General features: G+C 36.2%; 6 protein-coding genes and 1 long non-coding RNA gene across 10 annotated transcripts in view; 3 read left to right on the top strand and 4 right to left on the bottom strand.

Annotated features, from left to right (window-relative positions):
* Nucleotides 1-7,846: 7,846 nt before the first annotated feature.
* On the bottom strand, nt 7,847-9,228 carry LOC113726830 (cyclin-U2-2-like). The gene is made up of 2 exons (XM_027250710.2): nt 8,562-9,228; nt 7,847-8,329 (listed from the first exon to the last, which is right to left on the bottom strand). The coding sequence occupies exons 1-2, from the start codon at nt 8,978-8,980 to the stop codon at nt 8,065-8,067; spliced, it is 684 nt and encodes a 227-aa protein (XP_027106511.1). The 5' UTR covers nt 8,981-9,228; the 3' UTR covers nt 7,847-8,064.
* Nucleotides 9,229-18,771: 9,543 nt separating this feature from the next.
* LOC113726829 (transcription factor UNE10-like) lies at nt 18,772-22,475 on the bottom strand. The gene is made up of 6 exons (XM_027250709.2): nt 22,146-22,475; nt 21,196-21,898; nt 20,886-20,987; nt 20,705-20,770; nt 19,317-19,676; nt 18,772-19,204 (listed from the first exon to the last, which is right to left on the bottom strand). Exons 1-6 carry the CDS (start codon nt 22,277-22,279, stop codon nt 19,118-19,120), a joined length of 1,452 nt encoding a protein of 483 aa, XP_027106510.1. The 5' UTR covers nt 22,280-22,475; the 3' UTR covers nt 18,772-19,117.
* A 6,868-nt stretch (nt 22,476-29,343) lies between these two features.
* On the top strand, nt 29,344-32,010 carry LOC113726828 (F-box protein At5g51370). The gene is made up of 2 exons (XM_027250707.2): nt 29,344-30,734; nt 31,370-32,010. Exons 1-2 carry the CDS (start codon nt 29,494-29,496, stop codon nt 31,632-31,634), a joined length of 1,506 nt encoding a protein of 501 aa, XP_027106508.1. The 5' UTR covers nt 29,344-29,493; the 3' UTR covers nt 31,635-32,010.
* Nucleotides 32,011-33,163: 1,153 nt separating this feature from the next.
* LOC113726827 (uncharacterized) lies at nt 33,164-35,058 on the top strand. The gene is made up of 2 exons (XM_027250706.2): nt 33,164-33,383; nt 34,556-35,058. Exons 1-2 carry the CDS (start codon nt 33,243-33,245, stop codon nt 34,805-34,807), a joined length of 393 nt encoding a protein of 130 aa, XP_027106507.1. The 5' UTR covers nt 33,164-33,242; the 3' UTR covers nt 34,808-35,058.
* Nucleotides 35,059-36,371: 1,313 nt separating this feature from the next.
* Nucleotides 36,372-37,899, bottom strand: LOC140035868 (uncharacterized). Of its 2 annotated transcripts, XR_011839769.1 has the most exons (3): nt 37,636-37,899; nt 36,802-36,873; nt 36,372-36,634 (listed from the first exon to the last, which is right to left on the bottom strand). It is a non-coding gene; the product is annotated as an uncharacterized lncRNA (long non-coding RNA). The 2 variants fall into 2 exon arrangements; XR_011839770.1 differs by lacking the exon at nt 36,802-36,873.
* Nucleotides 37,900-39,373: 1,474 nt separating this feature from the next.
* Nucleotides 39,374-62,592, bottom strand: LOC113728736 (uncharacterized). Of its 2 annotated transcripts, none has more exons than XM_072075339.1 (51): nt 62,337-62,592; nt 59,164-59,458; nt 58,769-58,997; nt 58,325-58,664; nt 58,119-58,232; nt 57,858-57,986; nt 57,579-57,770; nt 57,295-57,489; nt 56,474-56,611; nt 56,237-56,356; nt 55,905-56,158; nt 55,346-55,449; nt 54,084-54,178; nt 53,762-53,998; nt 52,073-52,282; nt 51,903-51,984; nt 51,711-51,778; nt 51,023-51,168; nt 50,739-50,847; nt 50,500-50,646; nt 50,312-50,359; nt 50,108-50,236; nt 49,773-50,009; nt 49,550-49,687; nt 49,384-49,469; nt 49,194-49,299; nt 49,006-49,101; nt 48,736-48,888; nt 47,409-47,591; nt 47,098-47,333; nt 46,839-46,962; nt 46,620-46,745; nt 46,134-46,178; nt 45,836-45,913; nt 45,637-45,753; nt 45,358-45,484; nt 45,180-45,280; nt 44,971-45,102; nt 44,802-44,888; nt 42,892-43,038; nt 42,684-42,812; nt 42,527-42,574; nt 42,296-42,442; nt 42,163-42,224; nt 41,649-41,802; nt 41,383-41,574; nt 41,194-41,298; nt 40,890-41,024; nt 40,495-40,734; nt 39,781-39,882; nt 39,374-39,697 (listed from the first exon to the last, which is right to left on the bottom strand). In XM_072075339.1, exons 1-51 carry the CDS (start codon nt 62,433-62,435, stop codon nt 39,548-39,550), a joined length of 7,263 nt encoding a protein of 2,420 aa, XP_071931440.1. In that variant the 5' UTR covers nt 62,436-62,592; the 3' UTR covers nt 39,374-39,547. The 2 variants fall into 2 exon arrangements, with proteins under 2 accessions (XP_071931440.1, XP_027108902.2); XM_027253101.2 differs by having other exon boundaries at nt 49,384-49,472; nt 62,337-62,580.
* Nucleotides 62,593-68,075: 5,483 nt separating this feature from the next.
* LOC140035235 (RGS1-HXK1-interacting protein 1-like) overlaps nt 68,076-69,565 on the top strand; it is a 4,902-nt gene continuing 3,412 nt past the window's right edge. The window contains exons 1-3 of one of the 2 annotated variants that reach the window (XM_072075338.1): nt 68,077-68,462; nt 69,134-69,200; nt 69,315-69,392. In XM_072075338.1, coding sequence (XP_071931439.1) covers nt 68,193-68,462; nt 69,134-69,200; nt 69,315-69,392 — 415 coding nt within the window. In that variant the 5' untranslated portion in view covers nt 68,077-68,192. Of the gene's footprint in view, nt 68,463-69,133; nt 69,201-69,314; nt 69,393-69,565 lie in introns of both variants that reach the window. The other variant, XM_072075337.1, reaches the window with a different exon arrangement.

Here is a 69,565-nt window from a genome sequence, read left to right as displayed (position 1 = left end):
ACTGTTAAAGTTTTACCATCTTTTTCTCATTGAAAATCTTGATTTTTTTCTTGTATCAAGTATTCACATTTATCATGTAAGACTTGATTTCTATCAAGTATTCATATCTCTAATAATTAGATGATGATAAGTTTAAATTACATTATCAAGTTTTCATATTCTCTAACAATTAAATGCAACTAAGCTTAAATTACATTACATTATATATCCCATGAATATCGAAGGAAAATTAAGGTTATTTTTTGGTATCATTTTCATTTTAAACATTATTTAGTTTGACTTAAATTACATTGTGTTTGAAAAAAGAACCTTTTGAGTAAAATTTAAAAAAAAAACATGTAGAATTAATATACAAGAAATTATCAAAGCCGAAACCAATTTAGTAAATCATGAAAATAATTGATGAATTAATGTGACAAAGAGAGAGAGAGAGAGAGAGAGAGAGAGATACAAAGAAGAATGTAATTGAGTAGAAAAAAAACTTTAATTGAAAAGAGAAGAAGACGAGTAAATAGTATTTAATGGATCTAAAAAATATGAAAAAAGAATATATGGAGTTGACTGATTGAGAGTAATCTTGACTCATGAGGAAATTTTGATTTGGCATTATTGCTTTGAAAATATCGCCAGTCCAAATGCATCTGATCTGTTTTGAAAAATTAAAGCTGTTCTAATAAGAAATAACTAAAAATCATCCAAAAAATAGGCTGTATAAATTTGGTGCATTATTAATTATACATTCTTATACCTTGATAACTAACGTCATTGGCATGTCTTGCTAATTCACGCGCCATTGTATTGCCTTTTCTAAACATTCAGTTCAAATCATCGCCTTGATATGCTGGAGAGTTCAATTCGACCACTCAAATTTGGTTTAAAGAATCGTACACATGCATTAATCATGGGATTACAATGAGATTGAATGATTGACTTGTATGTCGATTCTAGTATTCTTAATAATTAAAAAGTTGGACTTAGTTCAATCATTAAATTTGGTTTTAGAAATAACTGTCGGTTCTCAGTATGTCTATTTCCTTAACCTTCCAGCTGCTTCTTCTTTTCCCGAACGGGCCAAACCTCCCATGCTAACAAATCTAAAATCAACAATGAAGAAAGAAATAAATTGATAATGAACGAGATTAAATCAAAATTAATTGCAAATTAAGATGCATGTACGTAAACTGCTCTAAGGCTACTATAGATCGGAAGGATAGATAATCATGCTGGGCAGGACTTTACAGTAAAAAACACATTATGAACATGCTTGAAGACTAAATAATTTCGGACTTTCCAAGCAAAAAGGAATACTAGACTATCTCGATCTATTTTCCATACTTGAATTTGGGCTCATTACTGTCTGACTCAAGTCTTTAGTTCTTGCGAACGTGTGAGCGAAAGCAAGTTTAAAATGATTAAGTTTCAACATACTTTAATTTTTTGGTGAATAGTGTTTGGATTAGGTTAGTTTGAGTCTAGAAATTTTGCTGCAAAACACCATATCGATCTGCTTTTCTCGTTTTAAATGAACATTTTACGTGGGCTTGAAAGATGGCGTGTTCTCAATTAAGCCAAACGACACACTTCATGTCATGCTCCACATCCACATGGTTAATTATCGCCATCAACACTGCTGGGGATCGAAGAAGGTGACCAAATAAAAAAGATGAACCCGTGGAGGATACGTTAACTTTTTGTTCCATCAAATTTTAAGACATTTGTTTCATTTGACAACGTCAAAGTGACTGAAGATGTAGCATGTGGTTTTACTCATTTCAGCCTAGGCACAGAATAACTGTTTACAATTCATTCAACTACGAATTAACCTCCTCAGCCAAGGCTGAATAGTTTCGTTGCTTTACTCCATTAAATTTTTTGACTTATCGTTTATGATTTGCTTGAGATGGTAGAATTACACATTTCCTTTTGGACTAGGATTTATGTCCATTTCTTAGTTACAAAACTACTAAGTTGTTGGCGGAAAAAGAAGGTAGATGATATGAAATAGCATACTGCTACGCCATTTTTTGGATTAAGAAGGAAAATAAGTATGCGGGGTTTTTCTTTTTTCTTTTTTAATTCATAAAGAAAAGCATATCTTTTTTATTCTTTTTATCATGTGTTGTCAAACATGCCCGCGGAGGGGAGGGGGAGGGAAAGGAGAGGAGGGTTGGATTGAATGTAAGACTATCAGTGGGGTTGGACCGACTCTGAAATCGACCCGTTCTATCCGAAAAAAGCTCACTGTGTCTAAATTTTAATTGAGGTGGACAAAGATTGGGGCTAAATATTATATCCGAACTAAATATGAGTCAAGTTTGGGCCATACGAGACTCAAACACGATTAAAGGTCATATGTGTATAATTAGATATGTAATATATACAATAATAATATCCATAATTTATAATTATCTGTACTACATATAAAGGGAGAGGAGGAGATTTGGAGTAAACAAAAATTTGTCACTATATATACTTCCTAAACTGCCATTGGTGATAAGGAAACTTTTGGTATAAACAAAAATATATCTTTCTTTGACAACTGCCAACTACCAACATGATTTTTTACCAAGTAATATGTATTATTTCATATTCTATTTTTCAACTTATTTTATAAATCTTAATTTTAATTAGCAACTACCAATTATGGTTATGAAGAACTACCAAATAATTATTTTTATAACTTTTATTTTGTTGAATGTTTTACATATGTTTTTTCAAAACATAAAACCAATTTTTTTGAAAATGATTTCAATAAATATGCTCAAAATATTTCACAAATATTTTTTTTTCTATTAGTTGCATACACATTAGTGTGTGCCTTGAATACTAGTAAATATTATGACATACAATGTTAATAATTTGTATGTAAATTTGTATTAATTCATAAGTATAAAATATATATTATCTATAATTGTGTATTTAATTGTGAATTTGGGCCAAGGCCCAATTTGAAGTCGAAACTCGTATAATAGTATGGGTTGAGTTTGACCCTTTTTAATATGAACTTGAAGGCCAAAAGCCAGAAACCCCACAATCCATGTAACTTGCGGGTCGAGTTTGAACTTGCTCAAATTTGGCTCAAAAAATCCGATTGAACCCCTAATTGATTGATAGGTTCTACTTTTAAAACCTCCCCACTTACCCTAGAAAATATATATATATTCCCACAAAAGCCTGCAAGGGCCTTTTGGGTCAAGAGAAATGTGGTGTTTCGTGGGCTGTCTTTTGTTTGTTTTGGAGGATTTTATACGGGAAAAGTCCTCTTCACTTATTTGTGCTCAAATGGGATCGAAGTACTTCTTGTGTATGAACCTACGAGGCATGGTCTGTGAACACTAACGTGTGGGCCGGCCTATTCGAGGTCCAAAAAATATATGCTGATCTTGGGAATTCACGAGGAATCTCGGCTCCACTATTCTTCCAAGTCCTTGGCCTTGGGATGTCTTTTGATGGTCTTTCTAATTTGGTCTTCACCAGGATACATTTCATCCCCGCAGTGAAATTGCTGGAGCTATATACCTTTGAAGTAAAAGTTTCTCGAGTAAAAACCTGCTGAACAAAAATGTTGATGTAGCAGAATATAAGCTATCAGGGGAAGGAGGCAAAAGAACTTGAATAGACTCATCTTCATGAGTTTTTTCAGCACCTGGAACTCTCTTCCACAACAAAAGGCAAAAATGACAACAGACAGAACTGATATTTTAACAATCCAAACTTGTTCAGTTCAATCGTCGTGCGGTATGAACACAATTGAATCGAACACTGGAAACCATATCTTGCATTGCTTGTCGTTTTTCAACCCTAGGGCACTCAACCAGTAACAATCATCATGCCATCTAAGCTTAACTTGACAAAAAAAATAATACTACTTCTGATGATCTTCGCATTAACAATAATACTACAGTTAGGTGCATGTCGCTTAAGTGACGTACCAAAACATGATTAAAGTTAAAAGTAGATCCTACACACAAGATATATTTATATGATTCTAAAGCATGAGAAACATAATGCCCGGATGAGGATTAGTCTGGACTCCAAAGCCAGCAGAATGATTAATTTGTTCAAGTCTTCTTTTCGAAAAGGACAAAGTTTGACGAATTTGTATATGATTGATTGAAACAAATGGCTTGGAGATGGTCATTATTCGTTCGATGAAGTTAATTAAAGAATTCATTGCTTGTCGTTTTATGATACTTCTAGACTAGAGACGTATGAACAACGCAGACAACCAAGGATTAATTAAATATATGCCTTGGTGAAGACTTGTTCCATTAATTAAGGCAACCTAACAAGTTCTCCACGGTCGGAGCTGGAAGTGGAGAGGGTGATTAGGGTGTTTTTTGGGGGGGGGGGGGGGGGGGAGAGAGGAGGGAGAGGAGGGCACGGAATGTATTACATCTGCTGCCAATTAGACTTCTTGTAATTAGGTGGTTAACGAAGCTGAGGTGTGGAAGGAAAAACGTAAAAGCCTAAAACATCATCAAGGGGTTGACAAGGTGATCAGGGGTCAAATATCAACAAAATAATACTGCAAAACTAGAGCTTGATCTTACTATATATTATATAGTTAGATGACTAACATTCAAAATTTTCCTTAATTTCTAGAATTCAAGTGCTTGATGTTCATGAACTACCAACAATCAAATTTTGGTGAAAAAACTGGAAGAATTTATAGTTGTTGAAGAAGTTATGTAATCTCTGACTATCAAATGTTACACCAAGAAAAGGGCTTGTGAAGCCACTGAGGACCTTGATACTTGGAGCCTTGCTGATTTTGAAGGCTAGTTGACGATGTATGAGATGTGCCTAAATCAGAGGTCTAGACACACATATAGTGTGGAGTCAGCGTTACAGGTGAAGATAAACCAACCCAAAGAAAAAAGGGGAGGCATCAAATATTGCAGATACAAAACAACGGACCCAGGATTTTTGAGGCCGTGGTAGAGGTAGTTATTTTTTACCGGTGAAGAAATAAAAATTTTAATAGAAAACAACAAAATATAGAGCAAAATAATCAGCAAAATAATTTTAAAAGGCGAGATAGATCTAAAATTTAGAGCCATAATTATGGTATAAGGTAGGTCATCATCAATGTGAATGTTAGTCTATCAGATGTAACAATAGATATGTGCATGTTAAGGTGGTTGAAAATAATAGCAATAAGCAGGAGCCTTTGTTGTGTTCTAGTTCTACAACTTAAAAACATTGATTGATTGATTTATTAACTCTAGTTGTAGCAACCAAATGTGTGGGAAAAAGTAGCTCTGATTTGGATGAATATTTTCGTATTTTTGTGAAATTTCAGAATAATGAAAGGATATCTGTTCCCGAAAAGAAAAGATTCAAATTATTCAGCAAAATGGATTTTCTACTTTGATATTTGATTCCAAAGGTGCATCGTAATTGTTGAGCTTGGGAGGGTTGTCTGCAAAAAAGGTATGATATGCACTTTTAAATATGGTAATGGTCCTATCAATGATCATAAGTTGGGATTAATAGTTGTAGAAAGAATGAACCGCAGTCCGATGTAAATGAGAATGCAAAAACATCCAGTTAATTTTCCGTCTTTCTTTATGTACAACTTTTTTGTCAATTTCATCTTTCTTGTTTTGACCATAATTGAATATTCCCCTTACAACAAAAACTGGGCACAGATAGAACGAGTAAATCTTATATACACTGATCGACAGTGTATACACTATCATCGTTTGATTCATAACATGTATGCAAAAGTTAAATTTCAAATTCAAATTTTACATAATTGCCATCCATACAACGCTGACAGTATATACACTGTCAATATAGCAAAGATTAGTCCAAATAGTTATATACTTTCTTTTTTTTTATGAATTCAATAATGATTGAGACACTTAAATCCCAGTTATTGAGCTATTTCAATGCGTGTGCTTGTAAATGCATTTGACAGCTCATAAACCGGTTCTCTTCTTTTGAATGGTAAGCTACACATCAAAGAGTCAAAACTGCTTAATTATGTTCAATATAAATGACAATAACAGGTGGAGGAATTCAAATTGATTCAATAATTAGGCTTTATTGTCTATCAATTCGTTTGGAGAGACATCCAAGCTAACAAATCAAATTTGCCACTTTAACAACCATCCGACTTTTTTCTCCTATAATGATTGTAATGTAATAACTACACATAAAGCGAAAGCAAAGCGGTTATGATTACTATGATTGGAGCGTATGCTCATTGTATCAATTAAAATTCAAAAAAATTAAGTATCACTCTGTTATGGCTTATTAACCGATCTTCAATATGTTGAGGTCGTTTTAGTTGACCTCAAAATCATTCTACAATCTGATTCTCAACTTATTAGTGAATAGAATATGCAGCCCTCCACCGTCAATCAAGTGAGAAGAAAAATAGCCTGCTCGAGGATTGCCAGATCTTGTTGCAAATAATCCCGACTTGTCACTTAGGTGATCGAGCCAAGAAATTATGTAGTAATTTTGTAATATCTATTCCCTCAAACCATGCTTTGTTAATTCACTTAACTGTGTGTTTTTCCTTTCTTTTCAGAGTATGTGTGATCTAAAACAACATCATGACGTATAAATATAATGCTGAGTACTGACTAATGGTCTTAGGACCTTGCAAATTTAAAGGGCTATGTTTTCTCCAAAGATTAATTCATGTAGAACTCGTGTTTGAAGTATACAATACAAAGCTGGAGATGTCAAGAATGAAAGAAAACCTATAAAAGTAGCTTCTGATTTTTGAAGACAAAGTTAATTAGTTCTATAATAACTAGGCAAATTATTATCCTCCAGAAGTTTTATTCCCTGCTAAGATGTCAATTGATACACGGTACAGCCGCAAGATCAAGAAGATCAAAGTCTATTATTTCGCCTTGATCAGACATGTCAAAAAAAAAAAAAAGACAAAACAAACAATTGACGGTACTTAATCTGGATTTTTTTAACCTGAATTTAAGATTTATAGGAGTCTTGTTTTATCATCAATTGAGTGAATGTGAATTTTTTGTGAGTTTCTTTTAGACTACTCTCGCGGGCGGGTCGTTTAACTAATGACTTTCTGAGTGCTTTTTTAATCTAATTGTGTACGTGTTTCTTTGTACTGGAAGAAAAATAATTGACGCTACTGAAGAAGCTGATTTTTTTTTTTTGTTTTAAAAGTTAAAACCAGTGTAAAATCTTGCTCGCTTACTCGATCTATTAGCTAGGCCTCCAAATAGGCCTGCAACTCTGTATTGGCCCCCTCTCCTTCTTGCATTCAATTAATTTCTCATTTGTCGAGGAGGGCTGTCTGTCCCCACGCCGGTCTAATGAGCAATGCCCCGGTAAAAGGTGAAAAACGTCAAAACCAGTTAGCTTTCTAGATGGAGCTAAATAGGCTAATCCTCGTGGGCATCTAATGACACAGAAATTATTAAATTGGAGGATCTTTTCTTTAAGTAATTTTTTTTTTCAAATATAAATCTCTCACTTACACTTTCCTTTCCTGTACTCATCCTACCCAAATTGAGAATGGGCTGATCTTGCCTATTCAAAAATTTTCGCAAAAAAAATGTTCGATGAATTGAGAATTGGCTGATCTTGCCTATTCAAAATTTTTTGCGAAAAAAGGTTAGATTATCCTAAGAGGTAGATTTTGCGTTCAAGTCCTCCTCTCCCTCACTCTCAAAAGAAAAATTTTCCAATTGGACCGACGTACGGCTCTTCTGACTGCACTCCTTGGCCTTAGTTGTTGGCTGGCAGCTAATCATTCAGCATCTTTAATTTCAACATCTGTCGCACCCTAACCAAACATTAAAGTGAGGTCAAACCGATGACGTTTCCCAAAACTGGTAACATGTGAAGGTAAAAAGATAGAAATAGCCCACAAGCTTTAATTGCTAATTGTACCGCACCAAGCTACATAAATGCTGGGCACAACAGTTTTAAGCATTAAAAGGAAAATTCTTCTATACAATTTTGTACCCCCAAAACAAAAAAAAAACAAAAAAAAAAAAAATTTACAGCAACAGGCGGTAATAAATTAAAATTGCAGCATGAATTACTCTCTCTATTGGTGATCTTCTATAACAAAACTCTAGCAATTTGACTGTAGCCTCTTTGTTCTCTTTGCTTTGACTTGATTTCTTCGGCACATCGGATTGTCCTCTCAATTTGATACCCTCCTCCGATGCTCACTTCTCTTTCCAAATGGCAGCAGTAACTCTCGAAAACACTTACATTTACGTGCAACTTGAACCCCATCAAGAACAAGAATTCCAGCTCCAATTTGTTAATTTCCTTTGTTGTCAATCCCCCAACTCGTGCAAAATAAGAATTCCTATAATTCCTGCGTACAACGAAAGAAAAGTTTCATTAGACAAAATATTCATGGCTTCATACTACTAGAATTTTAGGGGAAAAAATAAAGGCACTGAAGAGTAAAATCAGAAGGAAAAAAAAGCCTAACGTTAGGGAGTTTGTTAAGCTGCAAAAATAGGAATTATTATCTTAAACTACTGCAGTTTCAAAGAAAAATTGATTACTGAAACTGAAATTCCAGAAAGAAAGAAAGAACTTACATGTCTTCCACATATTTGGATGCGACCAAAATAGTTGTGATAAGAAGCCTATGTACATTCCGGGGACTGATTCGGAATTCGGAGTATAACTGGCAAAATCGATCGATATACACATATGCAACAACATAGACCGAAGGTCCAGCTCTGGTGTACCTGAAAATTCTCTCCAGGTAGGACTGAATAGTCATATCCGGCGACTCGTGGCAGTCGAAAACCCTGGTTCTAACATCTTTGGACAACGTTGTCGAGGTCCACGTACATTTCTTGGCAATTCTCTCGTTTCTTGCCAGGGTTCTTTCAATCAGAGAAGAAAGAACGGAAATGACCAATGGGATGTTGGAATCTTCTTGATACGAATGTGAGTAGAGATCATTTCTGAGCTTTCTTGGTGATATGGATATTGATGAAGACAGGGCCATTTCAATTAGCCGATAATTGAAGGGAAGGAGAAAGTGAGGGAAATTTACTCTTTTATCAGCTTTATGTTAAAGAAGGCTGGTGGGAAGGATTTATATAAGAGTAAGTAGAGTTGGAACGAGTGCAAAAGAGGATGTGGAAATGGAAAGTGGGAACTGGGAGTGGCAGTGGCAGTGGGAGGAGGAGAGGCTTAGCTGTGTTTTTTGCGTATAAATAAAACTAAAGAAAGTAAACATGGCCAATTGGAAGGTGGGTAGGAAAGCAGACTGATATCAAATTACAAGATTTTTGCCTCCGTTCGTATGAGGCAACGTCCCAACATGCCAGCCATTTTTCAGCTTTAAATAAATGCAGCATCAAATCAATTATAATATGTGATGCAGTACGCACTCACCAAATATTCTACTCTCGTATTTAAAAATTAAAATTAAAAATTAAAAAAAGAAGAATGCCACAACCAGGGCTTGTTGGCGTTTACTGTTTAGGGCTCAGGGTGGTGTTTGGAAGCATCCTGATGAATATTAAAGTCCCCTCCTCATTATACTAAGAAAAATACCCATCTCTTAGTCCTCCTTTCAAGTTTAAAGTACGCCCAATGAAGAATATAGGTAATGACGCTGCTATAAGAAACTTGTAATTATGCTTGTTTGGATTGCCAATTCTCCCAAAAGAATTTTTACGCTTTTTATGAACATTTTTTTATCTTAAGTATACTAAATCATTAGAGTATATTTATCTACAAAAAATTTTCAAAAAAAAATAGCAATCCAAACAAACTGCGAATTTTTTAGTTCGATACACAACAATGGCAGGCATAATTGATTTAACCTTTTTCTTGATCGTGAACATTGCTGTTAGAACACAACTAATCACTTCCTTTTTTTTTTTGTGTGTGTGAGTGTGTGTAAGCTCTGTAACTTTTCATCGATCAGCAAGATACGAGTACACAATTAAAAGGGCATATATGCCTTAATTCAATTACATCACAAGAAAACAGATAAATGCAGTAAGCAAAACTCCAGAACCAAACAAAGCCAAACAGAAAAACCAGCTTTCAAAAACTGATAGTGGACCTTATTCTAGGCACAACTGCACATTCACCAGTTACAATCTACTTTCTCACCCTAAACAATAATATATGTTTTGCTATTATGGATTGGATAAAAGCTAGAAACTAAAGCAGCAAGCTAAGGTAATTAATGTCGAATTAGATCCGCATGAGGCGGCCTTTGCTAAATTTGAAGTGACATTGCAAATTGGGATTGCCATCATTAAATGATTGAGTCTATAAAAAAAAAAAAAAAAGAAGTAGGAAATAGTAAAATTTTAGAGGTCTTTTTAGGGTTTTGATACATTTTTCACGCTAGTAAAACTTGTAGTACAATTGTTAAAAGCACTCCGTTTTCAGATGTGTCGCCGACAGTGAGTGGGATGAAGACGAAAATAGGGGTAGGTCTCGGATTGGGTCCACGAGGGAAGACGGCATTCAAGATGAAGACTTTGTCTAGAGATTTGTGTCAAAATTCAATCCTACTATTTAGACAGCGACTCATGACTGGTACAAGTTACACGTGCAGTGAATCCCATAATTCCCATTCAAATCAATTTCTTTATACTAACAAAAAAATGCAATTCCTAGTGACAAAAGATGGAATCCTGTTGAATGAAACACAAACATTGTGGACAGTCTTGAGACTTGACAGTTCAAGACGGATAAAATCAACAGTAAATTAGACAATGTGCAGCTTCACTTGTCTTCGCTTTCCGTAATTCAAGAATATTATGAGGTGACAAAACAAATAAAAGCATTTTGCGAGTGGCCAAAATTAAAGTGCTTGTTTAATTTTGAATTATTTGAAAAGAAATCAAAACATAAGCTTCATCAATCGCTGCGGTTGGCCCAGTGATTAAGAAATAGAGGTTTCTCATCGTTCGTTTCACCGTCAAGTTTACAATTAAAATCTTGAGTCTTACAGTTGAAAGTAGAAAGAGTGAGAAAAAGAGTGGAAGGTCAAAAAAAATTTAAAAACATAACAATTTACCGGCGATCCTTTAAAAAAGTGATCATTTCCTTTCCTTATACTATATAAGATTGAGTTTTAGTCAAACAATAAGTTGAATTTCAACCGCATAGGTGGGGATTTTTTTTGGAATGTGAAATATTGTGTATTAGTTTAAAAGTTTTAAGTACAAGTTAAGGAAACATGTATTAGGGTATGTTTACTGAAATGATCCCATTTTAATACATTTAAAGTTGTCATTGATGAGTCATGTGAGTATTGAAGGAATGTGTAATTAATGTGCAACCGTTTTTTGCATTTTGTACAACCCATATATGCTTGTATGTTTGTGTAATTACCGGAATATCCCTTAACTACCAATAATTCCCCTTTTCAATCGCAGATAACCGTTTGAAATGTTGTTTTGTCTGAAACGTTTGAATGGCAATTGCATTTAGGAAATGAACCAATGATTTCTCCATCAATGGTAGGAACCCATTTATCTATCATTTATAATCTGCATTTATGAGCCACAAACATTGGTCAGTTTATCCCCTTTCAGTTTCAGGAGTTAAGTTTTCCCTTTTTGCCTTTTGTCTACAACGATTTGCCTAATCGTTTTCTCTTCCATCCGAGCTCAATTCTGAAATTAACTATTATTTCGTCATCAATTACACCCAATTCAATTGCCAAACCGTTGGTATGTTAATGTCTAAACAGTTGATTATCAGTTTCTCCCTGTTCGCATTGTAGGATTGGGATAATTCTACCTGGTTTCATACCAATCAGCTTAGAATGCTCTTCAGTCCCAGCTACTCCTGGTGGTTCAGCGTGAGGTTAAATTTCACCCCCCCAATTTTTCAGTTCTTCCCTTAATTTTATCAGTGTATTCTTAGTACCTACAATTAGCGATTCTTATCGCGTTACCTAGCTACAAGATAGCATTTTTCACGTTGTCTAACTCCAATTGGTCTGGTTGGTTATAATCTTATAGGTTTAGAGCAACAGTAAGAAAGAGCTCTCGGTGAGAATTCTAGAATAAGATTAGTTTTTTATGTTGTTCTGCCTTTCTGCATTATTGTTAGTTTTCGGTGACGAATTGATTGATTATATCATTTATCTTTTCATACTAAGTTTTATTTCTTCTCACAATGTACTATTGTTTGTTTAACAAAAAAAACCTCTTTCCCCACAGGCATTATCGCGCGGGCACTCCCCCCTAGTTTACATTATGCAAATCACACATATCGAAGACGAATGGTGTTAACATCACAAACACGACAGTGGACTTCCAAATTATATGTCCCTCAAATTTATGGCTCGTTTTTAAGGGAATGTAATTTGAGACCAATTTGAACCTAATCTAGTGTCTTTCCATGCGCTTTGAGCATCATCTATACATTTCTCTTTAACTTCGTATGCAAAATTCTGCTGCATAAATTGGTGGTTCGCGATCTAGATAACCCAGAAATTAAATTAAATTAGTTCAGTAAGCAGAGACCAAAAAAAAAAAATTAAACTGACCGCAAGATTCATTTCATCCCAACTTACAATTTACAAGTACTTCAATTCAAGGATTTGCATTTGGTGGGAATAGAAAATTACATCTCTTTGTTAATAAGGAAAATTTTTGCAACCTTTGACTTCATCGCCATATAAGCTTTATTTTATTTTCAGCGCTATATTGGTTCGAATTACCCAAAAGAGAATGAGTAAAAAAATCATATTAAAGATATTCCTGTGGGTTCCATGAATTATTCTGGAAATAATAAGAGATCCCTGGTGTTATAATTGATGTACGATTTTGTACAATATCATGAGTACCAAAACGTAGATGGGGAAAAGCGCTTTGGACCTACTCACGTCTTTCCCATAAGTTCCTCTGTGTGGCCGCGATCATCATAATGACATAAAACAATTTCCAGCTATATCATCAATTTTTTGCTAACAAAAATCTTCTCCTTTCCTCCCATCAGTCAACAGAAATTTCAACGTTTGTTCCAAGTTTTTGTACATGGAATAAGTAACAGTTATCATGCTGTTGATTTTGTCCATGAATCATTGCACTGGGAACCTGAGCTTATGTCGGGCATCCACAACACACCGTCCTTGCTTTCTCCTTACCTGCACTATTTCTTGGCATAGTCGCTAGCTTCGTTTTAGGTTTGATAATATATATAATACACTATATGGCAGTTAAGAGTTTTGAACGAGAAACCAATAACTTATAAATTCTAATTTTTTTTTTCAATAAGCAATTGAGTTCTGTTAAGCAAACATGTGCTCGTTTTTTGTGATAATGTGACAAGTTAGAACAGTCACCAATGTAGCATACATGCCAAGGTCAAGCTTATAATAATCAGTTGAAATAAAAATAAAAAAAATGATACAGTGATGATTTTAATGTGGATATGGGGACTACGACCAAACGAAGCTGTACAATTAGCTATAGGATAATTTTTTCATACACTGTTAGTGTGTAATTTTATTTTACACTAGTAGGTTTAGATCATACTATATAACATGACATCAAATTATATATATGTGGCATACATTCAAAACTGTTAGCGTTAAAACAATCTTAGTGCATAATAAATTAATCCTCATCTATATTTGACACTCTAATTATGGCAAAATCCTACCATCTCTTTTGGGTGTCATACCAATATGATTGTAATCCAACAAACTCTCGTCACATCATTCAATAATTTAAACTCTTAAAACCATTTAAGTGCTGATATCTCTTTTCGTTACATCTAATAGTAAATTAATATGTAATGGCATGGCACTCAAAAGGTACAGTAGAACTCCCTCTAATTATGATAGTGCAACTTTTTCTTTTCTTTTTTTTTTTTTGTAACATACAAGGGAAAAAAAACTAAAATTTACAACTTTTCTGGTGGTAAGCTTTTACCTTTTAGAAAAGAAACTCTAGAGGAGATGAGACAACATTAATCTTTTTTGTTTTTTTAAAAGAGACTCCAAACCTTATAAAGGAGAAAACTTAAGAGTTAAATCAAAGATGTCACACGATCACCCAACTAATATCCTTGTTGGTTAAGAGTGCGTTTGATAAAACAAATTTTGAAAATTAAAATCTGAAATATGAATTTATTAAATTATTAAGTACTAAACCTAATACATTTGAGTATATATCACATTAAGTGATAAACTTATTTTGGGAGTAAGTTTTACTTAGAAAATTCAACATCAATTAATTTAAATGTTCAATTTTTTATTATCAAATGCTTGTGAACATATTAAGATTTGAATCCATTAAATTTAAAATATGTTAAAATTTGAATTCATTAAATTTAAATCCTGAATCTGTTTATCAGGTAGGACCTAAGTTGAGACTTGGGATTGACAACATTAATCTCTTATTAGCACTAATACAAAAAAGGACACTACACTCTTGGGCTCTGATCCTCATAAAACATTTTGATTGTCCTTAACGAATAGCTACTGACAAGAAAGTTGTGGGAGCCCATTTTTCCATTGTATGGAAACTGAAAGACTGAACTCGCTCCATCCCAAATTCATGTCCGCCAACTGCAGTTAAAGGCCTCCTCATACTGGACTACAGGCTAGACTTTTGGTCCATAAGTTGCATTGCAAAAAGTAATGCCTTCATTTCCAGAAGGAATCAACAAAATTTTCTGGGTTCTTTAAGCGCGAATGATTAATTCAATCACTTCTTGGTGCCTTCCTAGTTCCTACCCTGTTTGCTGCATGTCTATATGGTGATTTATGAGTCAGAGGTGAATAATTCTGATAACCAAAAGCATTATGTAGGAGGACACCAAGAAGCTGAATATGGCAAAACAAGTAAACAACTCCTTAACCAAAAAAGACTTGTTATTTAGGAGGAAAAAGATTTGAGGAAATTCAGTGAAATGTATTTTTACACCATTTTACACTGTTTGCAAGATGGGGATATATAGTTCCCATATTTGCTACTAATGGAGAGTTTTAGATATTTTGAGTCCTAAATGCTCACCAACCAGAACAAGACAGTTGATAAAATATTCATACATAGGACGAATACAGTCAAATAGGCCAATTCCATTCATCAATCCTGCAAAAAGATGTCGCCAGAAACAACTACTGTATAGCAGCAGCCAGAAATGAGAAATCTATGGTGTGGCGAATCCAGATACAAATGCAATCCAGGATTTAATGGCACCAAAATATCTTTAGGTTCTTAATGGAATACCAACTTTGAAATTTCCTAGTTCAACCAAGTCATTCCCATAGGCAAGGGGGAGTAATTCAACGATGGGATATGCCGCATTATGCCAGGTCTAGTATGCATAATGCTGGAAAATTATTCTAGATCATGTATTCTTTTTTACTCTTTAAAAGGGATTCTGTTAATGCTTGCTATGTAAGTACACGCAACTACACTTTTCATGTCTTTTTTGTTAAAACCCTAACGTTAACGGATGCTCAAATGGGTTCCCGTTAGCCAAACAGTTAAAGAAAAATCCCAATTGGAAAATGACAATTCTTTTGACCATGTAGATTACAAAAAAGAAAAGAAATGCATCTAGTTTTCATTAAATTTACAAGTATCTCTATTTATGGAGTTATAATTCGAATAAATAACGGGACATTTTCATCATGTCATACTATAAATCAACAAAAAAGTCTATACACAGATAAAGAAGCAGTACCATTAACATTTCCCAAACAAGAAATAGCATCACACACACACAGAGAGAGAGTAGCAGACTGCGTAGTACTAAGGCACAAAGTATCGTAGATGGATACGAATCATGGCATTCCTCAGCCGATTCTACAATTAAGGCAAAGCAAATGGTCCCGCAAGCAAACGCTGGCAAGGAGGGCAATAAATGTTGGAAGAGAAATGTGATAATAATAACAAGGTCCAAACTCCAACACGACGATTAATAGCAGTGAACTGGGACAGGAAGGATTTGCGCAGAGCGGTTCACAAGAGGAGCAAGTATGTGGTTATCCGAATGAACAAGCGTTCCCTTGATTCTCCAATCATTTGTGTTATAGCTTCCGCGTCTATTGCTATTGCACTGAAAGCGATGAACTTGTAAGGTTGGGGAAACATCAAAATCATATGGCAGTACATATCCCTTGTGTTTTCAACGAGTCCTTTCGGAAAGGGAAATTACTCCGTTCTTTTATACACATAACCAAAATGATAACTCTGGAAAAATTTCGAAAAATACAATGAAGGGAAAGCTCTTTTCTAAAAAAAAAATTTTTTTTTGAGTTATTCTCTTGAATTTCCTATCCCAGAAGGAAAAAGAGAATCAGTGAAGGGATTAATACAGAAACACAACTATAAAGCAAATGGCAACGGTGATACGAGCCAAAGTTCCAAAGGTGTAAAAGCCTATTTCCTTTTTTTTTTTTTAATTTTTCTCTAAGTTTTCTGCAGTTAGATAAGATTGCATAATTGTCTTCCATCGTTGACTCATTTTAGCAAGACGATTAACTTTTTGCCACATTTACTTTACATCCTAATTCTAGCCCTAGTTAGTGACATCTCTGCAGTATCCTTCTTTTTGCTAATAGGATGATGCATGGGTGATGGTGGGTTGTTCCAAGTAGTAGGTCTACTGTTATACTTTTTGATAAAACAGATAAATTCTTTACAAAAAAGTTGTTGCAATTCTGGAGGTGAATGATACTTTTAAATTATTAATACTTGATTCACTCTATTTTTTTTTAGTGTGCTTATTTGGTGCCCTCAAATTTTAAAAACAAAAAGGATATAGGAGAAGCTTAATATATATATATATATATATATATACACACACATATTACACATTGTCAGCGTAGAAATTCCTTTACATTAATAAGTTTTAGATCATGTCATATGTATAAAAAGTAGATCTTAAATCGTCTAAACTTGCTAACTTAAAAATATTCTTACACTAACAGAATATAAAAGATTAATTCTATATATATACATATAAATAAAACTTACTTGCCAAATAAAAAACAATTACCCTAGGGCTCGTTAATGAAATTTACAGAAGGATAGTTCCCTAAGGCATTCCAAGGGCTTATTTGGGATTGTGGTAATTTATTGAAAAGTACTTCATCAATATGTAGTACTTCATCAACATGTTTGCAATTCTACGGCCCTTTTTGTTTGGATTGCACATTATACACCTTATTTAGGTACATTAATTTTGTTTATATCATCAACACATTTTTATCTCATATATATATGACAGCAAAAAAGTGTTACAACATATTTTTGATAGGGAAAAACACCTCGAGAGAATCCACTAAAGAGTCCAATCTGTAAGTTAGGAACTCAACTCTGATTCAAAAATTTTAATTATTAGGTTTCGAACCCTTATTTACATATTAACTGCTTTTTTTCTATCTTTTGAACCAATGTAAAACATAATTCTTTACTCATGAACCTAATAATTTTTTTCAAAAAATTATCTTAAATAATCCCCCATCCAAGCACAGGCCCAAAAGATAAGTAGGTTGCTTGGTTTTTATCCGTGTGATGCTTTAATGAGTGACTCTTCCTAGACATCGACTTTTCAACATTTGTCAAATCAGATTGAAAGACATGTTAACCCATTGTAGCCGTTTAGGTGACAATATCGGCTCTATCAACATTGAAAGATTGGTACCCAAACGGGAAGGAATCACACTTTGCGACTCCAAAGTCATTGACCTTATGAAAACACGTATCCAAGTTCATATCCTGTAGCCATCGTGTGGCGATTGGTTAAGCTTAACTTCAGTTCACAATCTTTTGAGCAAACACAGCATGTTATGCAGGTTTGTCTCTATAGGACAGCCTTGGTAAAGGTTTACCTAGTAGCTAGATGATGGGGATGGATTTTGTTACTATATTTGAAAACCCATTGACAAGATTTGAAGAAAATGGATAATTACGCGTCATTTATTAATCACATTCTTTTACCTCAGTTGAAAACCCATTGATAAGATTTAAGAAAAAAGGGATAGTTACACAGCATTTGTCAATCACATTAATCAATCGCCTTTTTTTTACGACGGGTTATACATTGTAAATCTCAGCAAAAGTTACAACTTCTTGCTTGGTTTAGTTTATCTAATTTTTTTCATAATCTTCACCTTGCAGCTTTATTAATTCGTATAAATATAAATGCAAATTCTGATTACCTCTAGCTAGTTGTCAAGAAGACCGTTTCAATTGAAAAAGAAATTCAGCTACACAATTAAAATGCATAAGGTGGAACGAAGTGTCGAGCTATTTATTTGTAAAGCTTGAAACCAGGTTCAGGTTTTCTACAACAAGTTTATTTATTTGGCGACTTTGTTAGACTTGTTTTGTGATCCCAGCTGCTACATTTTGTCGGAAACAAAAAATTTGCAGTCTTTCTTCATTCTTTACTACGTCATCATTATGTCTACTGAAATTCTTTATTGCTGCATGATTGCATCTCCAATTCTCCAGTCAATTACGTGCTTTCACATTTTGACTCCAACTTAGGCTACTTGATTGATCTACTTTTGAAAGCAGTAGCTTTTCATTCCCAAGCAAGCAATGATGAAGTAATCCCTCGAATAGCTGAAGCAGAGCTCAACTTGGAAACATTGAACATGACACTTCACCAAATATATATACAAGAATCCATCCATTTTTTGCAACTTGCAAGCAACTGTATCGTGAAGCTTGATTCAATGGTCATTTCTATTGCATGCAGCGAAAGGCAGCGGCCTGGGCAAATTGTTGTCAGGGACGCAGATGAAGGGAAAACTGGGGAAAAAAATAAGAGAAAATTGAACTCCGAAACTGGGAAAACAAGAGTATATAGCACATCGGAAAAAGGTTGGAAGGCTCTTTTGCCTCGTGCTCTTAGTGGGAGGGGTAATGATTTCTCAACAAAGTTAATTCTCTCAAGGTTGTTGGACTAACGGATTCAGCAAAAATCTGCAAGTACTTCTTCTTTTCGTGCAGCTTAATTTCTCAATGGGAAGGAAAATTAATTGTGCGCTAGCTCTCGCATGCATTAACTAACAAAGACACTGTTTTCAATACAAATTAATTTCGTCGATTTGGATATATATATATATATATATATATATATATCACACTTGTTGAATAGGGTATCATCCAGGAGTTTGAGAAAAAGCTATATATCATTTATTTTTCGAAGCAGGGCCTGGAGGCTGTTGAAATTGCTGGTACAATGCTGCCATCCTAGAATAAGCATCCATAGTCATAGGCTGCATTAAGAGATTGACAGCAAAATTGTCAATCCTGATTATGTATATTACATATGTGCACCAAGGTTCAAGTTCCTTATATGTGACAAAAGACAAACTATCAAGGGTTTACCTGAGATTGGCATGCTAGGAATGCAGCCAGAGGATCTGGCATTGCCTGAGAAGTTGAAGCGGCTAGACGATCCGCCAGGCCATCCCAGGCCGAGGTTGCCGGCATGTAAGCGGTGGGGTGAAGCAATGGAGGTAGTCCGGCAATGTTGGAGCGACCGATTGAGTTCAAGTCCATGACACCCATTCCCATACCCATGTTCATTCCCATGCCCATGGAAGCCATCATAGACATTTGAAGTTGCTGTTGCAATGCCAGTGGCAACATCATCGGTGACATGTTCATTCTGCTCATTATATTCACTTGAGCTTGCAATTGTTTCAGGTATTCTATGACTTCATCCAGCATTGATGCTTTATCCGTCTGAAATACCCATCAACCAACCATGCATAAAAAGGATATCAGAGTCTAATTGTGATATCAAACCTTGCCAGTTGAAGTCACTTACAATGAATGTATAATACATCAGTAGATGTGAATGTCTATCGCATTAGCAAAACTTAAATTTCAAAATCAAATTGAAATTATTTAACACCATGCATCCAAATGCTCTAACACGCTGCTGTATACCCTATTGAAGCTTCCCGTATCATTGACTGTGCCAGCGATGGATGAATAAATTCTTCCATGTAGGACTTGGCGGGTAAGATGGTGAAAAAGCCCTTATGTGGAATGCATTACCAAATTTAGTGAATGAATAAAGAAGGGATATACAGCAATCATTGATTTCACAAAAGCACAGAGAGTAGTTGCTGTTTCCCGTAGATACGGTCCTACCCTGTGGAGATTTTATCAATTTTGTGGTAAACATATCATTGTCTTCACAACCAACAACTCTCTGTCGGATTGTCTCAAGAGTAGATGTGTGTGTGGATTAGGATTATTATCCTGTGCCAGAAATTCACACCACCATATGAAATGTATCAGAGTAGTGGACCACGTCCTTGCACTACTGTTAATCGTCTGTAACACATTATCAGCAGCAGCAGCATTTTCTTGGCTGAATCTTGCCTTTGCTTCTCTGGGTCCAAAACCCCTTTTTACTCCTTTGATAGGATAATACTTGCTCTTTTGCTTCTCGATAATGGAGCTAAAATTAATTTATAACATTTTGCATTGTTTTTCAAAATAAACGTGGCTAGAGTACTCTTATTATATGGATGACTAATAAATTTTCAGTGCATTCGGTACAGTATAATACTCCAATCAATTTCCAAAAATGCCCGGCTGAAATGTTCCCAGAAAAAAAAAAGAAAAAAAAAAAGAGTACCACTACCATGCAAGAAATAGAAACACGATGTCTTGTACCTCATCAGACATCTCCTACCATAAAATCAAAGAGGATCAATGAAGTGTGATATAGTAGAAGAATGCTCGAACATCATTCGTACCTTACTTGAATTTGGGACCAACTTCTGCAATGTCTTCATTCTTTGATTAATCTTGTCTCTTCTTTTCTAAGACATCAATTTGTAAGATACGTTAAGATTAATCTCGTATCCCATTTCAGAATTATCATTACCCTTTCAAGATTTGGCTGAAAAAAGAAGATACAAAATTTGGAGAGCTCACACGTTCAGACTGGTTATGTACAGCTGCTGCCCTGCTCCTTTTGGTTGAGACAGAAGATTTCCCGTTACCCTTTTTCTTTTGCTCCTCATTCCCTGCCTCCCTCTACAATCACAAATAAAGCACAATAAATACAACAAAGCAAAACTAAAAATTCCATTTCTATGCATACATTCAAACTTGGGATTATTCACACGTTAGGACATGCAAGCACTTGTACCAATCCACAAGAAAAATGCATGCAAAGCATTGATAGTCAAGAGAAACACAAGCACCTCAAACTCACTCCAAGATTGCTAGTACTATTACTTGCCTCATATCGGCTCTGACAAGGAGAGTCCTGGTCGTCCACCGTCTTGGTGCATTGTTTGCCGGAACTGGTGTTTTCCGGCGACCCGAAAGAGGTGGAGGTGTAAGCCGCCGTACCAAACTCCCTGTCGCACGTGTCAAGCGTCACCTGGCGGCTATCCCTCCCACACGTGGCACTCCAACTTGCACTCTGGTCTGCCTTGCTACCCCACTCCATGGGAGCAGCCGCCGCCGCCGCACTCATCCTTCGCAACCAGGCATTCCCAGCGGCAGCGCTGCAGGACCCCACACAAGTGGAGGAGCAGCCCACCGGGCAGGCGCTGATTTTAGGCACGTGGGTGGAGGGTTCTCGATGATCATTTCTAGTGCTGTTGCTGCATGGAACCAAAGCATCCATAGTCAAGGTGAGCGAAGCTGCTGCCGGAGCTCTTGCTGCACGGCGGTGGTCTTCAAACCACGGCACGAGCTCGTCTCCGCAATCGCGGCAGCCACTCTGGGCAGCCGATTTTCGGTGGGTGGCGATGATGGCTGCCGGGTTGACTATAGACTCCAGAGTTCCACCAACTGGTGGCTGCTTCTCCCAGCTATTGTACTTAGCGGGAGGCGGGGCAGCTAAGCTCTTACCATTTGGCAAGCGTGGAAGGCCCAAACCATGCATTGCCAGCTGCCCATTTTCCCACGTTAACTCCGCCACTTCATAGTCTAACCTGCAAAAAACTTCCGCCCAACCCATAAACAACCACAGACGATAAAAGATTTATTTTGTTTATTTCTTCCCTAGTGAAAATTTACAAGCCTGTACAATTTGGTAGTTTTTTTTTCGTTGCGAAAAATATATGCAAAGTGCTAATGGTACAGGAAGTAACATGAACATGACATATCATGATCTCTTTGTAGAAAAGAATATGAAAAGCCAAAACATATTACAAAGTAAATTATGAGGAAAAATCTTACGTGGGCACATCAGGAGCTAAGGAACTGGAGTTGGAATGAGCTCGAAGAGTTTGCTTAGGATCAGCAGGAGGAGGAGGAGGGAGAGGGGCATGGTGATTTTCTTCGAGTTCCCAACTGGGAACGCACTGATTCATTTTGTTAATTGCAAAACTAAGCTACACAAGTCCTTGACGAGAAGAAATATGTATGATGAAAATAATTTATTACTGGAGCTGGCTTTAATGGTGATTTCTTTTGGTAGTATAATTTATACATATATGTGGATGTGGGAGTTTGGTGAAGAAGGCAGACTAGACTAGACTAGACAGAGCAAGAGTGGATTTCTGGTATTTATTTGTTGTGTACGTAGAGATAAGAAGAATTCAATTTTGGGACATAGGGGAGGGGAAGCATGGGCCATAATAAGACAGGGAAAGGTATTTTCTGATTGGGGACTATAAATATAGGATAATCTTAAGAGACTTTTTTTGTTTTGGAGGGGGGGTGGGGGTGGGAAGAGATTTTGGCTTTCGGGGAATAATTTTTTTTAACTAGCTTTGTCACATTTCAACTTTTAACGTCAAAAAGTGTAAACCACCACAGAAAGCACATTAATTGAAGTAACTTTCACCCGTCTTATTCATCCTTTTTCTTTTGCCAAATGGTTATTTTGCTACTCTTTTTTTTTGGTTATTTTGTTAGTTGTAGATATTGTTCTCTGTTAATCCCAAAAAAAAAAAATCTTCTATTTCTTTTAAGGGGGAAAAGAATAGATTATTTGAATGATTATCATATTGTATAATTTGTAATTCGAAAAGAATAATTTGTTATAGTATAGACATATATATATATATATATATGTTTGCATTTTGAAAAAAGTAATCAAAGGCACAAAGGCCTAATTTTGACTTTATACGAGAAACTAAAGACAAGAGAAACTGAAGATATGACAGATAACAATCAAAGAGGTTAGAAACAACTTTCCCTTGCGTAATTTGGGAGATTTGACACAGCGAAAGAGAAAAAAGAATCATCATTTTGTGTGTTTTTTGAAATAGTGAATCATTTTTACGGATTCAGAAATCTAATTCCCATCCCCATCATTTTACTCCATCTAATGTTCTGAAGTATAGAAATTGTTGTTTCTCTCTTCGAAACCATCTTGTTCTTCATTTCCGTTCCACCCAAACAAAGTGAAATTGATAAAACCTAAAGCAAATTATATTATTGTCTTTCTTGACATTATTTGAGGTTTGATACATATCACATGTGCAAAAATTTTATTCAAAATTTAAGATTTTTATGGACATTATATGTCAAGCATTTAAACTTTGTCAGCATTTATCCATATTAGAAAAAGATCTTTTCGACTTTTGAAGGTTCCATTGACCTCCCATCTCAAGTTTATGAACAATGATAGTAAGTTCTTGAAACTAAAATGACTTGGAAGCATGCGAATGTAGTCTGAACCCTACCTCAAACTCTTGAATAAATTGTTAGGCCGGCCACTAAACTATTACTTTTGTACTCATTTAGCCCCTAAACTGTATTAGTTTAAGCCCTGAAACAGATTAATGTGTAAGTTTTTGACCCTTTTATTAATTTCTGCTATTTGACCTAATGGAATGAAGGGACAAAATTATCCTCCTGAAAAAAAAAAAAGGAATGATGAGACGATGAGTGAAAGGATCAAATCAGCATTTTTCTTCTTATTTTTCTTGAATCTCCTAAGAAATAGAACTACAGGATGCAATAACCCTTGAAGAAGAAGAGGAAGAAGAGACAAAAGCTCGTCAACCCTTTTGTTTTTGTTTTTGTTTTTTTTTTCTCTTTTTAGAAACAAAATCATCCCTTCACTCCGTTAGTTCAAATAATGAAAATTGATAGAAGGGTCAAAAGCTTACATATTAACTTGTTTAACGGCTTAAACAATACATAGTATAGCTTAGAAGTTAAAATTTGTATGAATATAATAATTTAGGAACCGACCGGACAATTTACAACCTGAACTCTCCATTGCCTCAGCAAGACACAATTGGCACTGAAACAACATTGGGGGACATCAAAACGGCATCGACTATCAAGGAAAAAAAAAAAAAGAAAAGAAAACTCATGAAATGTTTAAAGACGGTGTAAGCCCGCAGTAGGTCATACCAATAAGCCACGCCCTTCTGTCCAACGGCAGGCCCAATTAATAAAACCAATCTACGAGGATCCACTGAAAACGCCCAAATCCAATCTTGGTAGTATGTCCTCAGACCATTGGGTTCGTTTAGATGGAGTATTATTTGAAATAATTACTATAACATTCTTTATAATGTAATATATGTGAGATAAAAAAATTGGTTAAAAATATAAAAATATGAGTTAAAAAATATATTTATGATACAAGCAAATATCATTTAAAATAATATGATATCGAAACAAACCCAAATATTATCTATATGAATGTTGGGTTTGATGTTTAAAATCAAGAATGAATCCATGAAAAGTTATCCATGTTTAAAATCAAAATGTTTATTCCAGATCCTAGACAGTAAGGGATACACTTGCCAACAGCCTCTTGGCATTATAGGCGTCAGATCAAGGGTTCAACCCCTCCGACCTTGCCACTTAATTATGGCTGCTTTCGACAGGGTTTTCTGTCAGTTAGGCTCTCCCTCCTCCTATACTAGTTTAGAATAGGTTATACTGATACTATCATTGCGACAAAAAAAAAAATAAGGGATCCGATCCTCTGAAGAACCGGATTTGGTAATTTGGCTCTAGATTATTACACTATCACATAACTAGGAAGAATATGAGGAAAGTACTTTGCCTTTGCAATTATGGTGTTATTAGTTGCTCCTTACGGCACCCAACAAAACTAATATTATGAAAAAAAGAAAAGGAAAGGGCTTTTGAAAAAATGGAAAACCCACGCAGAAAATGACAACAAATGGGTGTGAACTGGCAAAAATTATGCAATCATGATTTGTGGCTAATGTAACTGTACGTGCAACAACAAATTGTCAAAACTTCAGTTTGCGCGTGGGGAAATGAATTTTGGTGGGGAGAAAGTGACATGGGACATGGACGCGTGTGACTCAATTAACAAGCCAGTTGAGGTGTGCAGTAGACACCGTAGAATTTTGTGAGTCCACATGTCAGCTCCACGCGCTATGCATGAAAACTGACAAACCACGCTCCTGCTTCCCAGATCACATGCGCCGCTACATTACGAATCCATGCAGGGCGAACGTCAGAAATTTGAGCGCCATTTTCTCCGGCAATTCTTAGCAAACCTAACCTCCCAATTCGTTGTAATTCATCTTTTCTTGTCCTTTCAACTAATCTCTATTTTTGAAACCGTAATGAAATTAAAAAAATATATAAATACCTATTTGATTCTATACAATTAAATATTAAGAGAAATGAATGGTACATTAGGGTTAAAAAGAATTGATGTATTATGGCCTACAAAGGTTTAATTTATTTTTTGAATTTTTAGCCGTATTTTCATTTTAAGCTCATCGAGATCAAAATCAAATAACAAAAAGTGATTCATTCAATCATATATAAAAATTTCTAAATAATCTTTACTATTACTATATTTTAACAAAGTATGAAATTATTGACGAAAAAAAAAGGAAATGTTATTTGCACTTCTATTCTTATTAATCACACTCCATTATCATTTTAATCGTATAGTTTTGGCTTGTTAGACTATGTGATAAAACAAATGTTGAGAATGTAAATAACAAAAAATGAAATGTAAATAATGTTTTCCAAGAGAAAAGACTTCTCCCTATTATTGAGATACAAATACGAGGAGATAGATGAGTTGTTTTTTTTTTAGTTTAAGTGGAAAATTTTGAACTTAAGACCTCTCTAACTTATACTTTCTTCCCGTACCACCCAATCCATCTCTCTCTCTCTCTTTGAGGTTATCAATCCTTACGTGCGAGTTGACGACGTATCTTTTGGCGGCTTAGCCGTAAAGATTTTGCACATTTTCAGGAAAAAAAATACTACTACTTCTTGAATTTTTGTGGTACTAAATACTAATCTATAGGTGTTGGCTATATGATTAATTTGGTTTAGGTTGTGACACGATTTTTATTTATGATTTTTTTTTGTACGAAGACTCTATGTTAATAAATTCGATACTGAACCATTTGCCCCCTCGAATTTGTCCGCGCATATGCAGATAAATTGTTTTGAATGAGCCATTTAAAATGTGAATTGTGGATGCAGGAAGAGAGTCGAGGGCCTCAAAGAGCTTGGGCTTGCTTCTATAACTTCTTGAATCAAGAAAGACAGAAGGGACGGCCCATTGGATGTTTGTTTACCAGTAATTTGTCCGGAATGTGCCCAAGGAAAATAGAATTGTTACTTTTAGTTACTAAAATTTTCGACCCCCTCATATTATCTTGTTTGTCTCCATACTTTTACTAATTTTTAATATTTTTTCACCCTTGAATTTTAAACACTTTCACAGATATTTAACATCCCAAGTAATGATTGAGAAAATTTTATATATGTTTGTAATTTTTAAAAAAATACAATGTCTGTAATACCATTGGAATCCTATGCTAAACACGAAATATATGTGTTTAAGTCTCAATTTCAAAATTGGAAATGATTTGCTTGCACTAAGAAAGAATTTCCAAAATCTTTAGCGGCTTTTTCTATGCATTAAGTTATGAAATGGCTAACAAGGCCCTGGAGCATTTGTTAAGTCCTGGGAAAATATCTAAATGCAAGAGAGACAAATTGGTTACATAGGTTTTGGATATATCATGGCCGGGTAACTTTTTATTAGAAAGAACAAAATGAGCTTGTGAAAAACAAGCGATAAATGAAGAGAAAGGTGGACTGTTTTCCAACACAATACCAAGTTCAATTTAATCTGTAAACGGTCCTCAAGACCAAACTTGTTAATCGGAATATTAGTCAAATAAGTATAAGATTTCTAGCTCGATTCTCATGCTCTTTATTTTCCTCCTTTTCTCTTTGTAAAGTTTGGAATCTTCCATGAGACAAAAATAAACAAAAATCCACAAACGAATCCCCGCAATTAAGTAAAATATTAAGTTTGCTATAATACAAAAAGTAAACTTTCTAATTACTGACTAAAGAACCAATTTGGATTACTATTTTTTGAAATTTTTATTAAAAAAAAATATTGTAGCGATTTAATATAGGTGAGATAAAAAAGGAGATAATTAGGAGATATATTCATGAAAATGTGAAATTTTTTTTGGAGAAAAAATGACTATCCAAACAAGGCCTTGTTTCTAGCCAACACCATGAACGCATTAATTAGAGGAGTGTGTTTTCGTACCGGTAGGAGTGTGCAAAATCCAAAATTTTCAATTTATCGACTGAATTCTAATTGAATTTGAAATTTTTGAAATCGGTAATTGGAAATTCGGAACTGAAATCAGGTTTTCCGATTTCGAATTCTGTGAATTTGGTTCGAATTCGGTAATGCAACTTTTCAAATAGGAAATTCCGATTTCGAATTGTGAGTTCGAAATCGGAATTCCTATTTCGATTTCAAATTTATTTTTCATATATATATATATATATATATAATATTTTTATGTATATGTAATATAACATTTTTATTATAATAATACTTTTATAATCCTGAATTTGGTGATTCGGAATTTCTATTTCAATTTTAAATTCATTTTTCATATATATATATATAATATTTTTATACATATGTAATATAACATTTATATAATAATAATTTTTATATTCATGAATCCGGAATGAATTTAAATTAGGAGTTGGTGAATTCAAAATCGAATTCAATCGAAAATTCTGATACCAAAATTTCAAAAATTTTAATTTTAAAGTTTCAAATTATCGATCTCGATTCCGATTCACATCCCTGCATACTGGACATGCATTCCTACCAAGGGTAATGAGATCTTTTTGAGACTGATATTGTATTCGTCTTTGTCGTTGAGATTTGATTGTATAGTCCAAGGAATCTATTTTGTTTTGCTAGGTCCGAAGCACTACTTTCTACCAACTGCTTATGAGTTGAATGCTCAACTCGTATTTGAGCCTTAGAAATAAGTTCTCAAACAGAATGAACCATTTAAAAAAGTTATCAAATTGCAACTTATTAACCGGCGAGAATATCTTGAAGTTCTAATTCAATTCGTTCACGTGGTGCGGTGCACTAAAACCAATAGTATGTTTAGGAAAGAGTGATCTAAATTATGAATCATTTCCTAATAGGATTCAAAGCATGTAATCTCACAACCATTCAGTAATTATTGATTAATATTACGATACTATACAACATGTCACGTGACGCACATAAGCATGCAATACACTCTTCATTCTTGTGTACACTAGTTAACTAGAAAGAATGTCCTGTGATAATCTGACTGATTCTGTAGTCTGATAATTACCGTCAAGTTCTGTGATCAACTCTTATATGCAATCTCGCTGTGTATTCTTAGAGTAAAGTTCTATATAGTTTTAGTGAATTAGTTTGATCGAGAGATTGAGATACCTCGAGCCAAAAAAAAAAGAAGTTAACTAGGAACGGTAACGAGACCTTTATTTTAACTCCCAAAAAAGTTTGCTACTATTGCCCTTTCCCACGTCTCTTTCCAATTGGCAATCATAGTACCAGCAACTCAACTTCCCAAAAATTGCCCTTTTCCCATTTCAAACTTCGAAGGCTCTGCTCCTGTGCTTGACTTAACCCCATCATCAAATCTTACTCACAGGAAAACGTAAAATCACTTGCACAACAAGACAATTTTGCAATGCAGGGGGACCTGCTTGACCTTAAAATAATAATTTCCCAATTAATACAAGTGACAAAAGTTTTAAAAAGGTGTATCCCATTCTACGTGCATCCCACTACCACACCATACACACCAACCCTCTCTACCACACAAAAAGGACCACGTCAGCAGAAGCACCCACATCGTCCCACGCGTCATGATTTTAGCAGGTGACGAATAGAGGCACACCATAAGGGCATAAACCCTCCCACCTGGTAGCACCTTCCCTGCTCCAGATTATGCTATACCAACCTGGAAATTCAACTGGAAGATTGTGCGCCCCACAAATCTCATCTACTTTTAAATTACGTATTTGTGTAGAAATCCAACATTAAAAAAAAATTCTTTTTCCAATAGTAATTATAGTACTAGTAAATTGATAAGACTAACAAAAAGAAAAAGAAATAAAGCACTGAACCTTTTTTTTTAATTATTATTATTTCCATCCCAAAAACCTCTCCAACAGGACCACCACGCCCCCCCTCCCCCCGGGGGAAAAAATTTATGAGAACCCTAACCCCAATCCCAGCTTTTATACTTTCATTATTAACAACCCACTACCGGAAAAAATGTCATCACCTGAGCGAAACAGAACGACACCGTTGAAGAAGAAAAACCGTCACACTCACACGGCCAGCTTGCCAGAGTTCTGGTTCACAAAAGATCCCAAATCCCATCCCCTAAAAAATGCGGTCCTCAAAATGCGTCTCCATGCTCTCTCCAACTCCGCTTCCGCCTCCGAGACCGAACCCGAGTCCGAGTCCGATTCCCAGGCCCGCCCGCCGCAGCGTCTTTCTTCCGCTGCTCGCTCCTGCCCGGATTTTACTGCCCGACTCTCCGACGAGCTGTTGATGAACATCTTCTCCAAGCTTCAGAATAGTCAGCTCGTCTCCAACACGCTGGTTTGCAAGAGATGGTGCAGGCTGAATGGGAAGCTGGTGAGGTCGGTGAAGATTTTGGATTGGGATTTCATCGAGTCGGGTCGGGTCATTTTTAGGTTCCCGAATTTAATTGACGTTGATATTGTTCAAGCTTGCGTGAAGTCTTGTCGGAATTCTGGGATTTTGTTGAGTAATAAATTGGTTTCGGTTCATTTGGATTCGGCTAGGGTTTCGGGACGAGGGTTTTTGAAGAAAGGGGATTTTTTGGATCCCCAAGTGATTGATAGAGGGGTTAGGGCACTGGCTGAAGGGTGTGGGAATTTGAGGAGGGTTGTTTTAATTAACGTTAGTGAAGAAGGGTTGAATTATGTAGCTGAGGAATGCGAAACGTTGCAGGAAATGGAACTGCACAACTGCGATGATTTTGCACTGAAAGGGGTTTCTGGGTGCAAGAATTTGCAGATATTGAGACTGATTGGTTGCGTTGATGGGTTTTATGAATCATTGATATCGGATATTGGGCTAACGATTTTAGCTCAAGGCTGTAGACGGCTAGTTAAGCTTGAGCTAGTGGGTTGCGAGGGGAGTTATGATGGGATTAAGGCCATAGGGCAGTGTTGCTTCATGTTAGAGGAGTTAACTTTGTGCGATCATAGGATGGAGGGGGGATGGTTGGCGGCTTTATCATATTGTGGGAATTTGAAAACTTTGAAGCTTCAATCTTTTAAGAGCATTGATGCGAGTCCAGGGCCAGATGAGCATTTGGGGTCTTGTCCTACTCTTGAAGAGTTGCATTTAAAGAAGGGCCAGTTGCGTGATAAGCAGGGTGCAAGAGCATTGTTCTTGGTGTGTCAAGCTGTTAGGGAGCTTGTTTTTGAGGATTGTTGGGGATTGGATGACAGTACATTTGCTGCAACAAGTATTTGTAGGTATGACCGTATCAATGTTCTGCTTCTTGTGATGCTAATGGAAGTTGAACTTGTACCTTTTCACTTCTTTAGAAAATGTTAATGCCGAGTGAAAGTCAAGTTAATGTTGGTATGGTCTGATTCAACTGTTTCTTTATCTGCACTATCAATAGTTTTAATGGTCCAAAAGATTTTACATTAAGAAAAGAAGTTTTTTGGGTGGCTTCTTACTTTCCACCTTTTGTTGAGGGTGGGAGCAAGCAATAATATGAGTGGGCCGTAAGATATTTATTTTGCTTTTGCTCTTAACTTTCTGTGTTTTGGTTGAGGTATCGAGTAATCTTTGTTCTTGGCAGTATGAGATTTGCAAATTAACTCCCTGACCAAAATTTAGCTGAAAATACGACAGTGTTCATTTGCATCATTGAAGGATCATATGCTCTTGATGTTAAGTTCACTTTACAATTAGACATCATATTTTGGTCTAAATTTTGGATCCATCGTCATCATAATTGGAAAAGGCTGATACTTTTTGGCATAGCAATGACTTGTCTGATTGTCTGTCTGTCTGCAAATATGATCTATTTAGAAGAATCTGGTTTGGTAAATAAGACTTTCTGGGTACTGATTGATGCTTTGTTTCGTTTCGTTTCTAGGAGTATAAGATTCCTTTCTTTAGAAGGATGCTCATTGCTTACTACAGAAGGTTTAGAATCGATAATCCTCTCTTGGAAGCACTTAACAAGGCTTAGAGTAGTTTCCTGCAACAATATAAAGGACAGTGACATCACCCCAGAACTGGCAACCTTGTTTTCTGTTCTTAAAGAGTTGAAGTGGCGGCCCGATTCCCGGTCTCTCTTGGCATCAGGTCTTGCAGGGACAGGAGTGGGACAGAATGGTGGTAGATCCTTCAGATTGTAATGAAGGGCAGGCTTGACAGTTGATGCTGATCAACTGAGTTTGCTCTTAATATATACTTTAGATGACTCGGGATGGAATCGGCGGAAGTCTTAATATACAGAGTTTGACAGTGTTATGTCTTCAGATAAACTGTCTTCTTTTCCTACGAATGTATCATCTCTTCAACTTACAGAGACAATTAGGCATTTTAGGTTTATTGATTTCATTGACCCTGTATGTATGCCGCATTACCTGTTTGCCCAAACTATACAGTTGACTCTCTCTCACTGTACTTTAGTTGATCTGTAACCTTGACTTTCTGTAACAGAAGCTTAGCTGTATTGACTAATTGTACTCAGTTCCTTGGAAAAAGAATAAAACGAACGTTACACTTCAATTTATACATTTTTAATCCTTCTATGCTTGATATACATATAATTGCAAGCAGATGTTTCATCTCCACGAGAGGTTCAATGAGCTTATTTCCCTTCAAATGTAAGATGCCGATTTTTGCCTGATATTTCATTTTTGCTTGCATGTGACTGTAGTATGCCGACTTCAAACTAGGTTGTGGGTTTGTGCATTGATCGAATTATTCAAACATCGGAAGAGCAGTTTACATGGATTTTACTTCATTAGGACCTCAAAGCATGTCGAAGGTAGTAATCTGCAAGTGGAAGGGAATGATTTGTCGTTCGCAGGAAAACATTTGTGTAGCCTTAGTTCAATGTCATTAAAGAATTGAGCTCTTTTCTTCTACCTTACAGTTTGTGTCCTGAGTCTCGAATTTCTCCAGCAATTATTATTCTCTCGAGTTTCTTCTACCTTACAATTTGCTCAGTACGGGTTTCAAAGAATTGCGTGCCGTGTGATACGCCTGAAGTTCTCCCTCCCAGTTGTAGAGGCATGAAGATAAAGCCGGACTACACCTTTTCACCCCCCTTCAAGAATGGCCACAAATTTGGCTGGTTTTTACCTCATACATGACACATCCTCTTTTGTCTATTTTGCCTATCATATGCTTGGAGGCATCTTTACCAACCTTTCCACAAGTACTCCATCCATAGCACTTGTGCGAGCATTTTTGAACTACAATTGGCTATTTAAAATCATATCCATGCATCTTTCCATCACGAAGAGTTGGGGAAAAGTTTTGCAAATTAGACTTTGTTATTACTAAAATAAACTATGAAAACGTTTGGAATTGAGAATGAAATACTAAGGAACATGCGTACAATCTCCTGTCCAAACACACTCTCAGAAGCATATTTTGCTCTTTCTTTCTTTGATGATGCTGACAAGGGAAAAGATCAGCAGAGCTGAAGTGAAAGTAGCTTTATAATCCCGAAAGAAAGTTTGAGGGAAACTGCAGCAGTTCCTCCTCGGACATTCTTAAAACCAAAAAAATTTTCTCAAATAACAAATTTTACATTACATTTTTATCTCATATATATATCATATTATTAAAAAAAAAAAAAAACAAAAATGCTAGTACAGTACTATTTGCTTAACTTCTCACGTATTCTGTTATAACGTCCGGTCCAAGTAGATGAGAGAAGCCCCCAATCTGACGTGGAGAGTTCTGATTGGGGAAGCCTATGCGGCCTGGGTGTGTGTGTATATATATATATGTACACACACGTAAAGTTGTATAGTTGTGCGCAATTCCAGTCAACAGAATCTGGGATTATTTCCGACCAAAAAACCCTAAAATCGACAGCATCATCGTCTTCCACCCTATTCTTCTCCGGAAATTCTCCAGAAGCTGAGGTCAGTCTAAATTTTTAAAATTTACATCTCGCGAATGCATCTACATCAGCTTTGTTCCTTGTTCTTGTCGGATCTGATTTATTTTTGTTTTCTAATTAATATGAGATCTTAATATGCTATCTGCGGAATCTTTGCTTTGTGAATTGGGGTGTTTTTAGATGTTCTGATTTGTGGAGTGTCTTGTTGATAGATCTGCTTGCTATGTTTTTTCCCCACTTAATCTATTTTCTTCGATTTCCTTCTTAATTATCTATCCTCCCGTGTGTTTAGCTGAATTTCATTTTTATTGGGGTAGAATTTATGAACGAGGGGAGGCTAAATAATTTAAGTTTAATTTCTCGTGTTGAGAAAGATCATGGGAAACTGAAGTGTTATGGTTGTAATGAAGAATTGATACACTGATTTGTTGACAAGAATGGCTCGATTATGGTTGTTGATCAGGTGAAATGGATAAGAATAGGTTAGAATGGACTCTGGCTTCACGCCTTACAAGTTATAAGGTTCCTATGCCAACTGAGCTGTGTAACTTTGCTTCATTGGATTTAGAACGAGTGCGATTAGAATTGTATTTTATGGAATTTGATTTGTGAATTAATAGAATACAATTTCAGTTTTATTGAACAATGTAGTGTACCTTTGTTTGACTGGTTTGCACAAAAGCATTGCTGAATGCAGCAATGCGTGGTATGGGGAATGGTTTGCCTGGAATTCGATGTCTGTTGTGTTTGACCTAGTTTCCAGCTAGACCAGTGAAAGGGTAATGGTTTGCTTTGGAGAGATGATACAGATTTTGGTGCAATTGGTGGGGATCTTTTATATCATTACACCAGAATTTCTTTTGCTTAGGACACTGGTTCAGTTTCCCTTCTCATCAAGAATAAAGTTTCTAACCATGAGTGAAATAAATTGCTTGGCTTTTTGTGGTAATCAATCTGCGTTTTAGTCTTCTTCCTTTGATGATCTCTGGGAGGCAAGTACAGGTCTGTAATGAAATCCTCCTGCCTTAATGTGGACTTCGATAGATGTGTCCTGCCTTCTGATCCCTTTCATCTGCGACCATTCCACTATAAGCACTTTATGTTTTTACCTATCATTTTAGCTGGACTTTTGTAGACTGCTGGAAATTACTGAAAATTGCTTGGTTATAAATGTCTCAAATGTTTCCTATGCAGATGGCATTGGGTGGGGCAGCTCCACAAAGAGGAACTGCAGCAGCTGCTGCTGCAAACACGCGTCGGAGGAGGCCAAGCAGCAGCGGGGCTGCAGGAGGAGCAGGTGGTACCATGCTTCAATTTTACACAGATGATGCTCCAGGGCTCAAGATTTCTCCCAATGTTGTGCTTGTCATGAGCATTGGTTTCATAGCGTTTGTTGCAATTCTTCATGTGATGGGTAAGCTGTACTTTGTCCGCAGGGAGGCTTAACTATGATGTGATACCCATTAACATCTGGCGTGAACAAGAAAAGTTACTAGTTGAAGTTGAGACAGTTTTAATTATAGTTTTTTTTTTACTTTGTTTTGTATTTCAAAACTTAGAGTGGAAGTGGGAGTTTTGGGTCATTTTAATGTTGAATTAAGGGAGATGTATTCATCAACTGACATTGTTTTGTTCATGATGTGTTCGTTCTGGCCAAATATAAACAAGACAGAGTGCTACGCTACTATTTCTGTTTAGGATAATAGTACTAGTTTCCGTCATTTTTTATGGAAAAATTACTGTAGCGATTTGATGTATGTGAGGGAAAAAGGTAATAGGGAAATGTGATCACGGAAAACGGCGTAATTTTTCGGCGGAAAACGGCAATCCAAACGGTGCTCTTTGGGAGTAGTAAGAATTTTCCTACTCCAGTTATCACCAGAATGATGGTAAACCAACTCACAACTATCAACTAGATAATGCATAACCCTGATTAAATTTAAAATTTAAAAATTAAAAAATAAAAAATAAAGGCAGCAAAGATTTTTTCCCCCTCAACGTTGGTTGGAGGCTTGGATTTTCTCCTTACTAAATACTTCGATTGCCAGCATTATTGCTTGGGCTTGTCTTAATGTTGTTTATTGCAGTCTGAACTCGATAGTACTAGCTTAGCAATTCAAGTCTAGATGTTTGACAGGAACCGGCATATTACTCGATTCTTACTTGTAGGTGTAAGTTGCAGTCACTTGGTTGTAAGGAATTATGACCAAGGTCGGTTAGGAAAATGCAACTCGAAGGACTACAAGCGATTCACCACACAGTCTTCGTCTGAAAGGAGAAGATTTCGGAAGAGCATTTTTTTTTTTTTGGGGTGTGGGGGAGGGGGGGGGGGGGTGGAGGGCAGTGGTTTAATAAATGTGGGATCAATTTATGCATTTTAATGTTTAAATGGTAAACACATGGAAATTCAATGATATACGAGATGAGATTTAATGAATGTATGTGGGTCAAGTACGAGCAATCAGTTGTAGATCTTCATTTGCTAATTGGAATCAGAATGGTAATCAAGATCTAGATTTGATCCCATCTTCGGGCGTTTAAGGCGGTGAACGGTCATATTCGCGGATCATTCTTCAATCTCCGGAAATGTAATGGGTTTGGAGAGTACTCGATGTAGGATTGCCTGAGATTCGTGGTACACACGCAGAGATGAGCTTTTAGTGCATCACCAATCCGAGGGCCTATTGGTGGACGATGAAAGCTATGTGGTCTACCGTCAACCAATGTTTTTAAATTCGGACCGGTCAGTGAACCGGAGAGGGGTCCGGTTCACGGTCTGACCGGCCGATTCAACTGTTCAACGGAATTTTTATTTTTTTTTGCAACTTTAATACTGAGTACTTCCCAGGTCTTCACTCTATAGTCTATACTGAAACTTGACTGCTAATGTACAATTTAACATGATTATTAATAACTTAAGTCCATAAAATACATTTATCAATATAACTTAAAATTAAATTTAAGTTGAGATAATAATAAATTTTTTAAAAGTTATACATAAAACCAGGAATGATAAATACAACTAAAATATCATAATTCATCGCAAATTTTCATAATTCATTACAAACATAAATAGATATAGTCCAAATGTTCATCAATTATCACAAACAAAAACACAAAAATAAATAACATAAATGTTGACGTTCTTCCACAATTCTAAAAAAGTTCATAGAAAAGTCCAACTCATAGTCAAGGCAAATAATTTGGATAATAAACTTCCATCATTGGCATGACAAAGCAACGGCACCCACTTCACAATTTCATCAATTTAACCTGAAAAAATTTAAAAGTTTATTACAAAAAATATAAATCTAATTGGTGAAACTAAAAAAAAAGCCAAAAAATTTTGAAAAACAAAGATACAACCAAACAAAAAAAGAATCAATTGCTACTAAACATCACTAATTAACATGTTATATTCCAATCATTATCTTCATCACCATCCAAAAGATGCCTACGCTGAAATGCTTCCAAGTCAATATGATTATCTTCCCCAACTTGACTTTCATCATCTAAATAAATAAATAAAGCAACAATTAAGGATTTATCCATATTTATAATAAAATTCAAATTAAAAAAAATACACTTTTAGCACTTCATATTACAAGTTAAAAATATATTTATTTTAATATTAAAACCAACCTTCAACTAGTTGAGAATCATCTCCTACTAATAGACAAACTAATATTACTTATAGCACCAAGACAAAACAACAAGGACAAACTTATATCTTCAAATAATTTACTTGCGCTGCATCCTTTATTTCCTCAAGTATACTCGACTAGAAGAACCAATTTAGACAAATATACATCTCTTACTTTATTTTTATTTATTTCCCTAGCAGTTGGTGAAACAAACTATTTTGGATATAATTAACATGGTTAATCAAAAACATCTTATTGCACATTTCAAATTATTGTCTAGTAAGCATTCCATCGTAGTACGAGAGGAAAGCAAATGAACAATGTAGTACTAGATATTTTCCAATTCCTATTATTCCTGTTCCACTATTCAAACGAAAAATACTTTGTTGTTAGGCATGATCCTTTTGGTTATCTTTAGGCAAGATTTTTGATTTAACTATAAATTAAATCAGGACATATACACAAGTTACGGCAAATATTTATGGACGGAACAAATGTCATGATGTATTGTCACAAAAACTAAATAAGTGCTCTAATCTCTACATAGAAAACAAAAATCAATAAAACGTAAAAATCAACTAAACATAATATAGAAAACAAAAATCAAGAAAAGGCAAAAATTAAACTCACAAGATGGAAAAGCTCTGGAGTCTTGTCTAAAGATAATAGTGTGATGATCTTGTCGTGGGTATTAGGAAGTGGAAGGATTATGAAGAAAAATTAAGAAAAAAAATCAAGAGGAGAACTGGAGATTGGAGAATCTGAGGAGCGGAGGAAGTGAAGCCGAGGCAACTGAAATGAAATGTGCCGTCTGCACTTTGCTAGGTCTTTAGGGTTTTTTTTATTTAATCTGATTTTAGTTTTTTAGATAAGTCAAGTAACATTCTACACGTTCTCTGGCTATGATTTAGGGGTAAGTGCACCTTATTATGGCCATGGAGACCAGAGTTCAAACCTAGCAGCTTCCATTTTTTTTGTTTTGAATTTGAGGCATATTTGAAAATTTGAGAACCGCCGGTTTGCGGTTCAGTGGGGTTTTAATCGTCCGGTTCATCCGGTTCGTAGCGATTTTACATTAGGCTTCGGGTTTGATACTGGACCGGACCGGTGACATGGCCGGTTCGCGATCGAACCAGTCGAACCGGCCAGTCCGGTCCGGTTCTGAAAACATTGCCGTCAACAAGCAATACAATGTTAAGACTTCTGCTTGAACGACTCAGTGAGCGATAAAGAGTTCAGCTCTCGTTTGCTGATTTCAAGCTTTGGTAGCTTCTAAAACGTTGGACTCTAATTTTACATAGGATACGTTTCTGAAAATCAAGAGGATATTTTATATGGTCTGCTACACCAGTTTACAAAAATGAAGAGAGAGATGAGATCAGAATGTTTGGAAAGGTTTTTATTTAACATTATAGTTTTGCTATTATTTTAACTTTTTATGACTATTTACTTCACTTGAAATTTGCAGAGGGCATACCATATTGTTATCACGTAATTCAGTCATTTTAAAGGTTGTCATATTTGACTACTCTCAAATATAGACTGAGAAAAAGAATGTTAAGATGCTCATTGTGGTAATAACCATATCTAATATTATGAATTTTGACCATGTTTCTTATAACAATGGTTGCACAATTTGAAGCGATCTGTTGGACGACAGTGAAGAACACCTTTCTTGATTTATTAGGAGTTGGTCTAGTCATTTAACAAAAGCTCGTTTCATCTTCCTGCTATGTTAATAGAAATGAAAATAATCCACCTTTGTGCAACCAGAACAATAGACTGAATAGTTCATGGTACATTTATCATAATTTGATGATGCTTTCAATTGCTAACAATTACCATTATATAATCTTTATCACTTCATCTGAACATTGAATTTCTGGTTAAAGATATATTACATGTGGACCTTTCTCTAATAGCAGGCATTCAATCACCAATTTCCTTTGGATGAATTTTATTCTGCTATTGCAAGTCTGCCATTAGGTGTTGTTTTTAGGTTGAAATAAATAGTAGGCAATGGTGGCTTAGTTTTTGTGCTTTTTAATAAATGTTCAAGTTTCGCTCGGAGCCCCACACATTTCTGGTCAATAGTGAGGCAATCTATCATTTTTACCCTTTAAAAATTGGCATGTAGCTTGGGCATGACTTAATCCATTCAAAATTTGCTCGAAAAGCAAAAAAGGACCAGGCGATCATTTTTATGTTGTTAAGAGCTAAAATTGATCATTTTCGTTTTGAGAGACTAGATTTTCACATCAGCCGATATATGAGAGACAATTGATGCAATTATACCTTCTTTTTTTCATAGAGCAACAATTGAATTTGAGGTAGTAGTGATTTGCTACATTGAGAAGGCAAAGAACAATGCACAAGAGCCCACGCTAATACATCAGATTGATTATTCGCAGAACATGTAGCAATAGAGCTAAAATAATAATAATAACATTTACAGTGCAAACGTATAAAACATATAGATGCCTTTCCCTAAAATGGTACAAATTTCATTTAGTTACAAAAGGCCATGGCAACATCACAGGGCTTAATGCATGTTGTCAGGTATCCCACCAGAAACTACACTTTCATCGACAGGTTTAGGACCACCACAAGATCTCGAAACAGATTCAAAGAGTTTCTCAATCTCTGGTGCACATCTAGTGAAAGTACGGCTCCAGAAGTTGTACCTAGGATTCTGGATATGAAACAGAAAATGTTTGAAACAGTTGCAATGTGTAAAAGAACAAACATCTATTTATAAATAAGCAGAAACGTCACCTTAATAAGCTCAATAAAAGTAATCAGCAAACCCCAAGGATGTGGCCTATTGACAATTAGGCGCTCCAACAATACCCTAGTGATTTGCTCCTGAATCATCTCCTACAGGCATGACAAATACGTAATAAAGCGTGAAGTTAAATCCCATTCAATTCCACAGAAGTAATGGAAAGCATTGGAGCAAGTCTAGAACATATCAAAGAGAGCAATTTAGATTTATAACTACAACTAAGGTATACCAAAGATAGGAGCTTGTCAAAAGAGAAGAGAAATAGAACCACCCATGACGCACAACTCAGAATTGAACAGTTTTGGAACACAAGTGCTTTTCTAAAATAAGCCCAAAAAGAGTATTGAATGAAAAGCATACTTGAACTATATAAAACAAGACATCAGTTAACATCCAAATTCTTTATGCGATCACACAAAAACCTTTTCCAGGTTTCGTACCACTAGAAAATGTTGGAGTATGACAAAACAGTAGAAGGCCTACATATGTCTAGCTTCTTTACATCTTTTCAGTCTAATATTTGTAGCTTTCTCATGTCTAATCAAAACTAAATGACACCAAATCCGCTCAATAAGGTCCCTACAGGCCCCCCACATTCCCAAGGTTAACATCAATGTCAGTTCCTGATGGCAGCAAGTACCACACTATCCATTCAGCACAAATTTCCTAATACCACAAGTCAACAGAAGGCAGGAATACTTTACCTGGTTTGATTCTGCAAATAGGTAGAGCAAGATGAAAGAGAAGTAGTGTGTGTGGTTGTTTGGATAACGCAACTGGTTAGCAACCGCATTCAAGAAGAGATAACGTCCCTCAGTGTCTAGATCCATTATTAATGTCTGGAAGATATCCAGAGCAGCACCAACCAGATAAACAGCAAGTGGAACACTACTGGCCATTGACTGTGCATGAGGTGGGGTTCTTGCCTGCAGCTGCTGTATAGCCTGCAGCAGTGTTCGGCAACATTTCATTTGCAAACCACACAATACAGTAAACCAACAGACAGGTCTAAAAATGGCTCCTCATAACAAATAAAGCAGCAGGAATCAGACCAAAAAGTAGGAAATAACAGCCGCAAAAGGAGTGAATTTGAGCTTACCTGCATCCCAACATACAGCACAAGGGAATTGATGAGCGGTGCATTGTAACGAGTTCCAGCTCTGGCAGCATCATTTGGAGAAAGCAGAAGTTTCTGCTTTAAATCAGTGAGAAATGTAGACCCTTGTTGCCTTGTCTGCAGCATATACAAACATAAGAAAAAGCTAAAAACAGAACATAATAAAGAACTAAAAAGGAGACAGCAGCTAAAATAAAATTGTCACCTGTTTCTTATTAGACCTAATTTTTCTGCACTTGGCCACTTTACACATGCCAAAAATGAAGGGAAGTAATTTGAGGATTACCTTTAGGTATTCATCTACATCATTCTTCATCTGCTTTGCTTTAAGTGCAGCATCAACCTCCGATAGAATCCGTGGTGATTGACTAATCTCCGCCAGAAGATCAATCTTATATATGAAACAATCAAGTTAAAAAAAAAAAACACTTTCGTGTAAAAAGATTACAATAACTTCTTAAATCAAGTTAAAAACCTTTAAGTTTGGAGTTGAGGGATCAGGTAGCCTCATATTGCGAGGAAATGCACTCAGGATAATGTTTCGCATCTGTATGCAACTAGGAGGGATGACATCACAGAAGCTAAAGTGATAATCACATAGGAATTCGGGAAAATCATGAAGCAGCACCAGCAACACCCTTAGTGTCCCTTTATAGAGAAAATGGATCTAAAAATTGACAAAGGGTTGGTCAGTAATAAGAGAAGAATAGAAGAAAAAAACAATGAGTTGATGATGCAAACCGGTTCTCCAAGCTCAGCATTTCTCAAAAATGGCTCCATGAACTGAAACATGTCAACTAAGAGGCGCTGGATGTATGGCCACCCTTTCTGAGCGTTTCCGGCAAGTAATTTTGGCATGAAGCTTCTATGACTCACCAGCTCAAGCCACACAAAGCTGCAAATAAATTCACAAATTACCAAGGTAAGTACTTAAGTGTATATACCTGGTTAATCTAAGGGATAGAAGAAACTCGTTACTTGACCATACAGATTACCACAAGGTAGTAGGTTTCAAATTTTTCTAGATCTAGCGTGCTTTTGCAACGAGGCTAAACAAGCTTCATCATGAAATATTTGACAAAAATCACAACATTAGAAAAGGAGTAAAAACAGGACCACAAAATGCAGTCATATGTGAACCAGCCCAGAAAAGGATACGGGTGGATGGCATGTGGACTTTTGGATAGAAATAAGTCAGAACAGAAATTATAAAACAGTATCTGTAAATATAGAGGCTTCAAAAATTGGTACAGACCTGAACCCTGGAACTTTAAGGGGCTGGAGAGCATGGAAGGCATTTGCTAAAGCAGTCAATACCTGACAAAGACCAATCACAGATTAGCTCATGAAGAAGCTGCAGCCATCACATACATACCATATTTCAGTACCTGAAAGTTCGCGCCATCAAAAACAGGTTCCAGAGAACACAAATCCAAGATCCAGTTAATGAAGAGCCTAAAATATGGTCTTGGATTAAAGGATGTTTTCTTCTCCTCAGCATCCTTCTGAATGAACTTCACGGTCACCGCAAGAACCTGCCCAAATATTATTTGAAAGGCATACTCAGCTTCCAAAACCGATAATCAGAATTTGAGAAAACATTTAGGAGGGATACAAACCTTAGGAAGAAGAAATAATTTGCTAGATCCCTGGTCTACAGAACAAAACTACAAGTAATGGAAAGCCAAGAAAAAAAATTGTTAAGGCCAAATATTCAAGTATTTATTTTCAGATCCAAAGACATCCTATCAGATAATGTTGGATAAAATAACCTACCTTCAGAACTGAGTATACTAATTTGGCGTAGATATCAATAGCAAGGAATGATAAAGGTTGTGTTTGATGTGATTGGGAAGGACCAGATCCAATCACCTCAGAAGTTAGGCAATGTGAAACTGAAAGATCCTGACACATTAACGAAAGAATAGTGAAATTCATATTCAGGCAAAGGGGAAAAAATCTAAGAAAAAGAACAAAAATTTACTGTTAGGCGGCGGAAAAAGCGATCTGAGGTATCATCTCCTTTAAGTAGGCCATTGTGCTGTAATTGTAAAACATAATGTGCACAAGCTCCATCATTAGCCCCAGGAAGTTCACAAATTCGATACCACTCCGCAAATAGCATGGAAACCTACCAAGTCCAAAAGAACATGATAAAATATATTACTAACCCACATGCATAACAACAACTAAAATATATTCAACCAGACATCTAATGAATCCATGAGCTACTGAAATTAATATCCTCAAAACTGATTGCCTAGAACCTGATACCCACCCCCCCCCCCCACCAAAAAAAAGTAAAAAAGTAAATAAGAAGAAAGAAAGTTACTAAATAAAACATAATGTAAAGAAACTGAATAATGGAAATATATAGCAGAGGAAATGCAAAAACAGATGTATTTTCAAATGAATTATATTTGTTTAAAGATCTCAAGTTAACTCTCCGTTCACTGGGGCTAATAGTATCCAATATACCACCCTTAGTTACATTCTCTGCCACCATGATCGCTCTTGCACAACCCAACCTGATTATTGGTGTCCCACCAACCCACAAAAGAGGAGAAACAGTAAAGAAGGCATGGTGAGAAAGTAATAAATGAAGTTATACACTTCATTCTTGACTGCATAGACCAACAGCTAAAGCGATGAACTTCTGATAATGAGCAATTGTACTGTCTACAAGAGCTTGGGCTCCAAACCATCACAAATAAAAAATATCAGAAGCTTTAGTCAAAACATAAAGATTCTTAGTTGCTTATACAGCAAGCAACACAGCCTTCCTTATTTTTGGAATTATGTCAACTTGGCTAAAGAGAGCAGGCAACACAGTCTTCCTTGTTTTTGGAATTATGTCAACTTGGCTAAAAAAGTTGGAGAGGAGCCAGTATTTGTAAAGAACGATCTTATCATTGATTGAATCTCATTTATTTAATTGTATTCTAAGATGTCTGCGATCTATCAATCTAGACCGCAGGCACTGGCCATGAGAAAGGCATTTGAAAGAATCTTGGTTACTTGATATAAAGATGATGGAAGGCATCGCTTGCTGGATAATATAGTTAGCACTATACATCATCAATAGAGGAACATAATGCACTCAATCCTTGCTTCCTTGAATAGTCTCTGTGCAACTATATAGACAATGTCATCAAAAAACTTACCAAACACCACCACAACAATCACCACTACAATAATCCACTTCGGCAGAGAGGCTGGATGAACTAGCTCGGGGACCAATAACCAAAATAAAAAATTTGCGTCCTAATTTAATCGGACTGATAATCCAACAATTTGACGAAATCTCCACGTTCAACATCTTAGTCGCTATGATTAGTAAACAAGTCAACCGTTAAGAAAATTCCGTCTTCTTACCTCCAGATCCTCTGAGAAACCTAATACCAGGTCATGATTACACATACTTGGCATGGGACAAATGGTGATTAACGTGAAACAACCAACATAAGCTCGATTGATTGAGACTCAAAATGTAACTGGTCCACCAAAATATAAGCACTATACATGTTAAAGCCTCACGCCAATGACAAACAAACACCATACAAGCATTATATGTATTAATCTCAAAATCCAGAGCCAATCTCATAAATGTCCAGAAAGTCATCGAGTCACCCTCCCCCCAAATTTAAAATCCTAGGATAACTTCCCTCCTTCCCCCCGCCATCAGGTTCTTCAACCAAAGCAGCCATGATCATTCAGATACTTACAAAGCAAAGCACGAGTATAATAACTAAGTTTCACACATCCACTAATCCATAAAAGCTGTATAATAATCAAGTCATCCAAATGTAACAGTCTAGTAGAGGATTTTCCATCGAGTCATCATCAAATTGTAGGATAATAAATAATACATATAAATTAAAGAATAGCATGTACCTGCTCACGAAAGCCAGCAGGATCTGGTTCAACAGAATCTGCTCCTGCACCATACTCTTCCCTGCTTGCTGCAGAGAGCACTGCCCCCTGTTGAAGAGTTAAGCAAATATATAAACATTTGAAGAATAAGTAGCAAACAATGATGAGTGAAAGGACAATCTTCAGTAACCTTTTTGTCTTTGACCTGTCGGGTGGCATCATCCTTCCCAATAGCAATACCAGACAAAGCAGCTGTAGATGGATTCTTCACAATCTCAACAAGCTGCTGTAAAGACTCGGGAGATCCTGGTCTAGCAGCAAGCTGCATTATTACAGTATGTTAGTCTACCATATGGACTAATAGCATTATTTGAAAAAATAAGATGAGAAAAAGCATGCCTTAGCCAATGCATCAACCAGGTTATGCAGCTCTGATATGACTCTGGTATCACCAATAACCAAGGTTTGAATAAGAGAAATAGCAAATTCAGTAGCAGCCTCTGCATTCATACATCATAGTTAGTCATGTAACTTAATTCCAAGAAAATATCTTAAAACAAGCTTTCATTGCACATACTATTCCTTCCACCATCAATAAGTTTGGCCATATGCACATTGTACTCAGCAAGGTTTAGTAGTTCACTTCGTACGAGACCAACTGTTATATCTTTGTTAAACTTGCGCTCCTCTTCAGAGTAAATCACCTGCAGAAGGATGAGAAATTGATTACCACACTAGCCCAAGGAAATTTCTTGCCCTTCCTACTACCTTAAGGATTTTTTGTTGCTTATGGTTCATATAAGCACCTAAACTATGTAGTATGTACTACTTCTGAAGAGAAGCACTTCGGACATACCCAACTAGTGAGCTCCTTAACAACAAGCTTGCTGACATCACGCATGGCAGCCAAGATAGCAAGATGAGCACTGACATGTGCCATATTTGATGCATTTTCATACAAAGCCTTGAAAGCCTAAAAATAAAATAGAAAAGCAGGCTTCAGATATGATTTCAGACATTGATAAAAAAAAAAAAAATTAAGGAAAATGCCACACCTTTTGAGCCACAGCCAATGCAGCTTCATCTCGACTTATACATCTTAAAATTATTGCTGGAACTTCAGCAATTACTCCCTTGAAAAAGAAAACAAAAAAGTACTTGAAGAAATATAGCATGTATTTTGGGAAGCAACATGATAGATTCATCCTCACAGTAAAGCAAGCAAAGAATGCAAGCATGCAGAAGCTAATATTGCCATCAGCAATTAATATCGATGTGAAACAAAAGAAAAATAGCAGAGGGTATCTTTTTAGCAGAATTTTGAATCCCCTACTAAGATGGGAAGAAATATACCTGAATCTCTGCTTCTTTGGCATCACCAGTCAACAGATTTTCAAGCTGACAATTTCAAGTAAATCATAGAAAAAAAATATGTTAAGAGTCAAACAAAAATAAAAAATGTTCTCTCTAGAAACTGCTAGCACAGATGTGCGCCAGTAAGATGAGGAACACCATTAGCTAAAAGTGTAGGAGGAGCAGGAGAAGAAAAAGAAGAGGAGGAAAAACACAAGGTAAATGAAGGCATATGCACGTATAATAGACTTGTTTCTGTGTATTATACTTGTTTTGCTTTTGTTTCACCACATGCCTTGAGGGAAAGACGATATAGTATGCGACAATCACAAACTATGCGCATGCTGAATATTCTAAGCTAGATTATACATCACATAAACCATGTACAAGCCTGAACGAAACCCTGACTTACATACGACAAGTTACTCTTACCTTTTCCTCACGAAGTAAACAAATCAGACAGGAAAATAAAAGGCGATTCAATACCTTCTCAGCAAAAACCTGATACTTATCCAGTGCATCACCAGTGGTAGATAATGGTTCTGGTACACTGCTTCCAGAGCGCTCTGAAGCTGATGACTGATTGAGTTGCTGCATTGCTGTTCCTGGTTCCTGTAAGAAAGGAAGATGTCACATGATAGGTTGCAAATGTCTATTGTACACACAAACCACCACTAGCACATATGACCAAAAGAATTTGCTTACTTTCACAACAGATTCAACTGACTGTAGTTCAGTAGGCACTGAAGAAAATGATGCAACTACATTTTCACTTTCAACATTGCGTGGACTGACACTGTCAGCCAACCCAACATGAGCTGATGAAACACTGAAAGCAAGGAATAAACTCAGTATTAAAAAGAGGAAGGAAAAAAAAAAAGCAGCAGCCAGATAAGCACATCATTTGCTACAAAGCATAGACACAAACTAGAAGCACAGAAGCACTAACAAAGTAATTTACTACCTTTGAATCTGAGTCAAACTTGTATCCAGATCATCGGACGTAACATCCAAGGGCTGTGGAACAGAACCCATTCCTGAGCTTACTGCTCCAGAAGAGTAAACTCCAGCATTTAATTGCCCTGAAGCTTGCATGTATCCCCGCGAAACACTACTGCTTGTAGATGATACTAGAGGGCCAACAGGCAATGCATTTGAGCTCTGGGTAGATTGATTTTGCCAGGGTAAACGCACAAAATCCTGCAGGAAAAATGTGATATATTACAATCAAACAATGAAACCAAATTAATCTCCCTTCGGACACGATAAACTTACCTCATAAACTCGCTGCTGAGAATGGGACAGGCGGCCTGGTTTAGGACGAAGAGCTTCAGGCAAAACACCCATATGACCTTGCGTATAGAGGCTTGCATCAAAAAATGTTGGACCAACGCCCTCTCTATGCTTCCTTCTTATAGCTAGCTGCTGAGCTATTTCCCCATCAATGGTTTGTATTGCCTGCTTATGGCATCACACAAAGGAAAAAACAAGTGGAGAAAAGAATAAGAGAAAAGAAAAAGATCAGATAAGGCTGCTATAAAAGTAATCTAACTACAAAAGGTGGAAAAAGAAGAGTTTTGAGAGGTAAAGGTTGTGAAATTATCTAACTAATCTAGTCATAAAGGCAAAATCTATAAACACCAATAAACGCTCTAATAAAATTACATAGTAGGCATTGGGATATAGACTGGATCATTGAGCATTTATATTCTCAAGAAGTCGTCATAACATTGGATAGACCATAAGTTGTAAATGCTGCAAGTATGCCCCCTTTTGGATGAACTGCTTCAGGTTTACTAATGAAAGGCACACTACTCAAGAAACAGGAAGTGGGGGTGGGGAGAAGGACAGAACGCAGTGTGTAATACAGGGTTCAAAGAAAACATGCGGCTATGCTGATGCATGTTGAAATTCCACGATGTATGTTGGTTACGAATCACTTTCATAATGCAACTAAACCAAGCTTCACAAAGAGAGAAGAAATTCTGGTGGTTTCCAACAAACTGGCAACAGAGCTTATCAAATTCAACATCAGACAAATGTTTACAACTACTATCGCGGCGAGAGCTATAGCAAATCGAAAGTCAGCATATATGCAAGCTTCACCATCAACAAAAGACGAGATTAAGAATGAACTTACTCATAAGATACATTGGACTTAGTAGGATAACCTCCAGAGGTCATACAAGGGTATGAGTAATCCACAACTTGAAAGGAAAATCAAAATACATGGGAACATGGCAGACAATGTATAAGATGGATTTTGAGAAGGAAGAGACAAGTCAGGAAATTATAACCAGTTTGTGAAATACATGAATTAAGAGCCAAGCAAGTCAAGACATAAGCCAAACAACATCCTCATTATCCAACCAGAAATCTCCACTGAAAAGAAATAATATGAAATTCAAAATTAACAAAGATATGCACATGAAGGGAAGCATGATGGCAAAGAGATTAGATGCAAAGTCAAGGTTAGTTCATACAACCAAGGATGGACAAAAAGGAAGCTTCCCAGCCGCAAAGAATATAAAATCAATGCCAAAGCAGATATATCCAAAACCGCAGATCCTAACCAATTAATAGAAAATTGACCTATCCTGACCTTCTCTGTGGCAGCTTGTTCAATCAGTGCACAACCCAGGTCAAGATTGTCATTGGTCACAAGTAAAACAGCTTGTTCAAGGAGTTCACTTGCAATATTCAGGCCCTGCAGTGAATTCCTGAGCTGACTTGATATTGAGGCTCGCAAGGGTTCCTAGCAGCAAGTATCAACGTGAGAAACAGAAAGTAAGTCAATGTCAAAGTACAACCAAGGGCATTGGTCTCAAAACAAGATTGAGTAAAAACACTAAAAAAGATATTCCATGTTTACCTTGCAAGTAACATGAGCTAAACTTCCTGCTAAACTTGCAACCATAAGATGTGCTGCATTACGTATGCGTGTCTCATCTGTCTCCATAGCATAGTCCTGGAATCCCAAATTATATAAAAACATAAAACCTCCTCCCATTACAACATTAAGAGTACAACTGAGCAACATAAAGCAACTGCCACAAAAACCTTTAAAACAAGTTCTTTAGTTGTTTGAGTTGCAATAGAAACACTTCGTTGTTTAATGTTGGAAACTATCTCCTTGATAGCTCTATCCATCGCTATTGGAAGTACACTGCAGCAAATAAAAAGTTTAGTCTTTATAAAATCATCCATGTACTAGCAATTACACCAGTTGGCTCAGAATGTAGCTTCAAACCTCTGAAAGTGCAAGTGCAAGCCTAATGTATGAAGCTTTGAATTGACAATCACTTGTTGCTCAATGTTAGATGCTGGTGCAGCAAGCTGCTGACAACAACCAAGCCCATTAAATCAATATTTGCACAAGCACTATGAAGGAAAAACTCAGTTTAATGTTTGCAAACCTGATTGACAGAGAATGGTGACTGCCCCTGTAGAAGACTTTGTGCAGAAGGAAGCTGATCAGATAATCCTAGAGCAGCTAACTTCTCATCTTCTGCCAATGCCCCAGATGAAAGATGCATAGGAGCAGGGGCACCATACTAAAACAAGCACAAATTAGTTGATACAATTACATCACAAGTCCATATCCTCATTCAATCAGGATAGTACAGAAGTAAGACAAACCTGAGATAATACGCGTGAGTGTCCGCCTGGATGTGCTGGACCAGTAACCTCAAGAGGCAGCTCAACTTGATTTATTGCGGGTATCATGCTAGATTTGACTTCACCCATCTGTTGTTGGGAAGATCCGACATCCTTGTTGGAAAAATCAGGGTTTCCTTCAACTTCTCTGACCTTATCCTTAAGGAGAGAAGTAGGAGTTACGTCTTTCATATCCACACCAAGGTTCTTGAACAACACCTAAAAGTCCGAACGGATCAGAGATATGGTAATGAAGTTTGAAACATATTAACACGAGGAGAGCCAGCTACATGAAAAAGACGTGCACAGACAGATACCTCAATGTCAAACTTTAGGTTCATCTTCAAATTTGGCATAGCATAAATCTCTACAAGCAATCCAAGAATACCCATGGTCCATGGGTTAGGGGGTCGATATGCTATGCTACCTTGGCTTGGTTCCAGAACCTGCATCAAATAATAAATTTGACAAAAAAAAAAGATAAAGAGTAACCAAAGCATCAACAACCGAATAACCATAACCTTGGAGGTGAAGGGAATGACTGCAATCATCAATCCTTTCTCATATGCCTGCAGATGAAATAGAATAGATTGCACATATCAGTATCAAAAACATATTTGACCTATATTGTAAAAATTTGACCTATATACAGAGGGAGGAGCCCAGAATAATTAAAATTCAAAAACAGATATAGCCACAGAACAATAACCTCTATAATCAAGGATTTGGGATCAATCTCCCGTGCCCTCAATACTTGATTCCTGCCAATGGTGATCTTTCCAAGCCAGCTCCCAAGATTTTTTAGCAACGAACGCTCTTCCGAACTTGATTTTATAAGCTCTGATCCTAAAAGAACCTGAACAATATTGTACATGCCGCTCAATATATCCACCCAAAACATTTATCTCCACTCAAAAAAAGGCAAAAACAATAAAGCAGCACAAAAACCTTGCAATTCTCATAGGTCGCTTGCACAATCTCTTTGGTTAATTGCTTTGAATTCACTTTCTCCAGAAACTTCAAGTACAAGTCATGAAAATTTGGCTCAATGCTCGCCCTACACATATTGAAAAGGAAGAATAAAATGACCAACTGTGAGGGCAAAATTGAAAAAGCAAATAATCCATCAAGATTAAAAAACGACACAAGGTATAAAAGCAGAGGTAAATAAGGCATTTCACTATATTCACAAAAAATATACACCACAACAAAATTGATTAGAAATTTCTAACCTTTTCATCACCATATACTGAGCAAACCAGGGATAGTATTGATCTTTTAATATCTCAGTAAATTCTTTCGCTTTAGCTTCAACATTTGCAGCAGATAGATTATTGATAATAAATGATATTTTATCCTGAATCTCTGATGCTGGAGCCTGCATAACAGATAAAATATGAAAAATAGCAGTCATTAGAAGACGCAATTGGAAACTTAAAGTCATATAGACAATCTAAACCAGAAATGGAATAGAGATGCTTCCTCAGGACCAGTGGTAACAACATTTTCTTATTCCTGCTCTTAAAAATATTTTGTAAGGTAATGTGCTTCATTCCTTTGAATAATGTTGGGGGAGAAGGAAGTCACACTACCTCTACAACCAAGATTGCACCATAAGCCTAACTATTGAAGCAAAATAGAAAATTCACGGAAAACCATTGAACAAATTCCATATAAAACCAAAATCCTGATGATCTAAAGTTGACATATCCTTAAATTATGTGTCAATAATCATAACCAAGAAAGCAGTTTACAACACTGTGTATTAGTTGCAAAGGCAAATTTCTTTGGGATAGATGCATCCATAATCATATCGTGATGTACTTTATTTAATCTCTCTGCTAAGAAAAACCGAGGTTCCACCACCATGCATCACCGAAGAAGTTACTCCTGGACAACGTTACTTGGTTTAGAAAATACCTCTATGGGAGTTTCTCTTCTCTCTGCAGCAGCAACAAGTGTTTCAATATTTAAAGCAGAGCCAAACCCTGTAAATCAAGCTAACAGTCAAAAAACAACACGGTACATATAAATAAGATACAAAATATATACAAACATGCACGCATAGAGAACAAAATAAAAGTGCACATATGCAGGGATCGTTGAAAGTACTTGCTGAGGTAATGGCACGTGATGCACGAACAAAACCAGGAGAGGAAGTGTGTGCAGCCAAGGCACTAACTGCATTTTGTGACTGCAGGAATAAATTGCAGTAAGATAATGTGAAATAACAGACGAAGAAGTTTCTGTGTCATCCATAATATGTACTACATAAAGCAAACCTTCTGAATGCCAGAAGTATCACTTGCTAGGGGACCAGCAGCTTGGCCTGCAGAGGATAAAGCAGGTTTTAAGAAATTGGGCAGGCTTCCAGAGGTTTTCCGCTCGTCTAATTGATTTTGCTGCCTCTGTGGGAGCTGGATTGCAGAAGAAACTTGCAGGCCTTGTTGTGAATGACTAGATCCAACCAAGGGAAATGATGAGCTTGACATCTGAAAAGAAAAGCCATAAACATTAACTTCATAAACCAATTATGAAGAAAATCCTAGAAAGCCATAAACTTCAACTTAATAAACCAATTATGAAGAAAATCCTATGGAACTCAGAAGTCTACGTAGCTGCTAAGAGATTTGGATGATCAAAATGACAGTTTCCTCATCCCTTGAGGCAGTCTAAAATCAAACTATTACATATTTCTAGCAGAAAATTTAGATTAAAAAGTTTGCATTCATGACCAACTTCAAGATATATGAATGAAATAATAAGTGAAACTTTCCAAGTCTAATATCAGGCAGGAAAATCTGATGAACCGAAGATTGTGCTCAGCAAAATATGTTGCCAGGTCTTAGTCAAATGTTCATTCATTAATTCGCGTTAAATATTTCTTTCCTTCACTATTTGCAGCCTGGTGGCGCCACGTACCATTTGAAAGTCAAAAAAGCTCAAGTACATCTACCACACTAACCCACCAACTACCGACACGCTTCTTCCTCCTTATGTAGGATTCAACCAATTCTGGGCCCATGACTTCTTCATGAACAGCAGAAAATATGAGACATGTAAGCCATGGAATGTTGTGGAAGCAATAAAATGAATTTCCAGCATAGCAGACCAGTAACAGTGTTCATCTAGATACGCCAGCATTTCTTTCCACCACATTGGAAAGAGGGATAAAATGCCAACTAAAGGAAGCACAGGTACACCAACAGACTAGAATTCATGAAATGAAACAATTCAGTTGTATCTATTTAGCCTCAAAACAAAAGTTAACAATTCCAAGTCTAATTCTAAGAGATTTAGAATCACTCAGATATATTTATTATAGAAGGGAGTTCTAACAATCGATGTGCATTTAATACGAGCTGGTACATTGTGAAAACCGTGAATTATGTTCTCCCCTTGCACGACATAAGAAGCTGAATTATGCTAGGATGAGATGTTCCACGTCATCATCTACCCATTTACAACTAGAAAGAAGACAAACCATAAAATAAACATTAAAGAATAAAACCCTCCCTGAACCGGAAAAGGAAAAGCTTATTGCCTGTGGTTAAACAAAAATCTTAAAAATGCAATATAATCCAAAACTGACAAATAGACCACCAACAGATCCAGTAATAGCAGTGTCAAAGCATCTAATTGTTTGAGGGTCAACTTCCTACTTCTAAACCATAAACTATTTTACTACCAAAAATTATAGGATATTAACAGAAAATCTAATGCGACAACTAATCAGCCAAATGCATGTCAAAACTAAGAAAACAACATTTACATCACATCAATCACAAACAAACCAACAAGCATGATGTATAGTAATACCATAATATTTCAAGCTGTCAAAACTGCGTGATGCAAAATTCACATCTACAGCATGCGCAGGTCGTGTATGATCTACTCATTTAAGCTTAAAGTAGTAAAAGCTTGAAACCCTAAATGAAACAAACATGAGAAAGATTGACAAAGATCATTACCTCCATGTTAGGGGAAGTTGCCTGAATAGCACCATGTTGATCACCAGCAGCACCATGAAGTGCATCAGATTCTGAATGTGCGGCAGAGATTCGGGCAAGCGCCCTCTCAATAAAAGCAACAAGTTCTGAATGATTAGCACGTAGATGAGATATTTGTAAGATATGATTGCAGTACTGTGGCCACTCAATCAGGCGATCCACAAACTGTTCCAGAGCCTTAGTCCCAAAGGCAAACATCTGCATGCACATGGAGACACTGTTAGTAAGAATGGCAGAGATAATAATGGTCTTCTATATTGCAAGACAAAAGAGGAGAACACACTTTCGAATCTGCAGGTTTGCGCAATGCATCCAAAACAGCCCTCAAAGCAATACCAAGCGTGAGATGCGTCACCAATTGATGCTTGATAAGAGATCCTGCAAAACACAATAAATATATTAAACAGAACTAATCATTGCAACAGAAATCAACACAGAGACAGCAAAGAACTGTGATTAATTTCTTCCAAATAGACAAAATAGAAGACTATGGCAAGCCATAGCAGTAAATGAGGCTTAAGTGCTAGGATTGTGCGGACCAATACTTCAGGCCACTAATTAATGGTTAATGAGCAAACACCTTGTCAGCAGGGAAAGGGATAATATTCACCAGTACATTATCATACTACAAGAAACAAGAGAAAATCTTTAGGCATATCCTTATGCTCAGTTAAGAGGGTGTAAATATTTCATGTATCCATATGCTCAGTAGGATATTAGCCAAAGAAGCAAAAATAGTAGATAGGTAATTGAAAAAATGCTTCCCAAACCCCACATCTCTTTCAATGACCTAGTCCCATCTCATAATGGACTACAACAAGCAGCCTCTTCATCCTCACTAAAATTTATATAGATCGTTTGATTCACTCATTGAAACCCTCCTTAATAAAATCAGTAAATCTTCCCCCGTTATTTTCACCATACACCTGCTCTCCACCTGTGCCCTCGGACACTTTTTTGGCATCTAAGTCATATTCCAAGATAGCTTGACAAACAACAGATAACTCCAGGCAGCACCTCAATACATGTGACAACACTTCCTCTCACCATCTTCATAGCAATTCTAAGCAACCACATAGATATGCCATATACATCCAAACTAAGGCAGAGTGAACAATGAGAACTATCTATATAATGGCATGTGTGAAATGGCAAAGTTACATGGGTAAACTACTGGTTCCCTATACCACCAACATGAACATCGTGCCTAATATTTTCCAAAAAAGAATATAATCTCCACACAAACTGCCACTTTCAAAGCATATAACCAAGCTCCTACCACAACTGGAAATAGTTCAGCCAACAGAAAGCGACATCTCAGAGGGAAAAAAATGCAACCAATTGCAAAGAGTAAAAGAAAAAAAAATCAAGCTTGGCAGAGAATCAAAGATAAGATAATGCTACAGCTTGAGTACTAACCAATTTGTAATCATCCACAAAACTTTCTACTAACAATGAGGAAAAATCGGAAAGAAAACCAATGATATCAAGCACAAGAGAGATCACCCGTAACCTAAGAGAGACCAAAATACAATAAACTCTCACCAAAAAGAACTGCAGCAATCTTGAGCTGCCTTTCAGGATACTTGGAGAAAAACTTGCACTCCTCAAATAAACTAGCGATCATGCACTCGAAAATTGATTGTTCCCTGTCAGTCAACAAAAATCCCACTGATCAGAATCTTTATTCAATTCAAACAAAAGGTACATATACTGTCAGAGACAACAAACACTATTCATATAATGTCACCATTTATGATTGGAACCACTGAGAATTCTACAACATTTCAAATTCAAATTTTTTGACGTCGTTTTTACAAAAGCACTATCAAAGACATTGCATTTGTGCTCCAAAATGATAATGGCAGCATATGTGCAACCTAATGTTAATAGGATGTGAAAAGGCACCTCCAGAAGAAAGACCAAATTTATTCCATTGAGATAAGACCACAAATTGTCACAAAATACCAAAAATCAAACATCATATTGTTGTAAGAATCAAATCCCATCTTCATTTGGCAGATCAACATGCGAACCAACACAAAAATAAATAAATAAATAACAGTTCAACATCCTAAAAAAAACTCCAGAAAGGAGAGATGACCTTTTCTCTGGAGATTCTTTGAAACGAGCAAGCATTTGAATCATTGCATCAATGGTCAGTTGACCAGAAAACATTTGCTGGAAATAAGAGTTTGCTTCAGATTCAATGTCAGCAGCAAAACCATCAGTTGATGACGGATCAGCATTGCTACCGTTTTTCTGTCTAGAATTGGCATGCATATATAACACATGCAATTTCTCCAATTCTTCAGGCAAGTGGCCTGAGGTTAACAGGTCTGTATGCGATTGAAGGACCTGCAAGCAAAATTTCACGGTAATGCACCATGATGAAGATGGCATTATAACTAAATCATCTTAAAATCTAAATAAAACCTTTAAGAAGGTAGAAGAAGTCTCTGAACAAATATTCCACATGGCACCAGAAGGTTGGAAGTGGTTAGCAGAAACTTCCTGAGCAGCAAGCTGAACCTCCTTTAGAAATCTTATGCACTCCTGAAATCAATAACAGGAATTTCAATTCCAAACAAGTACTACAAATGCTCAAAACTGCAGAATCACACAGTGAATTTGACACATCAGTAATTTGCTTCGCAGGCATAATGTGGTCACCTCATAGAAAGCATCCTTGTATGTCATTAAGTTCGCAGTCAACCACTTCTCTAGGTCAATAGGTTCCTTTCTAGAAGCAACCGCAGCAAGTCTAATAGCAAAAGAAGAAGGAATCATATCCAGCACCGGAGATAGAATCTGGGAAACAAAACAGACATGTTGAGATATCTAGAAGGGAAAACAACAAAGTTAGTTTTTAACATCATATCCAAACGAATCATACTGAATGGGAAGGGGAGGAAGAATTTAATTGCACATTCAGTTTTGGAACAAATTGAACACAATTATACATGTCTGCTCAAAACACACCCCACGAATGAGGAAACTGGATTTGATACATCAATGTCATTGAAGTCAAAGTCATATGCTTGTAACAACTTGAAACCAAAAATCACTTAACAGGTTTCATGGGCCAATGCATTGAATTAACAACAGAATTTTTTTTCCAAACTGGATGAAATAGAGGAAGCAAGATGATACCAAATCAAGAATTTTGCAAATTGCAATATCATAACAAGAAAAACAACCAAACCATCAGATCTTTCAAATAAATGAAACGAGAGAGAATTAGAAGCTAAGTTTGATATCTATCAGTTTAAGATGCAACCATGCTTATGTTTAAAAATAAAATAAAATAAAACAAAAACAGCCCAACAGTAAAGCAAAACTTCCAGGACCACTTGAACATCTTATCTTAGCTTAAGTTGCTCCTAGCCAAGTTCTAATACCACATCTCACACAAAACAAGCCACTAATTTCTCATCCAATTGCAGCAAATTGGGTAGGCTGCTCAATAAAATTGATTGGAGACAAAATCCAACCTTCAGCTCCAGGCAGGCATCCAAAACCCTATTTACATTCTCCTGGTCAGCATTAAGAGCATCTGCAAATCCCCGCAACAGCATGCTAGGGTTGATATGCCACAAATGAAGAAGCATACTATTCCCTGCTGAATTCTTGAGTATCACAGAGAACACAGCTGAAGACACTTCATTCTGGATGAGATTATATGCAGTCTGCAATTTGAGATAAAAAGATTAGAAAATTAATGTAATAACAAGGGAAAAAGATCAATTCATGTAATTAGAACAAGCTAGGCAACTACATTAACATGAGCCATCCCAAGAAGCAAGATTTCTGGATACTGCTTTAGAGGATACTCAAGAATGGATCGCACAGTACTTGCATGACCCCTCTCAGCTAGCTGGCACAGAACCTCCAAAAGATCAAGGCATAACCACGCATGATTTGCATGTCCAAGTTGAAACTTGTGGCCATTCACAGCATCTAGATAAGCCTGCCCAAATAGCATATAAGCTATTAAGATCAAGAACAAGGGGAAAATCTATTTAACAAAAATTAAAATCATTAAAAAGCACCATACCAACTGCCTGCCAGAATGTGCAAAAGTAAACACTTCAGGAGGTACTGCAACAGCATACTTAAGAAAAGAGAGCTGGCCCTCAGTATTCATCCAAACAGAGCCACAAACAGCATGAAGAGGAAAGGGATCCTACAAAGTCAGTTTCTAAGTTCAGCATCTACAGGTACAAGGTATCAATAATATTTGATCTTCCAGAAATTACTCCATAATCCTCCTATTCTGAGGCCATATAATGGCAGATATTCTTATCAAAAAACCTACCTGGCATGCACGATGATAAACAGACATGAAAAATGAAAAAGCAGCCTCACTAGGGACATAAAATCCCTCATGATCCAGGTTTTCAATAACAGCTGTCCAGTTAATTTCAGGAGCCTGAAGACAATAAAACATAAAACATACACAAGTGAACATTCAGTTGCACATGTATACAGATAAACACAGAGAGCTTGACAGTGAAGACGCACAAGCTCCTTGATTGAATCTATGAGGACATCGGGATTCCAAGAGTTCAAAGTAGGCATATCAGATGAACTGCTGCTACCAAGGGCTGAACGGAATGTTGAGAAAACATTTTGATTGTGCTCAAGGCCAGTATAGGTATGGGAAATTGTACCAAGCATCCTAGCAACAGTGATCTCAGTAAGTGGTGAGAAAAGAGACAACATCTCTTTGCATACTGAAACGCTAAATGTGCAACCATATCCCAATTCCTTCAATATATCAGCCATACACATTTCCTTCTCCATTTCAGCTAGGACAGCATCAAAATCATCCTCATCATTTTGATTGGAAAAATTCAAGTTCCTACAAACAAGACAATAACAGATCAAAAAATTGATGATTTTGTAAACATCCTCAAGATACTCAGCAAAGAAATAATAAAAGAGCCAACCATCAACATAGAATACCTGAAGAAGTTAGCCTCACGAAGTTCGTCTGAAAAGAGTGGAGCTAAGATGAACTGTGTGCCCTCCTTCAATTGTACAAGAGATAACATCCGCATAAATGCATCTACATGCTTTGAAAGGCCTTCAGACCGATGAAGGAACATCAGAATCTGCTGAATTTGCTCCACAGAGTCAACAGGCTTTTGATTGGCACATAATTCTACAATCTGAGCCATGCAGAAGTTTTTTCCTGCAAAGTAAAACAAATATTTAGAACAATAACAGGTGAGCATTATTAGCAACAGTTGCACGTCTCTAATAGTCAATTTACTTAATTTTAACCAACAACATTATACTGAATAACTTTGTTCGACGCCTTCACAAGTGAAGGCATATGGGAGGAAAAAGAGCCTTACCATACAATCTAATGTCCAGGTTCTCTGAATCTGACAGAGCAAGACCAACTGCAATCCTCTCAGATGCTGAGAGGTGCAAAGCATTACAAAGACTTTCCAGAAATTCTTCATTGATTGTATTCTTTACAGATTGAAAGAACACTGTGCTGAAATTGGGCTTATCCAGGATATATCTAAACACTGAACCAAACACTGGTTCAAATTGCACATTCTTAAAATCTTTCCCATGAATATTTAGATGATCCAAGCATGTCTGAAGTAACAATATGCTTCCTTCAACTCCATATGCAATGAACTGTCACAAAAACATTAGAATTAGTTGAGTGAATGATTAATCTAGTTGGTCAAAGTATTCTTTTCCCAAACTCCTCATATAAATCAAACTCCTCCTGAGATTCATAATTGCCAGAGCCTAAACACAGATTACTACAATTCTAATCTACATTACAGGATTCTATTTACAAACCATTAACAAGAGTCTCAAATATCAAATGCATTCAAATGACAGACAAGTCGCATTAAAAAACCACCCACATTAACATTGTACTCTGCACAAGTACAATTCAGATACACCTCGTAAAAGAACAGGCTTAATGGAGTATAGTCCTCCATGAACTCCAACTTAATTGAGAATCCTCTTAACAATTACATTGATTGTTCCTCACAACGCAAAAGCAGCATCAAAAGACTTTGAAATGCAGTTCAAAGCAAAGCCAGTAAAATGTGCAGGGTAGAAATTTTTCTATATGTTGTAAGCATTTAACCACTCCACTGGCAACTTAACATCCTTTGTGTCAAACTCTTGCATATCCACAAAATGAGCACAAATATCTAAGAGTTGAAGCTAGATATGGTTATCAACTAGCTTTTGGCTTAAATGCTAGATTTGGTCATCAACTGGTTTTAGGGTTCAAACACAAACCACTGCTGTCCTTCATCCTAAAAGAAAATCTTTAAAAACAAATGGAAATGTAAGTACTTCATCCTAAAAGAAAATCGTTAAAAACAAATGGAAATGCAAAGGCAGAACGTCAAAAGCAAGTAAATTTTTTGGATAAATTATACTTTCAAAACAGTCACCAGGAGCCAACAGCCATAGGAAAAAATTCATGAGCACAGCAAAGTTGGAAGAATCATGAAGAAGGCCTTATCAAGGAAGAAATGATGACACATTTGAGCAAGATCAGCACACAAAATGAAAAGATATAAGCAAGACAATAAAGGTTGAACCATCCCATCAATTATATACTAACAATTCCTAATGTACACCCGAAAGATCAAGTATTGATCCAATCAGCTTTGATCTACAGTCCCATCTCACAGTTGCATGTACCCAGGGCAAGATCGTCCTCTTGCCCTCCCATCTCTTCTTTTTATCCTCCTCCTCCTTGTTTGTTTCTGTTCTTAATTTATGTCGCTTTTCTTTAATCTCTACCAACAAACCAACCCCCGCCAAACCAGTGCTAGCTATAACCCCTGCATGCTTCTCTAACTCTATCCTCTCACCCTCCTTATGCTCTCCTGCATGTGGCTCAAATAGCTTTTCTTTGTACTACTTATTTAAGCTTTTTTCTGCCACACCATGATCAAATGGGTTGGTTTATTTTCAGTTAAAAACCTTTATTAATCAAAATGGGTTGGCTTGATTGAATGAATTTTCACTTCAGCACAAATGCTGACACTTGATCATAATCACTTATTCAATGAGGCAAGCCAGGCCATACCCCATGACAGCTAAGCCCTAAGCAATCCTTCACCTAGAAAACAATGGTTTGAACAACCCATCATGAACAGTTCCTGAGCAGCAACAGTTCTATTTCAACACATTGAAAAGCGGTTAACAGTATTGACAAAAATGTCAACTTCGGAGACTTGAAGCCTAAAGAGAAACTTCAAATTGTCACTCAAGCACACTTATGAATTATACTTAAATGGAATGCCGGTCCATGGCCCAAAGCATGGGCCCACTCCAGCGTCATAGTGGAAACAACCAACTGTATACAGACTATATGCCCTTCAACTTTTGGGCGTGTCTTAATCATTAAGCAACAGAAAAATTGGACAGTACAGCGAAATCTAATAGTAGTGATAAGAGTATTCAATCATCAAGAAAAATGTTCAATCCTTGTTTACTGAGGTCATACCCGCAACAAACAGAAACTCTCCATTTCCAAGGACATCTAAAGCTGCATTTCACAGCTCAAGATTTTTTATTAAGAAGTGAAAAAGGGGGGAAAAACTCTGATGATCTGCCAAATAATTAGTATTCTAGCAAAACTAAGCTCTAGCATAGGCACCACAATAATGGAGTTTTACAAGTGAAATTAGAACATCCTGATATTTAAGTACCATTTTCCATTTCACCAATGACGTAACACAGCTTAGCATGAACTTTGATAAGGTGAACATGTTCTTGTTTTATTTGTGATAATGCCTATCATAATAAAGAAAAATGGAAAGTAAACATTTCAGAGAAAGGTATGACATGAATGGCAGAGATAAATACTAATGCACTGGAAACGATACAGGAAATTGACTCAATAATAATAATCAACATTAGGCGTGATCTACTAGCTGCATTTCACTTCTTTATCATCTTATCAAGTCATTGACTCAATAATAATAATCAACATTAGGCGTGATCTAGTAGCTGCATTTTACTTCTTTATCATCTTATCAAGTCATTCGCTACATTTCAATAAGTGAGCTGCAGCACATTAGAGGTGCCAAGAATACTAAAATACTAACATAACAACCTTTAATAGCTTCATTTTACCATAAACTCAACAAAAATTGGCCCTTTACTTCCATAATTAACTCCACCCACAAAGTCCAAACGTCACATAGGGTAATAGTACACTCAGAAATACAAAATACAGAAACTTCATCAGAACTCCTGTGCTCTTCCCCCTCCCCCTTCCCCCAACTCCCTTTGGCAGCATCAATTTTCTAGAGAAAAAGCCACATCATTTAACCCAATTTCCATACCAGCTTCACGATCATCGCATATTGATATAGAGCTCGAATATATTGCAAATCACAAAAATCAAATTGTTCAAACTACGTAAAGATTCAAGAAAAGTCCACTAGTTCAAGAAACTATGCACAGTAAAATCACCAATAGACATTATTAATCCATGTCAAAATACAGGGGTATGGTCGAGTAATTAAACCTGACAGAGTTCTTGGAGGACGGCATCGGAGTTGGAGGCGTTCAAGCTCTGCAGCAGATACCGAATCTGAGTAGACGCGGTCAAAGCAAACGGGATCATCGCGCAGAAGAGCTAGGTGAGCACCACTAGGGTTTTTACCGACTGAGAGTGCAGAGAAGACGAAGAGGACAAATGGGCGAAATGCAAAACAGACAGAGGTACTCGGTGGAGAAAATTGTGAGAGTCAGAAAAATAAGATATGAAAGCCGACTGTGGCAAATTCTAGACTAACGTGACCAGGTTGGTATTTATATTGGTCGACTGAGGCCATCTGCGATAGCGTGCCCAAGCACTTAATTACTAACTGGTCCATAAAGTAAGAGCAACACCAGTTAAGTTACCCAGCAAGGGAGAATTATCCCCAAAAAAAAAAAAAAGATGTTTATCCCAAAACGAAAAAACGAGCTATGAAGGGAGAATTTCTTTTTCATAGTGCTAAGGGCAGATCATCACACATCAGTGTACATGCAATTTAGACAATGTATAATGTTTTGTGTGAATCAATTGTTTACAAAAATTTCAATTTTGTTCTTATACGAAAGAAACTCCTATAATATACGCTCTAATGATCTCTTAATATTCTTTCAATGAAATGATGACTATTGTATTCGCGGTGATTACAATAGTTAAAAGTGATTATATTGATGAATATGTAGTTAGGTATTTAAAGTGAAAATTGTCAATAGGTGGTTATTGGCAAGGCATTCTACATAACTAAAGTAAATGTTTAGTTTTCATAAAGATGAAAGGATAGAATTTTATAAAGTGACGATAAATGTTTACGTCACATAGCTTCCGTTGGTAGTTCAACTAGTTCTGCAGTCTAATAGTTAACAGCAAGTCTCGTGATCGACCCTATGCGATGTCTTGCTATGTATTTTTGGAACAAGACTCCATATAGCGTTAAGAAATTAGTCTGGCCGAAAGGTTAACATTCCCCTAAGTGAAAAGAAAAATATTTACGTCAAATATAATTGCTCTTAGCCTCCTGCTTTATATATATATATATATATATATATATAGTATAAATAACTACAAATTCTTATTAGCACTTCATTCGTAACAAGATTAGTTTCTAATGGTTCTTATGATTTTCAATTCTTTAAAATTAGGTGGCTGTACAAATTTTTTTGGTCAAGATTCTAGCTGCGAATAAGATAGTTTGATTAAGTTTTTGATGCTTTTCATACACCAATTTGGTTAGAGTAACTATCATAAAAGGCACATTTTAGTAGGGTAAAGAAAATATTTATATTTATGCTGCAATCTTAAGAGGTAATGATGATGCAAAAGAAAGGACGGTATGCTGTGATGCAAGGTGGTGGTGATAGCATGCATTAATAGACTATAGCCAGTTCGTGAGTTGAGGATAGAAAAGAAAAGAAGAGAAAGATTAAGTTGTGAGAGAAAAGAAAGGATAAGAAAAGAAAAGAAGAGATTTTAATATTATTTGGAAGTTCTGCAAAGAAATGAAATGATTTTGGATATATATTAATAAAATTTTATCCAATACCTTTGTGAGGATAAAATGGGTAATTTGAAAAAATTTTGTAAGCTTCCATCAGTTTTCGTTCGCTTTTCGCCCGTTTTGGTCAGAAAAAATTTTGCACTGACTTTCCTTCAAGATCCATTCATTTCGAGTCTATTTGGTTGGAAGTAAAATGTTTTTCTTGGGAAAATATTTTCCGTGAAAGTAATTTTCCATGAAAATCATTTCCCTTTCATCATTTTCAAGTGTTTGGTTAGTTAATTGAAAATATTTTCTTACTTCATTTTTTTGGTGTTTGTTTAACTTTTGAAATATTTTTACTTTTATCTCTATATTTACTTTCTACACATTATAACTACATACTTCTTCCCATGCAAAATAAGAAAATTTATCTCATTGTTTAACTTTAAAAAATCTTGGAGAAATGTATATATGAATAAAAAATATCTTCTTAAGCAATAAACAAATTGCTGGCCATTTAGTGTCAAATATCAATCACATGCAATGCTTATTGTGACATATATCTTGTACTCTCACTGCTGAAAGTTCTCTAGAAAAGAATGTCCATATTATACATAATTGATTACTAGCATAGGATGAGCAGGATGAAGTTTTTTTTTTATTTTGAATATAATAGGGGGAGGGTTGGGTTGGATTGGGTGGTATGGGGGAGGGAGTGTAAGGAAGAGGTCTTGGATTCGAATCCTCCTGTTTACACTAAAAAAAAAAAGAACATACTAGATGATGTTTTCAGTAAGTTTGGAACATACTACAGGCGGGATGCATGCATTTCGGAAAACAACTTCAGTAAGTTTGGAAGGGAAGTTGTTTTCCATAAGATGAGTGAAAATATTTTACATAGGAAAATGTTTTCAGTAACTTTTGTGCAACCAAACACAGAAAATTAGGAAAATATTTTCCTGGAAAACATTTTCACCCGAAACAAACGAACCCTTCATTTCTTTTCCGTTTCACTTAAATGTTCCAAACGGAGGAAAGTTCACCTTTCTCTTCCTTTCTTTTCTATTCCTTTGAAATTTGAACTCCCAAACGCATACAAGCACTGCAAGCCACCCCATGTAGTACATTTCATCGCCGTTGCCCGTCTCAAAATCGGCAAAACCAGCAAAAGTCCAGAAGCATGGCAGCCGCAAGACCCAGAACTAGACAGCCCCGCAGAGAATCCGCCATACCCCTTTCAAGAATTTCCTGTTCCTCTCAATGCCACTCGGCCGACGTATCTCTGCAAAATGACTTACAGGTGGGAACTGGCTGCGATAACGCCAATCGGTCCAACTGCAAGAGCTTGGAGACAAAATGACCTGAGGAGACGTGCAATTAAAGGGGATGACGGAATGGACATCACAGTAGGAGGTTAGGTGCTAGTGAAACCTTCAGATTAGCTAATCCTCTTCCTGCTGCTGCTCAGGCCCGTCTTCCTGCTTAAGCTCAGTAGAGAGCAAAATAATACTTTCGAGAGCATATGGTATCTTCAAGACTCATAAATCTAAATAGGATAGTAGCATTTTGAAGAGAAGTGCTGAAGGTTCAAATCTTTTTCCGCAAAACTCAATAAAGTTTCTACCTTTTAAGTTGAATGCAAAAACTATTTGCTGAAAAACAACATTTTTTTAAAATGCATATTTCTCTGTTATTCAATTTTAAGAAGTTTTTCTTGTTGATTTTAAGTAACAACGTCGAAACTTTTCTATCAAAGTTGGCATCTTTAGTTTTGGCTGACGAAATTGGTTGCATGTTTCTCTTTTCATACAGATCCCGTATGGCACATGTTTCCTGGGCGTATTCTGCCCTTGCGTGACCGAACGATGATGGTGGAATTCTCTTGTTTGCCATGTAATAAGCTAATGATGCCTAACTTAATTGACATTAAAGCTAACAGTTGAATATTCCACATTGATATTCCAAGAATTTTCAGTCATATATATATAAGGTGTTGGGATATTCAACTAACACAGTATTTTTGCTGAAAATTTCTTGATAGTTTCTGGACAAATGGATTTGATGTTAAAGCGTAGTGGTGCTACGGATATTATTCCACCAGTATCTGGGGATGCATACTGTTATTGAGTTTTGGTTTCCTATCTCTTGCTTCTGTTGCTTTTCGGTTCCTGAAATCAGCATCTCTGTCCAAATACAGTAGCATATGTGTAAACTTTTTGTCTCTTAGTCGAAGTCACGACATATTGATCCTTGGTAATGAATCCAATAAATTTCCCTACCATTACAGGAAAGTGCGGCTCTGTCACAGTTGGCTGTGGTAGTCTTGACTAATTCTTTGACGCTAGGATTACAGTGATAAAAGCTGTGATCATTGACCAGACATAATAGATCAAGAGCTCATGAAGCTGAAGATGATGATTCGGATATTTCAAGCTTGTTTTCACCACCATTCGGCGTTGCAGCATTCTGGATCTTCAGCACCTTGATCATCGCTATCCAAATCCAGGGTGTACAATACCTGTTTTCTATTGAAAGGAGCGTTTGTTCCTCTTTCTTCTTGAAACAACCCAAATACAATAATGTGGGATTTTTCTTGGATATCTCATGGTGGGTGAACTTTGGAGAAAGGGTCCGACAAAAGGTTACGCCACTGTTCGCATACACACATTAACGTGCACAGATTCTTCACTCGAATAAATCTCAATGTATAGCAGTATCTTAGCCAGGAGATGTTGGGGAAGATCACTCAACTTGGTGCCTTCCATCGTCCTGGGTTTATTTGCCGGCAACTCCTCCGCCATGCAATATCTAGGAGGATACAGCTAGTAATACGGAACAACGATGAAACTGCGAGTTATTTTTCGGAGGGATTGAGCCTTTGAGGCAATCAAGAAATGCTATCTCTATCCTAAGCAAGAAGGCCTTTCAGATTCTCCCAAGTCCCCAACCTGAAACAGGTTTTTTGCTGCACAATTACGCGGGTAATTTACGTAGAACCCCACGTAGTTAAAACACTGGAACTGCACCCAAAATAATATGAAGAACTTGCCTGAAAGAGAAAAGATTTGATAAGAGAAGAAATATGGAGAACAAGTGCATAATAATATTGAGCAGGCTGAATTAATAACATGTTAAACTTCTAAACAGTCCATTATTCGTTTTAACAAATAAAGAATAGTGCAACAATTATAGGATGAAATTGGCCTTAGCACATTTGCAACATCTTTAATGTTTCCCTGCCGCCAAGGTCATATTTACTACTAATGCCTTTCTCTTCTTAGCTTATATGGAAAAAGAAATCGAGGAGAAGAACACTTGGTTAGCTTAGGCAAGTTTCTGTGTATATCCTCCCAAATCTTAATCAATTTTTTACAATTTTGATCCAGAAAGAGTCGACCATCCGCAAAAAGATCTGTATAAAATAGAGCGGCAACTCGTGCCGACAGCTGCTAGAAGTTGTTTGGAAGGAGCAAAATCACTAAGATGTCTAGGCATTAAAAGGTTGAATAACATGTCGTGCTATTTGATTATTTTGGTAAGGAAGTGTCAATTATATTTTATTTTTTTATTAATCACACTTTCATTATTATTTTTATCATATAATTTTCATTTATTAAATAATTGGTGAGAGTACATGACAATTGGCGTGAGAATTGGGACGAAACGGAGGTGATTTTTCCCTTCATTTAAAAATAGGGTGGAGGGCGGGGAAGTATATCTCTGCCCCATTTCCCACCCCGCCCTCCAATGGAAAAATTAATATATATATATATATATATATATATATAATATTTAACTTAATTAGTTATAAATATATTATTAATTATAAATATTATATAACGTATATTAATATATATAATATTAATCATTATACATATATATTAATAAAAATTATTAATTAGTTATACTAAATTTATTAATAAATTTATATTAAATTTCTAATTACACTTAATACAATTACATTTTTTTTTGTCAAAAAAACAACAATACTTGTATTTAAATAGTTTTTGTTTGATTTTTTTATAGATTTTAATTATAAAATTACAATGTATAATGACTTAGTTATATATTGATATTTTAGATACTTGGTTATTGATTAAAATTTGATTATAATATAATTATATAACAAATTTTTATAATTCTCGTGAATGCTCCACAAGGAAGGCGGAGCAGTGCGAGATCAAAATTACAATTAGAAGAATCATTCCACTTAATCGACCCACTAAGAAATAATACAAAAAAAAAAAGAAAAAAGAATACAGCAACGAGCACTATCGAGGGGAAAAAAAAGAAGTTCAGTCAATAAAAAAACTGTAAATTCCCAAAGTAGCACAAATCAACTTTTCTTGGAAGCTCTTCCCACGGCTATGACGACGACTGCCGACGGCGGCGCATCATCACCGGAAAAATCAAACTCAGCGCCACCACAAGGAATAGTCCCCGCATTTAATGATGATATCGTGGAGAAATTAAAAACCCTAGAAGAAACCGCCTCGCCGTGGATCGACTACGCTTTGAAACAAGCTCAAGCAGCTCAGAAGACGATCGGGCACCACCTGCAGGATGCAATTGAGGTCACCAAATCTCGGCTGGACCGCATTCGCACCACCTCCTCCGCGCATTTCAATCAAACTCTAGTAAGTTGTTGTTTTCTCACAAAATCAGGAAATTGTTGAGCTTTTTGGTGCTTGATTTTATTTTATTTATATACGTGTTTAAAAGATAATTAAGATTATAATAAGCATTCCTTTATAGAGAGGAAGAGAATTGATGCAGCTATTTTTCTTTGAATGATTGATAGTTGTACTTTGACCATTTGGAAGCTAAAAACCATATTGATAACGGGATATTGCCTGGTTGTTAAGGGTCTTTACTGGTCGATCCTTGTAAAAAAAGGGAAAAAAAGAAGCAGCTGGAAAGCGTTTTATCTGTGGGGAGACAGGTAGTATGATATGTAGTTACTACTGTGATAAATGCAAAAGAAAAGAAAGGAGGACAAATCCTAATGTGTTGTGAAAGGATTTTGTGTTTGTGCCTCTATGTATCATCTAGTGGAAACCGGAGTCTAGAATTTGGAAGGTTTACACAGGTTGCTGCCTTTTCCTGGTTAAGAGTGCAGATGTATTATGTTCTGTAATGTTGGTATGTGCTAGAGTGTAATAGAGGACAGGTGGGGAATTGTGCATTAAGCTGAGATATGGAGAGAGAAGAATGCATTTTTTCTAAGAAAAATTCGATCTTTGCATAAGGGTTTGGCAGTTGAGCTTCAAAAGTACATGTTTGAATTTTTTTTTTTTTTTTTTGGCAGGATTCTTTGCAAGATGCCAAGTCTGATTTTAATGCTTATGAGGACCTCGCTATTGGGAAGATTAGAGGTCTGTTTCAGCTGAGTGATCTGTGACTTGATAGCAAAGAATAAGATTTTGCATCTTTCATGTTAAGTCACTTCCGGTTCAATCTATTTTAAGGTTTTTTTTTTTTTTTGGCAGAGGGCTTTAATCTTGCTGCTGCAAACCCATTTGTTGCAGCAGGATCTATTTTTGCTGTAGGACTTCTTGGCCTGAAAAGTATGTCATCAGATTTCTTTATTTGTCATTATCCTGCAGAATGAGGTTTTATTTATCTTTAATTTTCTGTTTTGGTTTTGTTCTTTTGCTTAATCGAGGTTGAAATTGTTGGTTTAGTCCTAGTGATTTGCAAGGTGTGGCAGCAATTCAGCTTATTTAGTCTGCAATAATCA

Source organism: Coffea arabica, chromosome 2c (assembly GCF_036785885.1).
Source record: "Coffea arabica cultivar ET-39 chromosome 2c, Coffea Arabica ET-39 HiFi, whole genome shotgun sequence".
Classification (NCBI taxonomy): Eukaryota; Viridiplantae; Streptophyta; class Magnoliopsida; order Gentianales; family Rubiaceae; genus Coffea; species Coffea arabica.
The sequence above is the reverse complement of the archived record's forward strand: the minus strand, read 5'-3'. Positions and strand labels throughout refer to the sequence as shown.

Coding starts and splice junctions, on each gene's coding strand:
- LOC113726830 (XM_027250710.2), bottom strand. CDS start 8,980: ATGGCCCTGTCTTCATCAATATCCATATCACCAAGAAAGCTCAGAAAT. Junction 8,330..8,561: donor TCCAAATATGTGGAAGACAT/GTAAGTTCTTTC, acceptor CGTTGTACGCAG/GAATTATAGGAATTCTTATT.
- LOC113726829 (XM_027250709.2), bottom strand. CDS start 22,279: ATGAATCAGTGCGTTCCCAGTTGGGAACTCGAAGAAAATCACCATGCC. Junction 21,899..22,145: donor TTAGCTCCTGATGTGCCCAC/GTAAGATTTTTC, acceptor AGTTTTTTGCAG/GTTAGACTATGAAGTGGCGG. Junction 19,677..20,704: donor TGGTCCCAAATTCAAGTAAG/GTACGAATGATG, acceptor TGGGTATTTCAG/ACGGATAAAGCATCAATGCT.
- LOC113726828 (XM_027250707.2), top strand. CDS start 29,494: ATGTCATCACCTGAGCGAAACAGAACGACACCGTTGAAGAAGAAAAAC. Junction 30,735..31,369: donor GCTGCAACAAGTATTTGTAG/GTATGACCGTAT, acceptor TTTCGTTTCTAG/GAGTATAAGATTCCTTTCTT.
- LOC113726827 (XM_027250706.2), top strand. CDS start 33,243: ATGTACACACACGTAAAGTTGTATAGTTGTGCGCAATTCCAGTCAACA. Junction 33,384..34,555: donor GAAATTCTCCAGAAGCTGAG/GTCAGTCTAAAT, acceptor TTTCCTATGCAG/ATGGCATTGGGTGGGGCAGC.
- LOC113728736 (XM_027253101.2), bottom strand. CDS start 62,435: ATGATCCCGTTTGCTTTGACCGCGTCTACTCAGATTCGGTATCTGCTG. Junction 41,803..42,162: donor CTTAAAGTTCCAGGGTTCAG/GTCTGTACCAAT, acceptor ATTTATTTGCAG/CTTTGTGTGGCTTGAGCTGG. Junction 39,883..40,494: donor TATTTGCAGAATCAAACCAG/GTAAAGTATTCC, acceptor TCATGCCTGTAG/GAGATGATTCAGGAGCAAAT.